Consider the following 72,089-nt stretch of genomic DNA (forward strand, 5'->3'; position numbering starts at 1 on the left):
TGCGCCGCTATGGGGCTCGAGATGCCATCCTGCTAAAATTTAGAAGCAAACCAACTTGTCAGCAACATCCGTTTCAGAACAAGCTTATGTTTGATCAATACAAATAACTGTGTATTGCAAAATGCAAACCTGCAGGGTGAAAATTTGAATCATCATATAGTTCTAAAAACTGCCTAACTGAGAACCCTTTTTTTAGAACACACACAAGATTTGCGCCGATCTTAAAATGAAAACTGCTACCTGATAACCATTGTGTGAAAATATTTCAGGGATTCTTTTATAGTCTCTCTTTTTAGGGAATCAAATGCCGTACAGTTGTATTTGCAATAGTAATGTTCTATTTGCCATCTCTCTCTAAGCATGGCAAAACAGTACACGGTATGTATGCTGGCGAATGTCACTGTTAGGATTAGAGAATTTAGGGGGAGAAACAGTCCCAATAATCAAAATTCCCAGCGAAATGGATATAAAGTCCATCGAGACCAACAAGCGAAAACAATCAAGTCGAGGAATATATTCTCTTGGTACCGCAGGGGTCCAAAAGCTGAAAGATGTCTTCTTGATCTTGTGTCTTTTTTTGCTTTTCTAGGATAGGCACCAAACAATTATTGCAGCACATACACATTGGTCTAGCAAGATCAAAGCATGCATGCAATCCAATAAAGGAATCCTGATCAAGAAAAAGCATGGGCAACAAGTGGGGAAAACGGTATGCAACAATCAAGAAACCGTCGAACAAAGGTCCTCCGCAAAGGCTGGGAACTCTCAAACAATTCCAGGGAACACATTAGCCTAATATTAGTGCAGAGATTTACAGTGAAGGGATGGTCGTCGAGCATGGCGGATCACGAACTCCGGTGCGGGTAACAAGGAGAATTTCGCTTGTCCCTTCCGCTGTTGTTGAAGGAGGGTATGATCAAATAGGAGGGGGTTGAAGACAGGATACAGAAAACTCGTAGATCATGCAAATGGCAATAGCTTCTATTTATAATGCTGAAAGACGAAGCAACAGAAAGTTTATAGGCTATATATAGCCCATAAGAGCCGGCAAGAACTTTGGATTCAACAAGCAAACAACACTAGTTGCTTATTTAGGAGAGGGGTTTACAGACATGTCATACTATTGTTAAAATCTTAATTCGTGTGATGTTTTAGCTAAAACATAGATGGGCAAAATAGCTATTTTTGTGCATGCTATGTGTTGTAATTTAGCTCATGAGCAACTACTTAACCGCCTCTCCGTGTCTCTCCAAGATTAGTTACCCCTTACTCCTAGCTTGCTTTTGACCGAGACGTCATTTTAAGTCCCTTTTCCCTTTTGCGAGTAATAAAAAGGGGAGAATTTTGTATTGCCTGTGATCATTGAAAAAATATATACTTAGTTTAGTTGTACATAACCTCTGGACTATGATTGTCACAAATTTAAATTTTTTTCATGAACACTGATATTTAGAGAGCCCACCTTCAAATCGTGAAAATTCACATATACATTACTTTGATAAAAGCATGTATGACTCTTTTAAAAAGTAGTCATATAATTTTGCAAAACATTTCTATGCTCTTACTAAATTGTTACTATCTTTTGTACAGTAACCTAGAAACCATATCAATAAAAAACGTGTGCACAAAGACCTAAGTAGCTAGGAATAGGAAAGCGAGAAGACATTCTTGCTTTAGCATGAGCATCAACAACCCCTAGGTTGGTGACATATCAAGCCAACCATCCGTTTTGGCAGAAGCTTCTGAAGAACTAGATGCCGGACGTCATAGAAAGTAATAAAGTGCATGCAAGATGTGTAGTACGTGATTATGCAGCAAACCGTAGGAGAAAGCCATCTCTCAGTTTCTTCTTGCACTAATCCAGTTCTTTAATAAGTCTTTTGGGATTGGATGATGATTCAATCCAAAATGCACATAGTGTGAATCTAGCATTCATTGGTACAGAGAGATGATAGAATTACGAAGAAGGGACACACAGAAGTTAGAAAAATTGTATGCGGTCTTTTAGGACGAGAAACAACGTTGATGGCGACTCGTATAATCAAACAAGATTGTCATCTTCATAGTACTTTACTAGTATAAAAGAATTAAATCCCTTTTAAACAAAAACATGATATGTACCTTGGTCAACTACAAACACTATACAAACATACAAACAAACAACTGGTATCTGATTAGTTTTAATAAGAAAACAAATTAGTCTAATATTTTAGTGGCCACCAAAACGAACAAACCAAATGTAATAGAGAAGTTGAAGGAAGTTACACTGCATAATTCAGAGAAAGGTGTCTTGACCCAACCCATCAGGGACATCATCTTCACTTAACGTTGTATAAAATCAGTGAAATGGGCACTAGTACCTCCTATCAATGATATCCTAGACGAGAAAAGCAATGAAAAGTTATGGAAACGAGAGAGTCTGCTAAGGACATAGGGGAACACAACGAGTACATATATATATAGCAGTATAGTTGAAGAATAAACTTTGGTGTGGGGTATATGGTTTACATGGAGGTACGAAGTCATGCCTTGCTTTCTTGCATATGTAGCCTGGACCCAATGTGAGGTGGCTAGATTTAAGGGTGTGTATGTTCACATCTCTTTGCAGATACAGAATAATTAGTTTTTTTTTTTTTTTTTTTGCTAATGAAAAGACAGCAGTATGAAATGTGACAAAACACCTGATTTTTATACATGCTCATCTCCATAGAGCCTACACACGTAGCATCGAATCTTATTACTGTCTTCTTTTGATATTTGGAGCAAAAGTGTGAATGACCGCTACTGTGCATATGCATGCTCGCAAATAGCCAAGATTTTGAATTATCATTTTTAATGGAGTAATTGCATTCTCACACATACTTTTCCAACTAAAATTGTGAGTTACCCCTTCTTTTCTGCATTTCTAAATTTTCTATTTTATTTTAGAGTGAATATAAAGGTTGGACTAACCTAGAATTCTGTCATTGTTCATGGAGCCATATTAAATAAATCTTTTAAAAAAATAGGAAAAACTAAAAAAAGGAAAAACATTTTTTTCAAAAGTTTCGCATTATGGATTGTGTTTATTTTATATTGTAGATTTATTTTTACACGTCTTTATGGCAACAAATCATTATACATAATAGGTAGCCATGTTATTCAAGGATTAAAATAATAACATCTGACTTTCTTTTTGTAATTTTTATTGTGACAACTCGTTGCTCTACAATAATTGTAACTAACACTCAAGAGAAACACATGTAAAATATTGACTACCGATCACCTCTAGCATCAGCAACTCAAGTTAAATTGAGGAGGCTAGCTGAAACGAAATACAAGTTTTCTAGCACTATTGTAATCACATTTATTTTTCTAGAGGCATAAACAACTTTTTCCTATAAAAAATCGTGAAAACTCAATAAGATTTGAAACATATAAAATGCATTTAAGTTTTGTGTTCAGAGTATATACATTGAAATGACAACAAGGGTAAATCAAACGTTCTCATATAAAATGCTCTCTTAAAACCGTTATAGGTGATTTTGGGATAAACAAATTCTTCAGTTTAAAAATTGAAAGAGGACAAACCACAAAGTTAGAGAAGTATATATAGGAAGGAAAAAAAACATATTTAGAGTACTACAACCATGTTCGTTTCTCTTATAATCCGTCTTTTTGGCTTGTTTTTTCAGTCAAAACAGTGTTTTCCTCCCACAACAAATCAGTTGGAACAGTGTTTTGACTTATTTTTTCAGCGAAGCGAACGGACTGTAAACACTAAACAGGGCCACAGAAAGCGCGGGAGATTGACAGCCAGGTAGAATAGAATTGAATGACCCGGCGTCGCGATCCATCGATGTCTTGCCGAACAGAACCCAACCCTGCCCAGGTGACCTCTCTAATCCGCCGGGCGCCGTCGCTGTTCAGCCATCTCCTGTGACCGGAGGCCGCCGCTACTGCAGGGTGTGACACGGGCCAACCAGCGCGCGACAGGCCCCTGCGCCAATGGAACCTGGTCGGAAGCCGGCCTCCGCCGCCGTGGGCCGTGGCTGCAGGCCTGCAGCGTGACACGCCGTAGCAAAAGCTCGTACGGCGTGCCGGAGCCCGGAGGCGGCGGCGGCGGCGGCCGGAAACATGAGAGGGAGACAGAGATCTTCGTAGGCGTCACCGAGAGATGCAAAATTCCAGGACATCGGATGTGATGCGATTCCTCATCACCATGGATTGGAGATGGATTTCGGGAGATATTATTATTGCTGGATCTCAGTGTTTTGTACACCGAGAAGAGAAGGATGGGATCGGAGACGAAGCTAGCTGGCACGCGTACCACGATGTCCAGTGTTGATGCATCTTGTACGTACGTATCCTTTGAGAGGAGGACGAATCAATGCCTTTCAATCAAACGATAAACGGTGCATGCTAGTAATTCTTGTTTCAAAACAAACAACAACAAAATAAAAGGTTGGGTCGTTATCTCTAGCCAATGCCCTGCTAGCTGCCAGTCAGTGTCGTCTCGCCCGCCCTTATCTCTAGCCAAGTACCGATCCTTGGCCACGCAGCATACACGCCCCTAGCTCTCATGCGTATAGCTCGCTCCGGCCGGGCAATCCGGAATCCTTATCAGTGCCGTCCAAACCGCATGCAGATCCCCACACCACATGCACATCAGGCCACATGCGTGCGTGGTGAAGTCGTGATGGCCGAAAACACCGGCCGGACGAGACCACAGACGGTGGCGCTGCGAAGGATCTCCCAAGCGTCCATCAGGTTGCATCAACGGCAGTGATAAGGTGCTGCACGAGCTTGTTGATCTACAACACGAATGCATCAAATACATGAAGACCTTTTGCTAAAAGAAAAACATTTTGCACCGATCTTGGAAATTTGGAATACAAATGGAAAGGGGGTGGTCACAACTCACAAGTGCGAGGGAGCACCAAGATCGGTGCGTTTAGTTCTAGTGTTCATTCATGTATAATTTGTGATTACAATCAATGAATCATTATCAATCCAAATACAATGAAACACATTACTAGGAAAAAATGATATGACGACATTTGGTTTGTCCACTGAAAAGTTTGAAAAAATTAGTCAAGAAAGCGTATCATTATAAGTCACCTGCTACTTAAAAGTTAAATTTTATGGAATGATCGTTGAAATTTGAATCCAGAATTCCAACTTGTCTTGATTTTGAAACATCTGTTACTACTTAAAAAACGTCGAAGGGTTTCGTCCAACAGGACTTGGTGCGCGCACCCGATACCTTGTCTATGCGGGTCCACCCACGTCTACGATATCGATATGGAAGATCAAAACCGATACGGAACAGTGCCGCCCGGCCGTGCATATGCCTCCGTGAGTTTTTCTTGTTCGTCTTTCTTTTCCTTTTTCCCCTACGATCCTTCGGCTTCTCGCGTTCTCGGGAAATCGCGGCTTACGTAGCATCGAGAAGGATGAGGCAGCGCCCAAGGGGGATATCAAGCACGCAACGGCGTACGGGCATCCAATCCTACCAAGGACGATTGATGGGAAGCGGCGGCCCGGCGCCTTCACGTCGTCTCGCCCATCGACGGCGACGCATGCACCCTCATCTGCGCGTACTTGAATTTGACAACACCACGCGCCATTGCCTCTTCCCTCCCCCGCGTGACGCGCCTAAAGGAGTTCGCGTAGAGCCCGTCTGGTCCGCGGCGTCGCGCGTTGTCCCGCTGCGTAGTCCGCGTAGGATCCGTCTGCGCCATACAAGAATCGGTCCAATAGAAGCGCCGCCCGCGCGAGGGCTCGTGCCTCGTGGACCTGCCAAGTGTGTTCGCTTTCATCGCCTCGACGGAGAAGGCGGGGCGCGGAAGACCTGCGCGCGACGGAGGCGGCACGGAAGATGGCGTGGGAGCAGCTCAACTCGGTCCCAGAGCTAGCGAGGTCGGCACTGCCTGGAGGGACGCCTACGCGGTCGTCTGCCTCCAGACACGCGGGGCAGAGGCACACGGACGGGACGATGGCGAGGCCGTGAAGGAAGGGGTTCGCCTGTGGTGCTGTTCGGACCAGCGGCGACGGCGCTTGGGCAAGCGTGCACCCAGGCGGCGGCGGCACTTGGTTGGCCGTAGCTGGACGCGCGGGCACGAAGCGACGCGGATGGGTGAGCGCAGATGCGCGCGACGGAGGCAAGGCCACGAGCCCGAAGGGAAGGAGCACCCATGCGTGCTGTTCAGATGTGCGTATCCGTAGATGGAGAAGATAGATAAGGAGAGAGAAACGGGAAAAAGTAAAATAAGTGAGAGAAAAAAATGAATGAAGAAAAAATAAATAAATAATAAAAAAGGGTACTACAGACATTTCACTGCTGTCAACAGTCAGGTGAAACTATTTATTGAACTTTTTTTTTCTAAAAAAACAGCTTATCTATACCAGTGAAGTTGCTTCACCATCCGAAGAAAAAAAAACTACTGCACAAGTGAAGCGGGCTGTACCAAATGCACTTATAAGAATTCGTGTTTGTTTTTGCGCTTGCTTATACAAGACAACATGCACAACAACTAGGCTGAAATTTTAAGGGCTTGTTGAAGTATGATTAGTGTACAAAGCTAATATGCAAAAATTTTTATTAGCCATTGAAGAAATTTGTGACCGCCGTGCAACACACGGACATATATCTAGTTAAAGTCAAATATTTGAAAGTGAGATAGAAAAGTAATATAGAAATTCAAATAAAACTAAAATCTAAAGTAAAATACAATTGTGTCTATTTAAAAGGCACAACTTTTGGTAACTAAATTGTGAACTTTAACTATTTAAGAATCCAAAATTTAGAGTTTAGGAGTTCTGACTTCATTAAGCAAAAAGTTGAATACTGGACCAAACGTAATATTTAAAATGCATATGCCATTTTTTCATCATAATATAAAAAGAAAACAGTAGAGTAACGGTGACTCCGTTACCTTGGCCCGTGATTCCCTTGTTTATTACTAGACCTGCGCAAATTAAACTCGGCCCGAGCACGACGGGTTTTGTCCCACCCACGAACCTTACTGGACAGGGCCTGGGCACGGATCCTGCTGCCCAGGAAAAAAATCTTGGCCCGAGGCCAGCCTGAAATGCTATTTTTAGCTATTTTACATTATAAAATGCATGGGCAACCCGCCCAAGCCTAAGCCCCGCCCGAGCTTGGCCCAAAAAATTAGTCCCGACATGCCCAGTGGGGTCTTGGTCAGAACTTTTTCGGCCTGAAATAACTAGATTTTTTCAGCCCGGCCCGAACCCGGGCCAGCGCGCAAAATGCTCATGTCTATTTATTACTCTCTCCATTCTAATTTATATGTTGTTTTGATTTTTCTAGATATATAGTATAACCAGATGCATAGCAAGACCTAGAAAAATGTAAAACAACCTATCCTTTGGGACATATGGTGTATATATTGTTAATATCAACATACTAGTACCAATCAAATCAAACAAAGTAAAAAATAGTTAAGCGTTTTACGTTCCACAACAAACCAAATGGTGAGGAATGACATATTCTATTTCAGCGGCACTAGCGCCCGGACATCTGAACGAACCCCCCGTATCCGAATGCCCACGCCTACTGCAACGCCCGCGCTAGCGCCTGCTGCACGCCCAGGCAGGGCCCACCCGCGCCACTCCCCCATGCTTCCCTGCTTCGCGCACCCCTCCCCACGCCTGCTGCGTCGCTCTCCTCCATGCACGGCGCCCTAGCAATTGCAGCAGGCGGCTGCGGCAAGTGGCTCACATTACAACATGCACAACACTCCAATCTACTTTGAAACATCCAAATTAAACAATTGCAACATACGTACGAAACAGCTGAAACATTCAAAACATGCGCCTGAAACAAATACAAAAACACTTGAAAAATAATTGCAAACATATGCAACATGAAAAAACACTTGCAACATATGTGTGAAACGTGTGAAACATCCAGATAAACACACTTGCAACAAACGTTTAAAAAAACAGATGAAACATTGGAAACAGACACTTACAACATACATGTACAATCATTGCAACATCCCGATCTACATTTGCAATATCTGCCTGAAACACTAGAAACATACCTACAAAACACCTGAAACACTTAAAACATGTGCTTGCAACATGGGGAGCCCGGGCCCGGACGATTTCAGCCGTCGGGGTCAGAGCCGCATCACGCGAGCACCACCACCATCGCTAGCAGCATTGGGCTTGGCTCGGCCGGACAGGCGACGCGCTCGACAGGCGGGAGCGAGCGACACGAGATGGACGAGCGCGACGGGTGGGACCGAGCGGTGCAGGATGGGCGCGCGGCAGCAGTAAAGCTGGAGAAGGCTGTCGCGTTGGAGAAGGCCAGCGGTGGGCAGGCGGCGCGGTGGATGCGCCCGCGGCGATCGCATGCGTGCGGCAATGGGGAAGGAAATGTCGATGTGTTTTTTTTTTTTTGGAGAAACCGCGTTGAAGGTGGAGGGGAGGAGATATGTTGAGCCCGATCGTTAAGCAGGCCCAGGAACCAGCTGTCCGGACCGAACTTGCCTGGACGGACGCCCATGTGTCGATTCCGTTTTGGGCTCTCGCTCGAGCATCGCTTCACGGCGTGCGTTCAACGCGTGTGTGGGCGCCTCTGGAGTCAAATGTACACAGTAGCCTGGAATCGCGGGGCCGGCACATGCCCACAGGCCACGGTGGATGCGCTCTCGCGCTGTACATCTCCGATCCGGTCGTGCGAGTCGGCGAGCGACGGGACAGCAAGTTGGCTTCGATGTGCGCCGGAGTGAACCCGTGCCCTGCACCATGGAGGTGTCGATCGGCGGGACGGTCTACTGAGACGCGGGGGCCTATAGCTCCTGGTGGCGATGTCACCGCCTCACCGGGGATCCTCCGCCGTTGCGGGTAACAATTATGCTCAAGTACCCGGAGTCTCTGAAAAAAATCACAGTTAACAGTGAGAATGTGGCTAGGGAGAAGGGTTTTGCCCTGCCGAAGTCTACAATAGCAGGCACGAGTTGGACACACGATATGACTATGGAGTAGACAAAACGCAAGAATACATAGGGACAGATGAGGTGGCGTGGCATCTTGGTTCGCATTTGCCGGCCTCTGGTCACCACGCTGTCAGCCGTGGTGCTAACGTGCCCGGTTGCCGTGCCAAGTTGCCAACTGCCAAAGCACGATGCGGCGCGGTGCTGCGTTTTACCCAAAAAAAAAAAATCCTAGAAGTCCAATGCCAGGAAACCCAAGCGACTACATGGGCCGGAAAATTCTCAACGGGCCAAGGAGGGCTGACCATACAGCTCATCTCCGGGCCCACAGCATACGAGGCCTACGAAGCCCATTGCACCCGCCTGCACTACAGGCACCGCGAAATTCCCAAGGGCATGCTTGCAATTTTCTGCAAGTCCAGGTACTTGGGCATAATTGCAAGATATGTACGAAACAACTGAAACATTCGAAACATGCACCTGAAGCACATGCAAAAACACTTGAAAAATAATTGCAACATATGTAACATACAGATAAAACACTTGCAATATATGTATAAAACATCTAGATAAACACACTTGCAACGTACGTCTAAAAAAACAGATGAAACATTGGGAACAGATCCTTACAACATACGTGTACAATCATTGCAACGTATACAACATCTCGATCTACTTTTGCAACATATGTCTGAAACACTTGAAACATACCTACGAAACACATAAAACACATGCTTGCAACATGGGGAGCTCGGGGCTGGGAGATTCCAGTCGTCGGGGTCAGAGCCGGCGCTGCGCGAGCACCACCACCCCCACCCCCATCGCTAGCAGCACTGGGCTTGGCTCGTCTAGGCAGGAGCGAGCGGCGCGGGTAAAGATGGCAACGGGGAATTCCCCGTCAGGGGTTGGCACCCCATCCCTGTCCCCGTGAACATCGTCGGGGGGGGGGGGGGGGGGGGGGGGGGTTCTTCCACCATCCCCATACCCGAGCAGGGAATTTATCTCCGCGGGTCCCGTCCCCGCGTTACAGAGCGAGGCAAATCTAATCTATGGCATAAAAAATTCAAGACATAAATCAACTGTTCTCAGTTCTCTGCTGTCAAAATACAAAGAAAAATAAACAATAGTAGTCCTCTGCTGTCAAAATACAAAGAAACAAGAAACACTACTATTTCTGTTCTCAGTTCTCACAAATCCAAAGAAAATATAGAGTAGCAAGAAAGGAATTGATATAGGCTTAGCATCTTCCGTTCGCTCTACGTCTCTCTTTTGGGAAGCCGACAAACAAGGACAAGGCTTAACTTCTTAATGCTCGAGCGGCCTGGGAGACTGTTCGTGGTTGCGGCTTGGAAGATCTGGTCTGTGCTCTACGACTCCGCGAGCGGCTGCAGGATGGGGTACGCAACAAGCAGCAGGCCGGACATCTGCGGGCATAGCATATGGCGTGCGACTGTGCGAGCGGTGGCCGGGACAGCCAACTGCAACGATGCGTCCTTGCGGCTCGCCGCTCCGGCACTCAGTCAGGCTTCGTTTGGATAGGCTTGGACTAAGGTGGATTGGGAGCAAACCCCGCCCACCAGGGGAGCAGACCCACGTCGGGGAAATATCCACGTCCATGCGCTAAAATCGTATTTGGCAACGACGGGGGTGGAACGGTTCCACCCAAAACCACGTCAACCCGCGTGGGTCTCAAGCCGCTTCTCCATAGACCGGGAAGGAGCACCCGCGAGTCGCGATGTTTCGTCGCTTCGCTCCTGAAAGCGCTGCCGCCACAAGAATTTATTTTTTGCTCGTGTGGGTGGGGATCGGGTGGAGGGCAGGGGATCACCCCATCCCCACGTGAGTAGTCTACCACGTGAGTATTGATCCTGAGTGCCAAACGAAGCCTCAGGCGGCGGCGGTAGCAAAGAAGGGACTGGGGGTGGAGAGCAGATAGGCTGGGGGTTAGGGTTATCTGCTTTTATACGTACATATGTGGATCATGGGCTGGTTGCCTGATAGGCCGTGCTTGGTGGGCTGGTATTCGATGACATGCCAACAGGCCTGGGGAACGGGGAAACGGGGACAGGGGATACGAAACCATTCTCGCCCCCGTGAAACCCGACGGGGGATGAATCGTTCCCGTTTTTATCCCCGTGGGACAAAACTCTCCCCATCCCCGTCCCCTAACAGGGGAATTCCCCACGTGGAATCAGGGAACGGGCCCTGTTGACATCTTTAGGCGTGGGATGGGCGAGCACGACGAGCAGGAGCGACCATCTCGGGATGGGCGCGCGGTAGCAGCGAGGCTGAACTCCTGGAGAAGGCTGCCGCGTTGGAGAAGGCAAGCGGCGGGCGGGAGGTGCGGTGGATGTGCCCGCGGCGGTCGCATGTATACGGTAGTGGGGAAAGGAAATGTCGCTGTGTTTTTTTAAGAAACCGCATTGAAGGTGGAGCGGAGGCGATCGTTGAACAGGCCTGGGAACGAGGTGTCCGGACAGAAGATGCATCGACGGACGTCCGTGTGCTAGCATTATCAATTGCCTTTTGGGGTCTCGCTCGAGCATCGCTTCACGGCGTGCGTTCAACGCGTGTGTGGGCGTCGGCTCTAGAGTCAAACGTATATCGTACTCTCCCTCCGTTCAACAAAGAATGTAATTATGAGACCCGTGTCAGTCAAAGTATGTAACTCAAGTTTGACCGAGTTTATAGTAAATAATATTAACATTTATGTCATCCAATAAAATTATTATGAAAATATATTCAATAACTAATTTAATGGTACTTATTTTATATTATTCACAATAGTAGTTTTTATATAGGTTTAATTAAAGTTTAAATTATTTGACTCTTCGAAAAATTAGAATTAGTTTTTTTTTGAACGGAGGGGTAGCAGTCCGGAATCATGGGGCCGGCACACGCCCACGGGCCACGAGCCGCGGTGGACGCACTCTCGCGCTGTACATTTCTGATCCGGTCTCGTGAGTCGGCGAGCGACGGGATACACAATGGGTTGGCTTCGATGTGCGCCGGAGTGATCCCGTGCCGTGCCCGTGCGCATGCAGGTGTCGATCGGCGGGACAGTCTACTGATACGCGTAGGTTATACTTATATCTCCTGGGGAGATGTCACCAGGCATCCTCCGCCGGTGCGGGTAACAATTATCCTCAAGTACCCGAATCTAAGGATGAAAACGAACGGGATGAATCTCGCTCTGTCCGCAGCCGTATACCGTTTTTACTGTTTATTTTTGTTTTTTCCCAGGATAAACGGAAACCGGACCGAAAACGGGACGGAGTGAAACGGGACCGGGACCGGGACCGGGACCGAAAACAGTAGAGGTTTGTCCGTCCGTATTTGCGATGTCCCATTTTCGATCGAGATATCCCATTTTTATTAAATCCGGGATAGGCCTGCTAAGAGCTCAGTGCATCCATAGAGCTGGCCCAACTTGGCCCAAGACATAACACCGCACCCGCACCCTCATCCCCCACACCCTGATCCCTAACAGTGACGCGGCCTCCCTCGCCCGTCGTCCCCTTTCTCTTCCTCCAATCCTCTGGTGCCAGACGCTGGCAGCTGTGCCCTCAGACCGGCTGATGTCGTGGGCTGGAGGACGAGAAGATCGTGGTGGCTGGAGCAGGTGGTCACCGCGCTCGGCGTGGAGCGCGTCGCCGGCTGCGCGCACTGCGCCGACTCCGACAACCTGCTCACCACCGACGTGCTCCTGGCAATGCTGAATCGCTTCTTCATGAACGTCGATGTGCTCGCGCACGCCGAAACCATCGTAGACCTAGAGTAGTTTGCACTGCAGCCAACCATGCAGTGTCCAACTGTTAATTTGTATAAATTGCTGTTAGAAAGTTATTGATTGGAGACTGCTCCGCATTTGATTATGTGTTTTCATATCGATTATTATTAATATGAAGTTCTGGACTTTCAAGCATTCGAGTAACTGGTTCAGTATAGGCACGACCTGAACAAAATTTTCTATTAAGCACTGTCTGACAGTATTTGTTATTTGACCATAGCAGAAACATCAATCAATCAGAAGAACTGATTTGCCGTGATTCAATGATCATCTTGTTGCCTGGATTACTTATGACAGCAGAGAAACAATGTAATAATATTTATGTGTGGTCTTATAGATGTATTATGTATTTACTAATGGACCTTGGTTTCTACATTTGAACTATCATATGCAGCGTGCAATCCTGGCTTAAGTTTCTGCTTACCGTTCGTTTCTGTCTATTTTTCGATCGTATTTACCCGTTTTAGTATTACCGTTTATCCCGCTACCGTTTTCGTTCCCGGCTGTCCGGTTCCGGCTCCCGTTTTCATCAAAAAATATGAAAACAAAAACGGTAGAGCTATTTTTCATTCGTTTCCGTCCGTTTTTATCTATACCAGAATCTCCCAAAAAATCACAGTTAGTAGTGAGAATGTGGTTAGGGGGAGAAGGGTTTTGCACTTTTTCTTTTCCCCTGCCGAAGTCTACGATGGCAAGCGCGAATTAGACACACGATATGATGATGGAGTAGACAACGCTAGAATATGTAGGGATAGATTATAGATGCTAGGTGGCGTGGCATCTTAGTTTGCATTTGCCGGCCTTTGGTCGCCACTCACCACTGCTATGTTCACTTGGCTGATAAGTCATGACTGAAAGTACTGCTGACTGATTTACGGTGCGAGAAAAATACTGTTCGTTAGCTGAGAAAATACAGCTTATAAGTCAAGCGAACAGGGCGGACGTTGTGAACTGTGGTGCTAACGTGCCCGGTTGTCGTGCCAGCTTGCCAAAGCACGACGCAGCGGCGGTGTTGCGATTATGCTGGGAGGGCCGTTGTAACAGAACCGACCAATTATACGAAATTAAGTAAGAAAATCATCCGCCAGAGCAGACGATTTAGCAAACTTAAGCCCATATAACCCGGTACTCCGTGAAATCACGAAGGATTTTAAACCAACTTCCATTCCAGCAAAGATCGTAATAAGTTTAGCGGTCACCATCACATATTACATAAAAGGTTGCATCTTAGATACATCAGAGTTTAAACATAGTTATTACAAAACCAGTTCGAATAAAAGTAGCGGAAGCCATTTGTTCAAACCACACACACTCACAGATTTCAAATATAGTGCCAGCGAATGATCATCTCCAACAAAAGTATCAGACGAGACGTAAGGAATGACCATGCCCATGGTCCTAAGCATCACCCATCGTAGGATAAAGGCAGTTGATACAGTAGCCGTAATACATCTGTCCATCTGCAACAAGTGGGAATAAAACCCTGAGTACGAGAAGGTACTCAGCTAGACTTACCCGACATAACCGAAAATAAGTGACACCAAGGATTATGAAGGGCTTTATAGTAGGGTAGCTGACTCATTTGCAAAAAGAAGCATTTTTAGCATTTCAAGATCCTTTTTAAAGCATTATTGTCAAGTTAATTGTTATTAACCTGTCGACTAGATTTGCACCTATACTAGAGCAACCGTGTGATTAAGCAGATAATGATAACCAATGATCATTAAACAACTTCCATACCATCATATTCACTATAACTGTCCAAGTGTTCCATAAACATTTACTACAATGAAGTAACTCAAGTTAAGTGCTCACTGTCCAGGAGCGATGGCGATTCGAATCGATTCCTAACCAGCTGGTGATTTATTTCTTACACAAACCTCACTCACCCGCTAAAGTGAGATATTAATCACCGAGTCAACTATCCTGGAATCTCGAGTTTGCCAGGAACCACATGTACTCGGGGGCCGACCGACTGCACTTTGGTCTTATCATCTCGCCCCCGTGTCCTACCACACCTGCTCTGGCACAGTGCGTTGCGGGCAATCTACTCGGCCCGAATAATCTCCCAGCTTCGCGGTTGGAAGGTACTTTATCCGGCTAGCTAAATGTAAGGCATGCGTTCAACATGACTCGAGGCCCAACAACGGTCGGTCCTTAATCGACACAGACGGAAAGCACTACAGTCCAAAACTCTGCGAGTCTCCGTCCGGTCTTAATTTCATTTAACACTTAGTTATACCATGACTTCATAGTCATCCAAGTAGATCCAGGTAACCACCTATAGCTCACAGGTGGCAGGAAATCACCCGACTTCTACCGGTCTAAGCCAGCTAAGCATTGACTCGACTGCGGATACCAGGGTAACAAGGATATAGTATAACAAAGGTAAACAAGGTATAATGCAGCAACGGTTGCAAACAACTCCTGAACGTAATGCATCAATTAAAGTAAAGCATTGAATTAATAATTGCAAACCGGGAGAAAATGCTCCGGGGCTTGCCTCTCTCGAAGGAGCTCGGGCGGTGATCGGGGCACTCCAAAAGTTCCTCAACGTCCTCCTCGTCGGCTTTGGGCACTTCCTGCGGCTGCACCTTGAGCTACTCCTCGGATTCCTCGGGTATGATGACTGGGTTCTCGGTATGCGATCCTTTATGATGCAATGTGCGTAAGTGCTTATGAAATCGGTGCATCGGATGAGATGAATACAATGGATATGTTTGAATGCAAGGTAGTCAACATCATCCAAGAAAATATACTACAAGCACATGTCATCTACTGCATTCTCTTCTACTACTAATATGTTAAATCAACACATCTTATTAAATGCTTCAAAGATACACCAAAGCTTTACTAATTTCTTAATTCCACAAAAAGCAACACTTAATTAAACCCTAATTAATAATAGGTTTGAATAGCAACCCCTATTTTTCTTGCTTAGAAAAATCTTAAAAAATTACTACAGCATAGTACTACCCTAAGTAGTCTATTATAAGATTTTCATGGTATTTGAATGAGTGGATTAGCCTACACAAAAATAACAAGCTATGGCATGATTATGAACATAAAAATACTTTGAACTGTGAAAACTGTCAAACAATAGAGTTAGTATTTTTCCTAGGTTCTTTATAGCATACAATGACTGTACAAAAATTATCACATGCATGTTTTATACAAAGTTTGCTCTCTAGCTAAAATAACAAAAATCAGCCATTAAAAGTACTTGAACTACACCTCAAAATTTTCCCACAGCACATGCATGAAACATATTTTTCCTAGGAAGTACATGATATAAGAAGATTAACAAACTTAGAATCATATTTTTCTCAAGCCTATAGATTTTTCTACATATTTTTCAAGTTATCAGCAATATACATGATTAAATAAAATTCTACAGCAAAGTATCTCAAAAATGACATGCAATAATTTTCCCAAGTAGATCTGATGATAAGAATCCTAGCAAAACTTATTTCAACAGATTTGGAGCAAATTTGAGTATCCAAACATTTTCCAAACCATTTCTATTTTCAAATAATAAAGAAAAATTAAAAACAATTCATCCTATCGCTACTAGGCCGGCCCGCTGGAATCAATCGGCCCACTGCCACATTTGGCCTACGTGGCCCGAGCGAAGGGAAGGGGGAGGCGGCCCGGCAGGGCGTCGGCCCATGGCCTCTCGGCCTGGCTCGGCCGAGGCGAAGGCCACGCCGGCGCTGCGACGCCGCGGCGGCACGGCTCGGCCAACAAGGCCGGCGGCCATTGCCGGCCGTGACAGGGCGAGATAGCGGGAGCATGAGGTTCGCGAGACGTGGGCAAAGGTGGGAAGGTAGCTAGGCAGGGTAGATAAGAGGAGGAAGGGCGCCTTCCACGGCGGCCGAGCATGGCGGCGCCATGGCCGACAGTGGCGGGGCGCGAGACGGCGCTACCTAGGCTCAGCAGTCGGCACAAGCGTGAGCACAACGTGACGGAGAGCGAGGCGGAACTGTGGGCGCACGATCGCTGGCCGAGGTGGAGGAGACGCGGCGGATTTTGCCGGCGAGTGCGATGGCGCGGCGAGGGGGAGAGTGGGTGAGCTCGGAGCTTGCGGAGAGGAGAGGCAGCGCGGGAGAGAGCAAGTGAGCGCACCGGCTCCAGCAGAAGTAGGCGGGCGCATGGGCGTGGGCGTAGGCCGGCGGCGGCGTCGACGGCGCATGGCCGCCACGCGACGGGCGAGCTCTGCCGCGGTCGGGACGCGACGCGGCACGTCAGCAGGCGGGCGAGCGCGGAGGTAGGCCAGGCGCGGCGCTGGGCTGGGCTGGGCTGGGCTGGCGAGGCGCATGGCGCTGGTGCGAGAGGCTCGCGGCTGTAGGCCAGGCCGGCTTCGGCCGTGGGCCAGAAACGAGGCGGCGGCCCGCGAATGAGAAAAGCCCTTTTTTCCATTTATATTTTCAAGAAAATTTTAAATGCCAGCTTTCAAATATCATTTTGAGCAAGAAAATGACATCTTTTGAAAATGTACCAAAAAAAAGTTGATTAGAATTTAATTCTCTACAACTTTACTTTTATGACGAAAGCCAAATTCTTGATAGATTTTGAATTCTAAAATTAAAGTCAATTTTAACTCAAAACCCTAATTTTGGAGAATTATTTTTAAAAGCAAAATTTTGAATTAATTTGAATACAAACCTTGCTCTAAAAATTGAACTAAATAATCCTAGATGATTTACAATAGTAGCCAAACATGTTTTACTAGCCTAGCAACCAAAATCAGGGCAAAACAACTCTAACAAATGTATGCAACATTCAGGTTTCACAACATGTTTCATATGTTTCGAAGCAGTGTTTTAGTTGTTATTTACATGATTAGGCATGTATGATTTGGATGCTTGATGATGCATGATATGTATGATTTGCAGTGCCTAAATGCTGGCATAACACCGGGGTGTTATAGCCCTCCCCCCTTATAAAAATCTCGTCCCGAGATTTGGGTTACGAACCATTTGTTATAAAAATCTTCATAAGCTTTTTGTAGATACTCTCCCGTTTCCCAAGTTGCATCTCCTTCATCATGATGATCCCACTGTATCTTGTATGTTTTTACCACACTATTCCGAGTAGCACGTTCTTTAGTGTCCAACACCCGGACTGGTTGTTCATGGTACACCAAATCTGATTTGAGTTGAATACCTCGAGGTTCTATTCTTTCCTCCGGAACACGCAAACATTTCTTGAGATGTGATACATGGAAAACTAGGAAAATGGTACTCATTGTCTCTGGTAACTCTAACTTGTAGGCTACCAGACCTCTTCGTTTTAGAATCTTGTATGGTCCGACGAATCTCGTGGCAAGCTTTCTTCGGATTTCGAACCTTTTCTTCTTCATTGGCGTGACCTTCAGATAAACATAGTCACCAACTTCAAACACAAGGGGTCTCCTTCTTCTGTCTGCATAACTTTTCTGACGTGATTGGGCAGCTTTCATATTCTGCTGAATAATATGAACTTTCTTCTCGGCTTCTTCTACAAAGTCAATGCCATAATACCTTCTATCACCAGGCTCGACCCAATTCAATGATGTTCTATATTTTCTGCCATATAAAGCTTCGAATGGGGCCATCTTGATGCTTTCTTGATAACTATTATTATAAGAAAACTTAGCTAACGGTAACCATGACTCCCATGATCCCTTAGAAGACAATACACAGGCTCTTAACATATCCTCCAAAACAGCATTCACTCATTCAGTCTGACCATCTATCTGAGGATGATAAGCGGTACTGTGAATCAAACTAGTTCCTAAGCCTTTGTGTAAATGTTCCCAAAAGTGAGCCATGAACTATGAGCCTCTATCAGATACTATGGTCTTAGGTATACCATGCAACCTCACAATTTCTGCGATATACTTCTCGGCATATTGAGGTGGTTGATATTCTGTTTTGATAGGCAAAAAATGAGCGGTCTTGGTAAGACGGTCCACAATTACCCAAATCGAATCATGTCCTTTTTGAGTAGTGGGCAAACCCATGATAAAATCCATACTTATATTGTCCCACTTCCAACTAGGGACTGATAAGGGTTGCAACATACCGGCAGGTTTCATATGAATGGCTTTCACTCGACAACATGTGTCACATCTGGCAACATATGCTGTAATTTCTTTCTTCATTTTGGTCCACCAATAGCGAGATCTTAGTTCTTGATACATCTTACTACTTCTGGGATGGATAGATAGCTTAGAAAGGTGAGCTTCATCCATGAGTTTATTCCTAAGCTCTCGATCCTTGGGAACCACAAGACGGTCGTCAAACCACAACACTCCCTGTTCATCCACTTTAAAGTGTTGAGACGACTTTTCTTTTATTTTCTCTTTGATGTGGAATATTCCCTTGTCGGTTTTCTGGCCTTCTATTATCTTACTCTCCAAAGAGCAACTAATTTGAATACTATGTAACACAGTAGGATGCATTAGATCGAACCCATCTTCAAGTAATGGCTGCACATTCAAGTAATGTGACTTTCTGCTCAAGACATCTGCCACTACATTGGCTTTTCTAGGATGATATTGCACATTCAAGTTGTAATCCTTGATCAATTCCAACCATCTGCGCTGTCTCATGTTCAGCTCTGGTTGTGTAAAGATGTACTTAAGACTCTTGTGATCCGTAAAAATATTGCACACATTACCAAGTAGATAATGTCTCCAAATTTTTAGGGCGTGCACAACTACAGCAAGTTCAAGATCATGTGTCGGATAGTTGACCTCGTGCTTCCTCAATTGGCGTGAGGCATAGACAATGACTCTCCTTTCTTGCATAAGAACACAGCCTAATCCAGTTTTTGATGCGTCCCAAAACACATCAAATGGTTTCTCGATATTTGGTTGTGCTAGAACAGGAGCAGTGGTCAACAGTTTCCGCAAAGTGTGGAAAGCTGCTTCACACTCCTCTGTCCACACAAACTTATGATCCTTCTATAGGAGACTTGTCATCGGTTTGGCAATCTTTGAAAAGTCTGGTATAAAGCGGCGGTAATAACCGGCTAGTCCTAAGAAACTTCTAATCTTAGGAACTGTGGTCGGTGCTTTCCAATTCATAACTTCTTGCACCTTACTTGGATCAACTGAAACTCCATTCTCTGACAGAATGTGACCAAGGAAAGGAACTTCCTTCAACCAGAATTCACATTTGCTAAACTTAGCATACAGTTGATGATCCCTAAGTCTGGTCAAGACAGTTCTTAGATGCTCTTCATGATCCTTCTCATCCTCGGAGTACACCAGAATGTCATCGATGAACACCACCACAAACTTATCCAATTCTGGCATGAAAACTGTATTCATAAAAAACATAAAGTATGCAGGAGCATTTGTCAAGCCAAAGGATATGACAAGATACTCATACAACCCATATCTGGTGGAAAATGCAGTTTTTGGTATATCCTGTGGCCTAATCTTGATCTGATGATAACCGGATCTCAAATCTATTTTTGAGAACACCTTGGCCTTGGCTAACTGGTCAAACAAAACATCAATATGAGGCAAGGGATACTTATTCTTTATGGTTACAGCGTTGAGTGGCCTGTAATCTACGCACATTCTCAACGTGCCCTCTTTCTTCTTCTTCACAAACAAGGCGGGACATCCCCATTCAGACTTGCTTGGCCGAATAAACCTCTTTTTTTATAAATCTTCTAATTGCTTCTTTAGCTCAGCTAGTTCATCTGGAGGCATCCGATAGGGTCTCCTTGAAATCGGAGCTGTTCCGGGGATTAACTCAATTGCAAACTCAATCTCTCTATCCGGCAGAAGACCAGGTAGCTCATCCAGGAATACATCTAGAAATTCACATACTACCGGAATCTGATAAATAGGAATGACTGTCGTAGCACATGTAACACTTATAAGATCTGTTCTTCGAGGCAATGGTACTTGGAAAGTACCCTCACCCAGGGGATCCTTAAGGGTAAGTACTCAACTTCCAGTATCTATGACTGCTCCCCAATCCTTCATCCAATTAATCCCTATAATGATATCCAAAACTAATCTAGGCATAACTATCAAGTTCACTCGGAACTTCCTGCTACCTAATTCAAGGGTTGCCCCTCGAACCATCCGGTTGGTCAAAACATCAGCCCCTGCTGAACTTATACGGTAACCATAACTCAATTCTGTGTATAGTTGTTCAAGTTTCTGTGCAAATGCTTGACTCATAAAAGAATGCGATGATCCAGAATCAAATAGAACAACTGTAGGGTTTTCGTTGACAGGAAACTTACCAACAGTGACGGGCTCTCCCTCAGGAATTTCATCCACGGTCGTACTATGCACTCTAGCATTATAAGTTTGCTGCTTCTTCTTGGGCGGGTACGGACAAAACCTCGAGAAATGGCCGGGTTGATCACAGTTATAGCAGGGTCCTCTCACTGTCCCAGCAGATCCCATAGCTCCCTTGGAACTATCTTGTACCGTAGTTGCGGCTGCTTTGTTGGGCTATACTGCCATCTTGTAAGGCTTCTAGGGTCCACGGAAATTTTGACTTCTTTGCTGAGGTGGCCTGAACCTAGCGCCAGGTGCCGATGGGCGATATGGAGGACGACCTCCCATAGGTGCTCTAGCTTGGGACGGACCACTTTCAAGGGCTCTCTTGCGTGTCTTGGCTGCGGTGCTGGCGTTGTTATTCTTCTCCTGCTTCAGACAGTCGCTGATGAAGTCATTGAATCTGACGCGGTTGTTGGTACCAACATGCTTCATCATTTTTGGATTGAGTCCCCTCTTGAAACTAGCTATCCTCTTAGCATCCGTGTCAACCATGTCGGGAGCATAGCGACACAAGTTGTTGAAGGCATGCAGATATTGTATCATGGTCTTGGTGCCCTGATTTAACGCCAAGAATTCTCCCAACTTTATCTCGGTCAGCCCGGGTGGAATATAGACTCCACGGAAGGCCTTAGCAAACTCTCTCCACGAAATCTGAGCATTTGGAGGGAAGGTGGTGCGATGGTGCTTCCACCACATTCCCGCCGGTCCTTGCAACTGAAGTGCAGCATACTCCGTTTTCAACACCTCAGTCAACCTCAACACACGGAATTTATCTTCCATCGTGTTGATCCATTCCTCAGCATCGAGTGGCTCTGTTGCTTCCTTGAATACTAGCGGCCTAGTGTCCATAAAATCTTTGAAGCTGCTATATTGGTTCACCCCAAGGCCACCACCCTGATTATTTCCACGTTGAACGTTGTTGGCGATGGTACGTAGAAAATCCTCCATGTTCTTCTAGGATTGTTCCGCGTTGCGCTGACTCCTGAGCAACTGTGCGAGGAACATCTCGGGGGTAAACGGGGGAGGAGGTGGCAAATGCGGTTCATGGGGAGACTCATTGTTGTTGCCGTGGTTTCCACCACCACCACCGGTCCCCGCACCGTTAGCACCGGTCTCAGCGGCCTCATACGTGGTTCGGCGAGTGTTTGTCATCTGCATATTTCAGCAACAAGTAATGATTGAGTGAAGCTGTAATAATTGCGAGTGAAGGAAAAATTATGCCGTACTAAATTTACTGGAGAGAATAAATTCATACAATAAAACAGAGGCACAACAATCGCATCCCAATTAAAACAACATCACTTAATCAAATTACTTCAACGGCAAACATCGCGTCCATACAACCAAATTGCCAGCATACATACACTGGACTTTTATGCATTCAGATATCGCATTCGAAACCAAGTTCCAACCACATGCCAAGTCTCATATGTTCGAAGCAACATACAATAGGTTACATGCCAACAAAAGAAAGGTCATCGCGATAGGACCTAGATACTAGCACAAGGCAACTAGCCTACTCCTCGGGGCCATCGTCGGGATCGAAGATGTCACCATCGCCCCCAGGTGAAACTATAGGCTCGTCCTCGTTGTCGTCGTCGATGTCCATGCCAGCGGCATCTAGTGGAGCATATGGGCCAACCCCATTGTAGAGCACGTGGAACTCCTCGTGTAGGTTGCCATTGTATTCCTCTAGCTCATCGACCCTCTGCAGCAGAAGGTCCGTCTTGTCCCAGGCTTCATTCCTTTCCTAAACCAACTGTCCAATCATGCGGTCTGCATTGTTGTTGGCTTGAGTCAACATATGCACCCGCTGCATAGCTCTATCACCTCTCTCAACTACCTGGTCTCACTGTAAGTTCATATCAGCCAACTGCTCCTGCAACCTAGCTATAGCACGTGCCTGTCTCTTCTTCTGCTTTCTCCCCTTGAGCTTATCCTGACCACGCAAGCCAGTCAAAGTCCAGTAGGTACTCTCGAGACCCTCATACGCTCTGATGGCGGTGAACATAGCACTCATTGCCTGGTTGTCGCTAGCCTGTCCCTCAGCTAGACCTCTGACCAGGGCACTTCCCTAAGGCTGAACCCAAATGGCATCACGAGGATCATCCCTAGGAAAAGTGCTAGCTAGAGCTGCTGCAAGCTCACTAGGAAATCTGCTCATAATATCCCTGATGACACGGAAGGTTGCTCCCTCTACACCCTCAGCAGGAGTGCGACCCTCAAACTCAAAATGCCAACCATCCCAATCTAGAGCATCACCGAGAGCAGGAATCGTGATCTCCACCACTGCAAGTCCATCCTCTGCTAACTGGCTCTCATTCCAAGAGTACACCGGTTCTTGACCCTCTGGGTACCCCACATCATGGAGCACTCTCCAAAGCAAAGTTGGCATGCCAAACTTGCTCAAAAAGGTGTTCGTGGTGCGGTGCTCCCTTAGGGCCAATGGACGTCGAGGTGCTCTACCTCCGGTGGACTTACGAGCGGTCTGCTTCGTGCGGGCCATCTGTAGCAAAAATTCTTTTATTACCCCAGGGAAAACATACTTTTGGTGATACAACTTTTATCAAAAGGAGATAATCAATTTATAAGGGGAGGAATGCATGACATGAATGAAATGCACAAGTAATATGATGTATGTACGTGCCGTACATTCTCATAAACTTATGAAATGAATAATTTCTAATGACGAATTCGGTGGCATACTAACGATCTCTCAAATACGTAACTAATACGTTCTATACGATAGCGTTGTTATGTACCTGCAGAAGATTTATTTCAGCCCAATTCCTAATGAATGCATAAAAGCAGTAAATTTTATCTACACGTTCTACACGAATCCCCAGATACGTGTACAACGGTAGTAACTACCCGAACCATCGTCCTATTGACGGCATCGCCTCAACAGACGGAAGACCCATACATGAGATACCTTTGTAAAACATGCGTAGAACATGTAATTACTCTAGCATCATATAAGCATTCACCCTAGATCGGCGGTGTATCCGATCATGCTCTCATAACTCACACTTACCGGGGCGTAGAGGCAATTGATCCATACACTACCACTCAAACGAGTGGCACTCATATAATAGCACGCCGTATGAGCGACGAAAGAGAAATATGATGCAAGAACCCCAAGTCAGTACTTAATTAAGCCACCTAAAGTCCTTAACTAGGCATAAAGGATATGACCACTGGCACACTTTATAGTTTGGAAATCACGTTTTTCAAATGCCTTTTGTTTTAAATACACTTGTGAACAGTAACACACTAAACCATGCTCTGATGCCAGCTATAACAGAACCGACCAATTATACGAAATTAAGTAAGAAAATCATCCGCTAGAGCAGACGATTTAGCAAACTTAAGCCCGTATAACCCGGTAGTCCGTGAAATCACGAAGGATTTCAAACCAACTTCCATTCCAGCAAAGATCGTAATAAGTTTAGCGGTCACCATCACATATTACATAAAAGGTTGCATCTCAGATACATCAGAGTTTAAACATAGTTATTACAAAACCAGTTCGAATAAAAGTAGCGGAAGCCATTTGTTCAAACCACACACACACTCACACGGATTTCAAATATAGTGCCAGCGAATGATCATCTCCAACAAAAGCATTAGACGAGACGTAAGGAATGACCATGCCCATGGTCCTAAGCATCACCCATCATAGGATAAAGGCAGTTGATACAGTAGCCGTAATACATCTGCCCATCTGCAACAAGTGGGAATAAAACCCTGAGCACGAGAAGGTACTCAGCTAGACTTACCCGACATAACCGAAAATAAGTGACACCAAGGATTATGAAGGACTTTATAGTACGGTAGCTGACTCATTTGTAAAAAGAAGCATTTTTAGCATTTCAAGACCCTTTTTAAAGCATTATTGTCAAGTTAATTGTTATTAACCTGTCGACTAGATTTGCACCTATACTAGAGCAACCATGTGATTAAGCAGATAATGATAACCAATGATCATTAAACAACTTCCATATCGTCATATTCACTATAACTATCCAAGTGTTCCATAAACATTTACTACGATGAAGTAACTCAAGTCAAGTGCTCACTGTCCAGGAGCGATGGCGATTCGAATCGATTCCTAACCAGCTGGTGATTTATTCCTTACACAAACCTCACTCACCCGCTAAAGTGAGATATTGATCACCGAGTCAACTATCCAGGAATCTTGAGTTTGCTAGGAACCACATGTACCTGGGGGCCGACCGACTGCACTTTGGTCTTATCATCTCGCCCCCGTGTCCTACCACATCTGCTCTGGCACAGTGAGTTGCGGGCAATCTACTCGGCCCGAATAATCTCCTAGCTTCGTGGTCGGAAGGTACTTTATCCGGCTAGCTAAATGTAAGGCATGCGTTCAACATGACTCGAGGCCCAACAACGGTCGGTCCTTAATCGACACAGACAGAAAGCACTACAGTCCAAAACTCTACGAGTCTCCGTCCGGTCTCAATTTCATTTAACACTTAGTTATACCATGACTTCATAGTCATCCAAGCAGATCCAGGTAACCACCTATAGCTCGCAGGTGACAGGAAATCACCCGACTTCTACCGGTCTAAGCCAGCTAAGCATTGACTCGACTACGGATACTAGGGTAACAAGGATATAGTATAACAAAGGTAAACAAGGTATAATACAGCAACGGTTGCAAACAACTCCTGAATGTAATGCATCAATTAAAGTAAAGCATTGAATTAATAATTACAAATTGGGAGAAAATGCTTCGGGGCTTGCCTCTCTCGAAGGAGCTCGGGCGGTGATCGAGGCACTCCGGAAGTTCCTCAACGTCCTCCTCGTTGGCTTCGGGCACTTCCTACGGCTGCACCTCGAGCTGCTCCTCGGACTCCTCGGGTATGATGACTGGGTTCTCGGTATGCGATCCTATATGATGCAATGTGCGTAAGTGCTTATGAAATCGGTGCATCGGATGAGATGAATACAATGGATATGTTTGAATGCAAAGTAGTCAACATCATCCAAGAAAATATACTATAAGCACATGTCATCTACTGCATTCTCTTCTACTACTAATATGTTAAGTCAACACATCTTATTAAATGCTTCAAAGATACACCAAAGCTTTACTAATTTCTTAATTCCACAAAAAGCAACACTTAATTAAACCCTAATTAATAATAGGTTTGAATAGCAACCCCTATTTTTCTTGCTTAGAAAAATCTTAGAAAATTACTACAGCATAGTACTACGCTAAGTAGTCTACTATCAGATTTTCATGGTATTTGAATGAGTGGATTAGCCTACACAAAAATAACAAGCTATGGCATGATTATGAACATAAAAATACTTTGAACTGTGAAAAGTGTCAAACAACAGAGTTAGTATTTTTCCTAAGTTCTTTATAGCATACAATGACTGTACAAAAATTATCACATGCATGTTTTATACAAAGTTTGCTCTCTAGCTAAAATAACAAAAATGAGCCATTAAAGGTACTTGAACTACACCTCAAAATTTTCCCACAGCACATGCATGAAACATATTTTTCCTAGGAAGTACATGACATAAGAAGATTAACAAACTTAGAATCATATTTTTCTGAAGCTTATAGATTTTTCTACATATTTTTCAAGTTATCAGCAATATACATGATTAAAAAAAATTCTACAGCAAAGTATCTCAAAAATGACATGCAATAATTTTCCCAAGTAGATCTGATGATAAGAATCCTAGCAAAACTTATTTCAACAGATTTGGAGCAAATTTGAGTATCCAAACATTTTCCAAACCATTTCTATTTTTAAATAATAAAGAAAAATTGAAAACAATTCATCCTATCGCTACTGGGCCGTCCCGCTGGAATCAATCGGCCCACTGCCACATTTGGCCTATGCGGCCCGAGCGAAGGGAAGGGGGAGGTGGCCCGGCTGGGCATCGGCCCATGGCCTCTCGGCCTGGCTCAGCCGAGGCGAAGGCCACGCCGGCGCTGCGACGCCGCGTCGGTGCGGCTCGGCCAACGAGACCGGCGGCCATTGCCGGCCGTGACAGGGTGAGCTAGCGGGAGCATGAGGTTCACGAGATGCGGGCGAAGGTGGGAAGGTAGCTAGGCAGGGTGGAGAAGAGGAGGAAGGGCGCCTTCCACGGCGGCCGAGCACGGCGGCGCCATGGCCGACGGTGGCGGGGTGCGAGACGACGCTACCTGGGCTTAGCAGTCGGCACAAGCGCGAGCACAACATGACGCAGAGCGAGGCGGAACTGTGGGCACACGATCGCTGGGCGAGGTGGAGGAGATGCGACGGATTTTGCCAGCGGGTGCGATGGCGCGGCGAGGGGGAGAGTGGGTGAGCTCGGAGCTTGCCGAGAGGAGAGGCAGCGCGGGAGAGCAGTAAGTGAGTGCACCGGCTCCAGCAGAAGTAGGAGGGAGCGTGGGCATGGGCACAGGCTGGCTGCGACGCGCGGTGGCGTCGACGGCGCATGGCTGCCACGTGGCACGTCAGCGGGCGAGCGAGCGCGGAGGCAGGCCAGGCGCAGCGCTGGGCTAGGCTGGGCTGGCGAGGCGCGCGGTGCTGGCATGGGAGGCTCGCGGCTGTAGGCCAGGCCGGCTTCGGCCGTGGGCCGGAAACGAGACGGCGGCCCGCGAATGAGAAAAGCCCTTTTATCCATTTATATTTTCAAGAAAATTTTAAATTCCAGCTTTCAAATATCATTTTGAGCAAGAAAATGACATCTTTTGAAAATGTATCAAAAATGAAAGTTGATTAGAATTTAATTCTCTACAACTTTGCTTTTATGACCAAAGCCAAATTCTTGATAGATTTTGAATTCTAAAATTAAAGTCAATTTTAACTCAAAACCCTAATTTTGGAGAATTATTTTTAAAAGCAAAATTTTGAATTAATTTGAATACAAACCTTGCTCCAAAAATTGAACTAAATAATCATAGATGATTTACAATAGTAGCCAAACATGTTTTACTAGCCTAGCAACCAAAATCAGGGCAAAACAACTCTAACAATGTATGCAACATTCAGGTTTCACAACATGTTTCATATGTTTCGAAGCAGTGTTTCAGTTGTTATTTACATGATTAGGCATGTATGATTTGGATGCTTGATGATGCATGATATGTATGATTTGCAGTGCCTAAATGCTGGCATAACATCGGGGTGTTACAGCCGTCGTCTCTTATCTATGTGGAGCTAGGAACCTCCCAGAAGTCCAATGCCAGGACCAGGAACCCAAGGGACTACCTTTGTTTTTTTGGAAACCCCAAGTGTGGGGTATTAACCCCTATACCCTTATGGCTAGGCTTGGGCCAGCCCGGACCAGGGGGTTTGGCCCACTAGAAGACGACGCGTGGTCTGGCCGATTTGTTTGGAGTCCCGCGCAAGGAATCAAAGTAGATTTGGAGATCAAACAGGATCCTGGTTGGTTATAATATGAATCCTTATCCGACCACCTATGGCAATTATAACTGGTTAGGATTAGTTTCTAAATCTATAACCCTGCCCCCGGATTATATAAGGCGGGCAGGGGACCTCTCTAAAAAACATCTCTCATTGACATACAGCAATACAATCAGACGTAGGACGTAGGTATTACGCCTTCACGGTGGCCGAACCTAGATAAAACCTCGTGTCTGTCTTACGTCACCATCTTGTTTGTAGCTTGCGCATCTGTCTGCCAATAATCTACTACCTTGGGCATATCCCTAGGTAGACTATCAACCATATTTCGTCAATAGTGGCGCGCTAGGTAGGGGTGTGCGTACTGCTCTCCAAGCAAACAAGATGGTCATCATCCCTGGTTCCATGGCAATGTCGAACGGCCTCACGTTCACCATCGGCCAGATCACCTAGACCACTGGCTCCGATGACTTCATCGCCATGACCACAGAGGAGGTGTGGATTCAATCTACGTCGACCACTGCTTCACCTACATCGGCTACGGCTCCGACCACGATGGATCTGGCTCTGGCCACGCCAGCATCGTCTTCAACCACGCCGACAATCTGTTGTCCGCTTCCTCGCTACAAAGGGAGGTAGATTGAGGACCTGCTCGACTCCATCGATCGGGTCGGCACCAAGCTTGCTGAAACCCTAGCTCTGGTAAGTTCGATTCAAAGTCAACCTAATGAGTAGGTAACCACTACCCACAACAGATCTACCTGACCAGCTCGGGCCAATTGTCCTACACGACTCGGTACGGATGTCGTGGTCACATCTACTCCTGAAGGGCGTTCCGTTCGTCGCCGGTCAGCCCCCGCGACGGGTCTCTGGCTCTCCGAGTATGAAGCCTTGATGGAGAACTACCAGGCCTAGCCCTACGGCCTACGCAACTTCATCAACATGGTCTAGATTGAGGATTATTAAGAAGGATCGGTCCACATAGCTCAAGAGGGTGGCTCAAGCTCCTCGTCCGGCATCGCATCTAATGGCTCCATCCACATCGAGCTCCAGAATCATGACAATGAAGGCGTTGAATACGATCTGGATATCCTAGACCACGCCCTGGGATTCCCACGATTCCCATCCTTCCCACCAAGGTGAGGAAACTTGATCAACGTGGTCAGTAATGACAAACCATCGGTAGTTGGTGAAACAGAACAAGAAAGGCTAGCACGCGAAGCAAGCAATATTGACCGGTTTAATCGTCGACAAATCGAAGCCAAGGCAGAAGAGGAGGCACGACGGATAAGGGTCCAGCCACGCGACCTTAACAATGCCTTTGACAAGGTGGGGGACAAGCAGGTCTTTAGGACTCCAAGCGCCAACGTAGCTGTTGTTGTGGTGACAATGCAACAACTACCTAATACCCCAGAAACACAGGCAGTTCGTGATGATATACAAGCTTACCTGACGACTGCTATGGCCCAGACCGCAGAGATTGTAAATCAAGCCCAGGCTCCATCCGTCTTAGTTGAATCAAGCCTACTCAAGTCACTCACAACCACCCAACCAACATGGCTCGCGCAACAATGATCCATTAGACAACCGTCAAGGCGGAAATGGTGGCCGTGATGGTGGTCGGGACGACAACTGCCATGACTACTGGGACGACAACCGCCGAGACAACCGCAACAATTGCCATGATAACCGTAGTCACAGGGTTAACCAGGGTGGCAATCGGGATCGCCGTGATGGCAATAACGATCTCCGCCATTACCTCGGAGAACGCGATCTGCGCGATCGCATTAACCAAAGAGCCAACGATCGTGCATCCCACGAAAGCTATCGCCGTATGGAATATGATACTACCCACGGTCCTCTGGGTTTGAAGCAGTTTACTCCACACCTTTGCCAAGTCATATGGCCCAAGAACTTCAAGCTCGAAAAACTTCAGAAGTACGATGGCAAGGAGAACCCTGAATTATGGGTCATGCTCTACGAAACCGCGTGCAGATCAGCCATGGCTGACGAGCACGTCATGTCTAATTACTTCCTAGTCGCCGTCGGCCATGCAGGCCACCAATGGCTGGTCAGCTTGCCAGCAAACTACTTTGATTCTTGGCAAGAGCTCAAGCAAGCATTCATCGACAACTTCATTGCTACTTGCGAGCAACCCGGTAACAAATATGATCTACAGCGGATTCGAGATCGCAAAGATGAGCCACTGCGCGAGTACGTCCGACGCTTCTCGGAGATGTGTATCAAGGTCTCGTAAATCTCCGACAATGAGGCAATCGAGGCTTTCATCACTGGTCTCCGCTTCCATGATGCCCTAAGGGACAAGCTCCTCCGCAAGAGACCTGAATCAGTCATAGCGCTCCTGGCCACTGCTAAAAAATATGCGGATGCCGACGATGCTAAAAAGATAATCATCGAAGAAGCAGCAAGGGTTCCATGCTCCGACCACCCCCCACATCACGACGACTACCGCAGCAACCATGGTCGAAACGACAATTTTGATCGCCGCAACCAGCGCAACGATTCCCGCGACCACCGCGACCAGCGTAATCAGCGGCGTAATCGCCATGACGTTTACAGGGGCAAGCGTGCTCGGGAAGATGACGGTGAGGTCAACACCGTTAAAAAAGGTGGCGGACATCGCAACTACAAAGAAGACTACGCCAAAGCATTGAAAGGACCCTGCCAGCTCCATCCCAAGTCAAACCATACCATGGAGAATTGCCGTGTTCTCAAATCTATCTACACACGCCAACAGGCTCCGGATACATCCAACAAGCCTAATGACGCCGGGGAGCAGCGTAACGAGGACAACGACGATGAAGATGTAGATCCCCGTCACAAGTACGTCAAGCCAACCGATCACGTCCACACCATCATTGGAGGCAAAGTGTCCATCGAGACCAAACGAGAACACAAGCTGCTTGCCCACGCTTGCTTGAATGTAGCCAACACCGTCAACCTCATCGTCGATCCGTGGCTCCCTCCTTGGTCTCACCGTGAGATCTCCTTCAGCAGAAAGGACCAATGGGCTGCCATACCTGAGCTAGGATGTTTTCCTCTGGTCCTCGATCCTTGTATCAACAAGGCTCAGTTCGATAGAGTGCTGATTGACGGCGGTAGTTTCATCGATATACTATTCAAGAACAGTTTGCTAGCCCTGAAGATAACCCAGGCGAATCTCAAGCCATACGAGGCATAATTCTAGGGTGTTCTCCTCGGATAGAGCTCTACACCTCTCGGGCAGATCACGCTACCTGTGCAATTTGGTATCCTGAACCACTTCCGCACTAACTACGTCAACTTCATGGTCGCTGACTTTGACGGCACCTACCATGCTATCCTTGGTCAACCATCGCTCACTAAATTCATGGTCATACCTCACTACAGGTATTTGGTGCTCAAGATGCCTACCGAGAAAGGGGTCCTAACTCTCAGGGGCAACGTATACGTAGCTTATACCTGCGAGGATGATAGCTTCAAAATAGCAGAGGCTCATGACCTCTCTATTCGCATGGCTAAGACCATGCTCGACACCAAGAAGACCTCAGCCGACCACCTAGAGATCCTAGAGCTCGAGGCCCCACGCAAGAACATCAAGTCCAAAGAGCACAAAGCGATCCAGCTGGTCGATGGTGATCCCAGCAAAACAGTCCTTATCGGGGCCAACCTGGATCCTAAATAGGAAGACACGCTCGTCAGGTTCTTGAGGAGCAACGTGAGTGTGTTCGCATGGAAACCCGCTGACATGCCCGGTGTACCTCAGAACTTGATCGAGCACTCCTTAAATGTCGACGGCAAGGCCAAACTTATCAAGCAGAAGCTACGATGGTTCGCTCGCGACAAAAAGGAGGCTATTAGGGTAGAAGTTACACAGCTTTTGGTAGCCGGATTTATCAAAGAAGTGTATCATCCAGAGTGGTTAGCCAACCCGGTTCTTGTACACAAAAAGAATAATAAATGGAGAATGTGCGTTGATTACACTTATCTCAACAAACATTGCCCTAAAGACCCCTTTGGCTTACCTCGCATAGACGAGGTCGTAGATTCAACTGCCGGTTGCGAGTTGCTTTCCTTTCTCGATTGCTACTCTGGTTATCACCAGATCACTCTAAAAAAGGATGACCAGATCAAGACATCCTTCATCACGCCCTTCGGCGCTTACTGCTACACGACCATGTCGTTTGGGCTCAAGAACGTCGGGGCTACCTACCAACGCGCCATACAGGCCTGCCTCAAAGACGAGATAAAAGACGACCTCGTCGAGGCTTATGTTGATGATGTAGTTGTTAAAACCAAGGAAGCATACACCCTTGTTGACGACCTCGAACGTACATTTGCAGCTCTTAACACATTCCAATGGAAACTAAACCCAAAGAAGTGTATCTTTGGTGTTCCATCTGGTATATTGCTCGGCAATGTTGTCAGTCACGACGGCATACGCCCTAACCCAGAGAAGGTAAAAGCTGTTTTGGACATGAAGCCGCCCAAAAAGGTGAAAGATGTTCAGAAGCTTACCGGATGCATGGCTGCCCTAAGTCGTTTCATATCAAGATTAGGCGAAAAAGGACTACCATTTTTCAAGCTGCTCAAAGCATCCAAGAAGTTTGAGTGGTCGGAGGAAGCAGACACTGCCTTCACACAGCCGAAACAATTCCTTATGTCACCTCCGGTCCTCACTGCTCCTAGAGAAGATGAAACCCTCCTGCTTTACATTACGGCAACTAATCGAGTGGTCTCCACTGCCATGGTGGTCGAGCACGACGAGCCCGGCCATGTCTACAAGGTACAACGTCCAATCTATTTCGTTAGTGAGGTACTCAATGAATCCAAGACCAGGTACCCACAGATTCAGAAACTGATCTATGCCATACTGATAACATCCCAAAAGTTGAAACATTACTTCGACGGATATCGTATGGTGGTCATGATCGAGTACCCTCTAGGAGACATCATTCACAACAAGGATGCGAACGGGCGCATCATCAAATGGGCAATGGAGCTATGCCCTTTCTCCTTGGAATTTGCAAGCCGTACTACAATCAAGTCTTAGGCACTTGTCGATTTCATCGTCGAGTGGACAGACTTAAGCACGCCTACCTCTCAGGGACCCACCGAGTATTGGAAGATGTACTTCGACAGCTCTCTAAACATCGATGGCACAGGAGTAGGAGTCCTTTTTGTATCACCATCCAAGGAGCAGCTCTGATATGTCCTCAGGATTTATTTCCTGACGTCTAATAACGCTGCCGAGTACGAAGCATGCCTACATGGTCTACTCATTGCGGTCGAGCTCGGTGTCAAACATCTCTATGTCTACGGAGACTCTGCTTTGGTCATCAACCAACTCAACAAGGACTGGGATACGACCAGCGAAAAGATGGATGCATACTGCAAATTGATTAGAAAGCTAGAAGGCAAGTTCTATGGCATCGAGTACATACATGTGGTCCAGGACAAAAATCAAGCAGCAGATACGCTGTCAAAGTTAGGATCATCGCGAGCCAAAGTCCCACATGTCATATTTGTTCAAGACCTGCTCACACCTTCCATCAAAGAAGAAGATCCCACGGTCAACAAGCCTCCAGACCAGCTATTGGTGGCTACGGTTCCGGCGTCAAACACCACCGAACCACCTCCGACCACTAAGGAGCCTGACTGGAGAGTACCTTTCATCAAGTACCTGACAGATGGTAGCGGTTACACCAGTTGGATAGAAAACGAACGCCTGATGCGTTGTAGTAAGCAGTATCTGCTCGTCAATGGCAAATTGTGGCGCAAGAATGCGAAGGAGGAAATCTTGATGAAGTGTATAACCTAGGAGGATGGTGAACATCTCCTAGACCAAATCCACTCTGGCTCTTGTGGCAACCATGTGGCCTCGAGAATGCTGGTTGGCAAGGCTTTCTGAGCAAGGTTCTATTGGCTATCAGCCATAGCCGATGCAGAGAAGCTAGTCTGCCATTGTGAAGGTTGTCAGTTCTTTGTCAAGAGAATCCACGTGCCAGCACATGAGATTTAGACAATACCAGCCTCTTGGCCCTTCGCATGCTGGGGACTGGATATGATCGGGCCTTTCAAACCGGCCCCTAGGAAATTTACATGCGTCTTTGTGCTGATCGACAAATTTTCCAAGTGGATAGAGTACATGCCCCTGGTCTAGGCATATTCAGAAAAGGCTGTCACGTTCATCGACTAGGTCATCCACCGCTTCAACATACCCAACAGCATCATCACTGATCTGGGTACTTAGTTCATCGGGAACACTTTTTGGGACTTCTACGATGAAAGGAGCATAGTAGTAAAATACGTCTCAGTGGCGCACCCTAGAGCTAATGGATAGGTCGAGCAGGCAAATGGTATGATCTTGGACGCACTTAAGAAGAGGATGTACAGAGAAAATGACAAGGCTCCTAAAAGATGGCTCAAAGAGTTACCAACCATGGTCTGGGGTCTCAGAACCCAGCCCAGTCGCAATACCGGCGTATCACCATACTTTATGGTTTATGGCGCTGAGGCAGTGCTCCTAGTAGATATAGCTTTTAGATCAGTACGGGTAGAAAACTTCAATGAAGACAAGGCCAGTGAAGTATGGGAGCTAGAAGTGAATAGTGTAGAAGAGAAGCGGCTCCATTCTTATGTACGTACAGCCAAATACCTTGCTATTTTGCGCAGGTACTACAACAAGAATGTCAAGGAGCGGTTCTTCATGGTTGGGGACCTGGTCCTGAAGTGGAAGACAAATCAGGATGGCGTCCACAAAGTCGCAACCCCATGGGAAGGGCCCTTCATGGTTAAGGAGGTTACATGACCAACGTCTTACAGGTTAGCTCACCTGGACGGTACAGACGTACCCAATTCATGGCACATCGACAAGCTTAGGCATTTCTATGCTTAACTACTAAGATATGTACTCCTCTTGTATTTTTGATTTAATTCAATAAAGCTATTATGATTTCTCCGACCACTCTAATGTGTCACTTCGAAGTCCATTGTTAATCCAACTCAACTAGTTAAAACCGACCACCATCCCTTCTCGAGTTTTCGGAGCAGGCCCTGTCTCCGGTTCCTCCCAACGTGTGCATGGGATCTGCTCTCTACGCTATGGGTGATCGGCAGGTGCTCTCTGGTTTTAACTTGTGTGTCTACGTGTGCACAGGCTACGCACCTCACACTCCGACCACAAAACAAACCAGGGCTATACAAACCTTTTAGGATGACGTGTCGATTAAACTGGTACAATTAAATAGAACGCTAACATGTTCTCACTTAGTTACACCAACATGATATTCAAGCTTAAATACGTTTTCTACAAAACAAACAAGCTTATGCTGATATACAGTTACGTTATTACAAGCTTGCCTGAAAGGGTTCAAGTTTACAATAACACAACTACATCTTCTTCCACAGCTATAGCCTATACTATTGGCTGGTCGGGGCACGCGACACCTGCTGCTCGCTGGGTCTGACATCATGCAAGGGTCTTGGGGACTCTGGCATTGTTTGAGTTGAAGAAGATGGCCCTGCCGATGCCTGGCTGGTCGAGACCACAGGCTTCACTGGTTGGCTTAAAAATAATAGTGCTTCTAGCTGACTTGTTGATGGTGTTCCCTGTACAGGTGCTGTCGTGCCTCCACACAGGTTAATGATGCCAATTATTTTCACCGACAAGTCTAGCTGGGTCATCCGTAGCTTCTCAGCCTTGTCTGGATCTACCTCCTTCGAGTATCTAGCCTCCAGGCACTTGAGGTCAATCAGGGGGTAGTGAGCATGTACCATGCTTAGCACATGTGTGCTTGTGTACTCACCCGCCTCCTTCATGAACTCCTAGAACCATCCCCATGCCTTTCGGCATCTATCGATCAATCCCAGCTGCGGCATCCTTGGCACGTCCTCTATTAGCGCTGGATCGATGAGGTTAAGGACCGACAAAATGCCCGTTGCCACCTCCTGGCATCGGCTTTTCCAGGTGTCACGATCCTTGGTGATCTCTAGGCACTGCGCCTGCCAGCCGTCACGGTCTTTTATCACGGCCTCCAGATGCTTCTTCGTATTGATTTTTATAACTGCAAACCATACATGCTGTTAAGATGCTATATTACGCCAAACTATGGTAGGCAATCAAAATGAGCAAAGGGGTTTGGAAAACTTACTTTTCAGCTCCTCTGTCATCTTGGTCATGTGGTCTCGGAGCTATGACTGGTCTTGCGCCAGTTTTCTGTTGTCCTCTTTCAGACGATTACACTCCACGACCGCACGACTGTTCTCCTCTCAGAGACGGACCATTTTGGCTTCTAAGCCTGCACAACAGCTGTTACTACCAACAACGCAATAGCACTTGTCAGTAGTCGTTGTGATAAAGTGCTTACTTACTTGTTCTTTCCCACTCTTTATTACTAAGCTAGACGACCAGGTTCTGGTTCTGGGACTCTTGCACCGTCTTTTCATGATTGGCAGCTTCAAGTCGCTGGCTCAAGCGTTCCCTCGATCTGGTCGAAGCATTTCTTGTGGTACCTTGCGGTCTTCATTAAGTCTTGTGTGCAGATTGCTAAGTAAGACAACTGTGACTAGACAGCGAGGTCAAGGGGTGAAGCGAAGCTTACCTGCACTTCCGTCACCAGCCGTTTCACCGCCCGTTCAACTTTCTTGGTCTCATCGACCTTCGGGATTTCCTCATGAACAACCCATTGGTTGTTCCACCAACGCGACACATATACATGTTGTCGCTTGTCCTGCGGGTGGCCCAGGACCTCCTCCACTTCGTCCTCTTCGGGCTCTTCTTTGGGTCTCGGTGCTGGTCCAGCGTCAGCAGCTTCTGCGATCACCAAAGCCTTCCCACGGGCTTCAGCGTCGGTGAATGTGGGCTGTGCTCTCACCTCCGGTTGTTGCTCCTTGGTCTGCTCCGTCACCCTCGATGCTGAAGTGTTGCCCTTAGCAGGTTGAGTACTCGGAGCACTCATGCCCACCTTAGTTGGTCCCTCGACCACCTGCTCGGAGACTATTGTCTGACTGCTCCCTTGCTGAGGATCCGACGGATCTTCTGCTATGGCTTCCTCAGTGACCGGCTGCTGGGCAGTCTGTTCTGAACTTATTGGTGGAGCCATGAAACTTCCGGCTAGCTGGTCCGGACTTTCGGTGGACGCCGAACTAGTACATCCGAGATAAGTTCAGAAGGCAACCATATTCAATACAAATTGCTAGCTTACATCAAGGTTACAAATACTTACATGTTGGAAGCGCGGAATGATGTGGCGAAGGCGTGTCTCTTCAACCGTGCTTGCTCCACGTGCTGTGCGGGTGACTCCTGGTCTCCCTCTACATCCAGCACTATCGCTGGGCCTTGGTGCTCAACCCCTCCGCCGCTTGTCCTTCGCGCTGCAGTGGTCGGTGATGTAGGTCCCACCGGCACGGAGGAGCCACCTTGCTCCATCAACTCCAGTTGCCTCCTCCTCTTTTGAGGGACGAGTCGAAAGGTGTCTACATCCTCTCCCTCCTCTGCGTCATCGTCCGACAAAGTAAAAATCACCTGACGACGCTTGCTGGCTGCCGGCCGCTTACCAGCAGCTTTGGCTGCTGCCTCCTCTCCAGCTCCGAGCACCGCCTAGTCGACGTCCTCGATCCTGACGCTGGTCTGGGTGGTTGGGTCAGCTCCTTGTGGCCAATCTACTCCAGGGGGTGGCGACACAAACACTATTGCTCTATGCCGACCATTAATCTGGGAAACAAATGGGAGTGAACACAGTAAGTTTTTACTACAATATAAGACTATGGGTACAAGGCAAGATGAGTTACCTTTGGAGGAGGTTGGGCGAGCTTGAAAGCGTGCTCGATGTCGCTCAATCTGACATAATTTGGATCAGCTAAGTTAAATAGCTCTCCGATTCTGGCTCTAACTTCATTCTTGTCAAGCGCCTCCTGCCTCGTCCTCGTCGGGTCCGCGCTACCTTGATACTCGTAGCCAGGATGTACTCTCCTCTGGCAGGGCTGGATCCATCGGCTGATGAAGCTCCCGACCACGCTCGGACTGTCCAGTTTTTTCCACGGGATCATCCCAAATATTTCTAGAATCTGTTCTAGGTGCTCGGGTTTCTCTGACCAGCTTGTCCTCTTCTCCGGAATGTACCCCACGTCGTATAGCATGATCGTGTTCGGCTCTTCGTGGATGTAGAACCATTTCTTGTACCAGTCATCAAGCGACGTGTTCCATGGGCAGTGCAGGTACTGGGCTTTCATCCCGTCACGGAGGTTGAGGTACACACCTTCGGCTATCTTTGAACCGCCGCTTCCTTTCTTCCGTAGATAGAAAAGATGGCGGAAAAATCGAAATGGGGCTAGAAGCCGCCATATGCTTCGCAAAGATGTATGAAAGTGGCGACAAAGAGGATCGAGTTGGGATGCAGATTATAAATCCCAATCTCGTAGTAAAGGCAGAGCCCCTGAAGAAAAGGATGTACCAGAACCCCAAATCCCCGTTTGAAGAAGTCTTCGAACACCACGATCTCACCTGGTTGTGGATCGGGGTACCCCTCGCCCTTCGGCGCACGCCATCCTACGAACTCCTTGTTGTGGAGTACCCCCATGGTGATGAGGTCTTCAATGGTCTGCTCGTTGCTTCTCGATTTCCACCACTCCTTCGCCATGACTCCTGCTTTCTTCTACGCGTCACTCTTTGCCATGAATCTGGCCTTGCTGATGAATGAAAAAATCACGGAGGATTGATTGGTGGTGATTTCGGCGGTATTAGGGTTGGCGAGAGGAAGAAGATGACTGCGGCTGCGAATGGTAATGGGGTTCAGTAAAAAGTAACTTACCTATCGTATACTATATTTAACCCAAGAGTTACGCCGTTTCGTCTGCCTGAGATTCTTGGGAGACGTGCGCACACGTCGTAGACGGTTGTTTTCACAGCCTCAAGATCTATGCCAATATATGCGCCTCTTCGTTGCCAGTGTGAGAGGGCCCACGCTGACGTACCTACTTACAGGTGCCATGCAACTGTTTGCTTGAAAAGATAAAAAGGCAGTATGACGTGCTATACCTGTCTACTTTTTTTGACCAGACATGTTAGTTTGAACTTGATAGAGCAAGTCAATAAATAAATACAAAAAATAATAGTACAAGAGGCATATGGTTTTTCGCCACACTTCTCGTGCTCGAGGACTGTCGTGACTATCCTCGTGCTTGGGGACTGTCTAGACCACCATCGTGCACGGGACTATCCAGACCACCATCGTGCACGGGGACTGTCCAGACTACCATCGTGCTCGGGGACTGTCGCGACTATTCTCGTGCTCGGGGACTGTCCAGACCACCATCGTGTACGGGACTATCCAGACCACTATTGTGCACGGGGACTGTCCAGACCACCATCGTGCTTGGGGACTGTTCCGACCACTCTAATGCTCGGGGACTGTTCCGACCACTCTAATGCTCGTGGACTGCTCCGATCACTCTAATGGTCGGGAACATTGCTCGGAGACCACTCTTCTCGGCTACATGTGATTTGTACTCACATACAATTGAGAGGTATTTATTTAGACCTTGCTACAAGGCTGATACCTCGCCTTCCAACAAGCTCGGGGACTACATCGGTACGATGCACCTATCGGTGTATCTCGTATTGCTTGTACGACGATTGGATTCTCAACTTCAGTGAGAATTCTTTTTAGACCCTAGCACCACGTGCCTACGTCACCTACTACCAGGCTCGGGGACTAAGTGGGCACACTTCACCTTGCGGTGAATGTGTTTATTTTATCGACCCCTACGCTCTGACTGTTGGCCATAACTACTATTGTACAAGGGTCACTTACATTTTTTTCAGAAATACAAGTGGGCACACTTCATCAGGAAAGAAATATTTTTCTTTTTTCTTTAGAGCACCGTGCATTCTTCGGACAACCAGAATCTTCGGCTATAATCGTGGTCTACTACTCTCTGTTTTGACCAGATTCCTGGCACATTTGCTTGGTCAATGTTTCAACCAGTTGGAGATGACATGAAGACGGATCGCATGAAGACGGGTCGCATTAGCCGAAGGAGATCGAATGGCGTGTCACAGCAAATACATGGTGCTTGGGGACTAGCTGTGGGGGTATTAACCCCTATACCCTTACGGCTAGGTTTGGGTTGGCCCGGACCAGGAGGTTTGGCCCACTAGAAGACGACGCGCGGCCTAGCCGATCTGTTCAGAGTCCCGCGCAAGGAATCAAGGCAGATTAGGAGATCAAGCAAGATCCTAGTTGATTAGAATAGGAATCCTTATCCGACCACCTATGGCAATTGTAACTGGTTAGGATTAGTTTCCAGATCTGTAACCCTGCCCCCCGGATTATATAAGCGGGCAGGGGACCCCTCTAAAAAATAACTCTCATTGACATACAACAATACAATCAGACACATGACGTAGGTATTACGCCTTCACGACGGCCGAACCTGGATAAAACCTCATGTCTGTCTTGCGTCACCATCTTATTTGTAGCTTGCGCATCTGTCTGCCGATAATCTACTACCTTAGGCATAGTCGATCATATTTCGTCGACACCAAGGGACTACATGGGCCGGAAAATTTTCAACGGGCCACCGGTGGTTGTCGCCAAGGAGTTGGGCTGACCTTACAGGTCATCTCCGGTCCCACAGCGCACAAGGCCTACGAAGCCCATTGCACACCGCGAAATTCTCAAGGGCATGCTTGCAATTTTCTGCAAGCCCAGACCGCCATCGCAGCACCGGCGCCCGCCAACGAAAAGGGCTAAAACGAAAAAGAACCCTGGATGACAAAAATTTCCCACTCCACTCGAATTAGAACCCTAGCGGCAAAACCTTTGCTCCGTCCCGCCGTTCGCCCGCTCCCGTCCCGCCGCCGCCGGCGCCGCCACCCGGTATCCGCCGAGGAGGTCGCCGCCCGGGACGCTGCTCGCGGCGCCGCACTCTCTCCCGCGCCGCGGACCTTCGCCCTCCCCGCCCGCCGCCATGATCTGCGCGAGTAATGCCCCTCTCCCTGCCTCGCATCTCTGGTTCTCCTAACCCTAGCTTCTCTGATCCGTCGCTTCGCGAGCTAACTCGTCCCGTGTCGCTTCTCCCGTAGTCTCCGGCGAGGTGCCGGACGAGCCGGTGGTGTCGAAGAAGTCGGGGCTCCTCTTCGAGCGGCGGCTCATCGAGCGCTACGTTGAGGTTCGTAGCTCGGTCTCAGATCTCTCGCTGCGAATTTTTTGTTCGGGAAAATGTTTGTGCTAAATTCGTGTCGTGATGGCGATGCCCATGACATTGCAGGACCATGGTAAGTGTCCCGTCACCAAGGAGGACCTCACCATGGATGATATCGTGCCGGTCAAGACCAACAAGGTATGGCTTCTTTGGTATGCTAACAAGCTGTTGCAACAAAGTTTTCAGTAGCATGTGGTGTGGACTGTAGAGTATCAGTAGCCTTTTTGTGTCTTGTAATGTTGCTCTCCGTACTAATTGAGGAAGGAGATTAGTATCATTAGCCAATTTGGGTCTCGTGAGGTTGCTCTCGATACTTCTTGAGCAAGGTGGCAAGGAGATCCCCTGTCATCATATGAGGAAACCAAATTACACAATAATATTCATTCAAGTAATGACAGCAGCATACTATACACTACTTAATAAGTAGGTAACAGCCTATACACCATGCATCCAAAATTGAAAAGAAAGCACATAAATATTAAGAGGTTAGGGGATCAATTTGTTTGTAGCCACTGCATAACCTTTTGTCTAGAAGATATATCACATAAAAGGTTGTGAGGTTAGGGATCAATTTGTTACCGCTGCATAATATAGGTTGAAAAAAAATGATGTAGGGTTTTAGCTTACCTTCATAGGAGACTATAATAATATATACATTGTCAATCCTAGATCCATTTTAGGTTCTTCTGTGTTTTCTTTTCCCATGATGTTCGAACAACCTATCCAGTAGCTGAAAAGGACATATGCTCAAGTTGTAGTTCTTTTGCTATTTGCAATGCAAAAATTCTTTCTAAAAACCCGAACTTATGAAATTTATGAAATAACTTCACCCGATTTTTTACCTTCGCCCTTAAAAGTTAAACGTTAGATTGCTATACTGAAGTTTCAAGAACTAAATTAATATATATTTTTTGAATCAACAGTGGTATTTGATTTTGTGCACTGCGCTTGTACTTTTGCAACCACATCGATTAGTGTATCTGATTAGGACAACAACATTTGTCCTATACTCATTAATTACCCTGATAATCTCGTGCACACCTAAAGTATTTTATCACTACTGTCCCAATGTGCCAAAACACTTGAAGAACTCCATTTTTTGCAGGTCGTGAAGCCCAGGCCTTTGCAGGCTGCAAGCATTCCAGGACTCCTAGGGATTTTTCAGAACGTAAGAGGTTCCAACCTTTTGCCAGTTATCTTTTCTGAGCATATTTTAGAATATCTAAAATTTGATTATGAGGTGTTGAGAACCTTTCTTCGATTGTTTTTGTTAAGTGTGGTGCTATCGAGGTAGGTAAAAGCGCAAAAAGCGTGTGCCAAGGTATGGCACAGCATAACTGTCTGAAGCCACTCTGGCCGCATCGCACTTGCTCAGGCTTGTGCCTTTCTGGGCTTAAGTGTAAAGCAGCACATGCATTTTTTGCGCCTTGTTCCAAAGGTGATTTAAGGGCCTTGTGTCTCAAGTGTGTTTTCCACTTTTGGTTGCACTGGGTGTTATATTTGAAAGTGAATCTGACAGTTGACCTTATTTGAAGAATACAATTGAAATACTTTGATGGTTCTTGCTTCTATGAATGCATTGAATCCTCATGGTACTTAATATCTCTGTGATCCATATCATTTTTATTGTGGCCTGTCCAAAGTTTTGAATCCTGATTCTCTAGCTCTTATCAGAACTTGTTTTTCCTGAATTTTGCAGGAGTGGGATGCTCTCATGCTTTCTAATTTTGCTTTGGAGCAGCAACTTCACACAGCAAGACAAGAACTTAGTCATGCACTCTACCAGGTCTTCCATTCACCTTTGCATATCCCTGTATCCTGTTTAAGTTATATTGCAATTTGCTTGGAACAATTTTTCAATATTTGGTTTTATATAGCATAGCTAAAGTCTTCAATTTTGGATTTCGGTATATCAAGGGTCTGTATTCGAGCTTCTCCATACCTTTGTAGCTGGAGGATGATAGATTCAGGTTGAATATACCACTTCACTTGAGCATTCTGAGTATCCCTCCTTAAGTTCTGATTGTAACATTAGGTGTGCTAGGATGCCGAGTCATTTGGTAGCTGAACTATGTTTCCTGGCTCGTTCTAAAATGTTTTTTTTTTTGAATCCGGATTGGTAACTCCAAATTGTAATTTATATTTTGGATAGTAAAAGCTCGTCCCTCTGTTGATGAAAAAAGTGTAGTTTTGAACATTGCCACGAGCCCAAAGCTTACTCTGACTGGTAGTTTCTGCTAGAATGCATTTTTCCTTTAAGGGTATGTTTGGATACATGGGCTAATTGCTAGCTAGCTAAAAATTAGCTCTAGTGCATCCAAACAGGAGCTAATAGGTGGGCTAATTTTTAAGCCAAGTCTTCAACTAGTTAGCCAACTAGCTAGCCAACCATAGCTCATTTGGGCTAAATTTTAGCTCCAACTAGTAACTAGCCATATGTATCCAAACAGGCCCTAAATATGATGAAATTATAGTAATATATTTTTCCTTTATATGCCCACTTTCTTATTACTGATAGAATTTTGTGCTGTATTTAAAGATCAAATGTTATAGAACTCTTCTCAACTAAATGATATCTTTCAGTGTTCCAAAAGGCGCTATTCTGCACTCTCCGCTTATGTGATGGGCGTGGGGTACCATGGAACCTTGTGTGTGTGTGTGTGTGGTGGTGGTGGTGGGGGGTAGGCGGTACTCCCGCGTGTTGCCAGCCCGACATGCCGCCCTCGGTGGCTGCTACGTTTAGATCGACCCAGGGAGGTACGTGTGAGGGAGTATGGGACTTCAGGCGATGTCAGAGGAGGTGGGTATGTCTAGCGGCTTTGGAGAAGAGGGGACAGTGGGTGGATTAGGCAAGGACTGGGGGCGGCAGGCAACGTGGGGGAGGCAGGGACTGGCTGCGGTGGCGGGGGAGGCACGGACTGGACGTCGGACGGCAGAGATGGGGACGGAAGGTGGTGGCGCCGCTGCCAGTTGCGAGTCTGTGCAGAGCTGGGAGCAGCAAATGGATAAGGTGTGAGGGGAGGGTAGGGATAAGGCTTGCTCTTCAGACTTGGGCTTCGGCTGCTTTCATGGGCCTTTCTATCTAACTCTTGGCCCACTGGTATCCTGTTTCTTCTTTTCTTTTTAGACTTTTAGATGTTAGATGTAATATGTATGGCCATGGAATGCCTAGGCGTGCCTAGGTCCTAGGCGGAGGGTCACTGCCTAGAGATCGCATAAACCTTTTGTAACCTTGTTATATTTTGGTTGTACTTTTTTTTTTGGAAAAATAGAAATAAAGAGGATTATCTGGCAACTGATTTGTTTACTTTGCTTTTTTGTCTCTTCCAGCATGACGCTGCCTGCCGTGTTATAGCCAGATTAAAGAAGGAAAGGGATGAGGCTAGAGCACTTTTGGCTCAAGCTGAGAGACAGATTCCTGCATCAGTTGCAGGAGCTGCTCCTGCAGCTGTTGTTTCCAATGGAAAAAGAGGTACCAGCTGTTTGATGTTCTGCATCTAAATTGATATTTCAAGTTTTAGGTATCTCATAATTCATCTTTGTTTGATACAGCAATAGAAGATGAAATTGGCCCTGACGGGAAGAAGATTTGTCCTGGTATCAACCCTGTCATGATTGATGAACTTACAGAGTGTAATACCATGCTTTCAGCACAGCGTAAGAAAAGACAGGTATGTGTTGTGCTCCATATTCAGCATTAAAAGTTAAAATAAGGTCTAAAACATTAATTGTGGTAGCTGTACTTTATAAAAAAACTGAATTCTCTAGAGTTAGCTTGCTTCATGAGCTTGCCATGCATCAAGTTATTTTGACTGTAGATTGCATGTTAACAAGCTAGTTCCATATCCTTCAACTGTCGTTTAAGCTTTAGTTGCATGTTGTTGAGTTAGTTACTACGGAGTAATTGCTTCTGTTTTCTCTCAGGTTCCTCCAACTCTGGCACCGATCGATGCACTCGAGAGATACACTCAAATCTCCAGCCATCCCCTTCATAAGACAAACAAACCAGGCATTTTGTCCATGGATGTTCATCCTTCAAAGGTTAGTTTCTTACTACGTGTTTGGATATTATATATCTCTTTGCTGTAATGGCACATAAATTGATCACTTATATCTGGCGGTGATGCATTTTAATCATGGACAAATTAGCGTCCCACACATGACTGTTTATATGCTTCAGAGTCCTTGTTTTAGCTGGCATAATTAGCTTTAAGCAGTTAAGGATGATTTGTGTCCCGTTCATTTCAAGTGTAATTTGCCTGGATGTTATATATCTGAAGTCTGAACAGGAAAACCAGTGAATTGTTCTTGATGCAAGGGCCTTCTCAGAAAATATTGAGTTCTACCAAATCATATTCACAAGTTTTCAGTTATCATTAATTCATCATAATTATTGATGTAGTTGTAGCTTTGATGGGAACCTTGTTTATTTCAACTTTAGTGAAGTTAAATTGATGTAGAATTTCATTCTATTTATCCAGTTACCTTGTTCTTGTCATGGATTTACAGGACATTGTTGCAACTGGGGGTATCGATACAAATGCAGTACTCTTTGATCGGGCATCTGGTCAAATCTTGTGCACGCTTACTGGTCACTCGAAGAAGGTATTTCCCCATGTGATTTTGAATTTTGTTCTATCTTCTATAATTTCCAGCAAGTTGTAACATTGTAACTTTCCATTACACAGATAACCACTTTGAAGTTTGTTCCACGGGATCAACTCTTTGTAACTGGATCAGCAGATAAGGCAATTCCCATTTACCATAGGTTTAAGTAACCACTGGAATAATAGGCCATATTAATTACATTACTGATTTATTTGCAAACGTTGCAGACTGTTCGCATTTGGCAAGAGAGTGAGAATGGAAGCTATAACTGCGTCCATACATTGAAAGACCATACTGCTGAGGTTAGTATTTTGGCGGCTAGGATCTTATAACGCTTGCATTCTTTATACGAATGGTTTGCCCAGACAGCTATTAGTATGCTATATATATATATATATATATATATATATATATATATATATATTACTTTGCATTCAGATTCCATTCGTATGGCTTACAAATTTACTTTTATTACTTTGTATGTTTAATAATTGAATCCTTTTTTATGTAAGAATAAATTATCAGAGGGGGAATTTATATTGTAAAATAAATTTGCAAAATATTTTCTGATGGATGCCTGTAGTATGCTTCTATCAAAAAGTATAAAATATCTTTCTTTTTTTCACCAAATATTCTTGGTTGTTGCACTCTTAACTGTTTTGGCTCATTCATGTGTGCTGTTATTAATTACAGAAATGTGAAATGCTCCCCGTACTTTTATAATATAGCAGTGCTTAGTGCCTACTGTCTTAACTATTAGTAGTCTTGTTATTAAAAAGCCTAATTTTCTTTTTGTAATCTCTTAGGTTGAAGCTGTTACAGTACATGCAACTCAGAAGTATTTTGTGAGTGCTTCCAAGGATAACTCGTGGTGCTTTTATGATATGTCAACAGGATCTTGCCTGACACAGGTTACCTCCCTCACACACATGCACACATATTCTTACTACACATGAGTATGCATACCAATGTGCATGATTATTTTTATCAGGTTGGCGAGGCTTCAGGACAAGAGGGATATACATCCGCGGCTTTCCATCCAGATGGTCTTATCCTTGGAACAGGAACTACTGATGCTGTTGTTAAAATTTGGGATGTGAAGACTCAGGTGTGATTTGGTACTATGGTATCACTTTATTCAAGATTGTTTTTAGGTGTTCATGCTCTTGAAACATATCTGATAATGACATTTCTATCTGTAGTCAAATGTCGCAAAGTTTGAGGGGCATGTTGGACCAGTCACTGCTATGTCTTTCTCTGAAAATGGTTACTTCCTAGCGGTACGTAATTTAGATAAAAGCTATGTGCACAATGTTAAATTTATTTAGTTTCTAATATTTGCCATTACTTTGCAGACTGCTGCTCATGATGGTGTCAAGCTTTGGGATCTTCGAAAATTAAGAAATTTTAGGACCTTCTCTCCCTATGATTCGGACACGCCAACCAATACCGGTAAGTAACTTGGCTGTGAACTGCAAGAATGGTGCACATGCTTGCATTTGCATATGTATAATTAGAGCTATCTGGAGAGGGTCATTTGATTTATGAAATTCAATATTGACTTGTTGCCTTGATACTATATTGTTCTTTTGTTTGGATCTGCTTCCTTGTAGAATTTATTTGTTCTCTTGTTAACTGGATTTTTTTGGTTCTTATTAAGTGAGTTTAATCATATGATGCATGACATTTTTTTTTTCCTGCAGTGGAATTTGATTTAAGCGGAAACTATCTTGCCATTGGTGGTTCAGATATAAGGTATGTAGTAACTTGTAATTACTGGTATTTGAGAGTTCTAGAATTTCCTGGCAATGTTGTCGGGGATTCCTATGTGTAATCTAGACAGGGTATATAGACCTCCACTTTGCATGCTGGTTACTTGATCGCCTAGTGATCACTTCTCTGAGCATTGTTTAGATGTTTGCTGCACTGCATTTGTTTCAACTATCCTGTTTCAAATTATTTGTTTAAACGGTGTTACTTTCAAATTTGTTGCTTTTGGTGTGTAGTATGATTTTGCTTATTCCACAAGAGATGTTTGAAATGCTACTGTTCCTTGTGTCGATTAACAAAGCAACATGCATCATTGATTGGTTTCTGTCTGGCAGTTGTAAACTTGATAGACAATGCAAACCATTTTCTTGTATCTGCACCATAATATTTATGTTGCATAAAAATATGAACTCCTTGGTCCATATATAAGTCAACAAATCTTCCATTGATGTACTCAGTATTATATATACCTAGCATAAAGCTTCTGCGTTACATAAGAATGATCCCTCCTAATAGTGATGGTCACATTATATGGTAAAGCTGAAAGACTCCTGATTGTGTCTTAGGGTCTACCAAGTAGCAAATGTTAAGAGCGAATGGAATCTTATCAAGACATTACCCGATTTGTCAGGAACAGGTATGGCCCTCTTTTTTTCAGTCTCTTGGCGCCATTCCTTCGTAGTTCTTGGAGCACACATTGACGCGGTGTTATGACATTTGTCCGTCCACAGGGAAAGTAACTTCCGTAAAGTTCGGAGCAGATGCTAAGTACATAGCCGTAGGTTCTATGGACCGCAATCTACGGATATTTGGCCTCCCTGGAGATGACCAAATGGAGGAACCAAACACAGCGGCTGAGTGATGGAAATCCATGGTACCTAATTTGTTTCTTCTGCTATCCTCGGCATTCTATTCTGATGATGGATAGACTGAGTGGACATGGATACATCACCGTCACAAGAGGGAAGGGTCCTGGCGGGGATTACTGGTTTGAGCTTCAGTCGGTGTAAACAAGATGTGACATTATTGTATTGTAGGCCTTACTAATTCTGCTGATGAGGATACAATTTGTTTTGATGAGTACGATGCTAAACAGCAAAGTTCTCTGCGCAGATTCACGTGATTCAAAACAAACTACTTTCTTCTCGATTTCCTTTAGGCTATCTTCAACAACAACACCCAAAGTACAAAGACTCATTCATCCTTTAGTTAGCGCTATAGGCAAAATGTTTAATATCTATTCGGTATCTTCTCCAACAACAAGACCTAAAAGAGAATTCTTTCTGCAAATGGGTTGTGTCTCTTAAGTAACCCAAAATAGGTCTTCTGTATAGGTATTTTGTTGGAGGCTGATTTTGGATCTTTTGCTACTTATTTTAGGTTTGGGTCTTCTCATTGGAGATGGTCTTATTACATAGGTCAATGGAAGCACTGTCAGCCCATGCGTGTGTGTGCAGTGTGATCTGTGAAGATTGGTGTTTTGTGCAATTCATTTCGTTTCCGATTCTCTTAGGTTGTGCGCGTTTATGGATCAATGACAGATTAGCTGCTAATCCTGCTGTCTCATTTGTGTATTTGGCCCCTAACGAGAGACGATCCTTGGCGACATACCGCTAGTGCTTGTGCCTCTAGAAGTCTAGAAAGTCTGAACAACTTCGACGTAGAAGAGCTGGGAAATCAGTTAACTATCTTGAGCCTATAGAAGTCTAGAAAGTCTCAACCGTAGAGAGCAAGAAAATCTGTTAACTACGTATTTGCGTGTCTGTATTTTTACTGCTAAGTATGAACTGAGAACAGAAATGGACAAATGGGATGTAAGAGACTACAATTGCTGCTAATAAGTATGAACTGAGAACCGAAATTGAGAAATAGGATGTAAGATAATACAATTACTGCAAAGAAACAGAGAACAGAAATGGGATGCAATACAAAAAAAAAGATGGCTAAACATGGTCAGGAATCTGTTCGTTTGGCTGTGGCTTGTCGTAAACGATCGTAAATTTTCAGCCGGAACAATATTTCTCTCTCACATAAACCAGCCAGCAGTATTTCTTCACGAACCAGCAACGATATGAACCAGCCAACCAAACAGGCTTACATGTTCGGCTAGGACGGGCTGGCTGGCTGGGCTGGCCAGCCCCCTCACATGGACACTGTTCTAATAAACTGACCAGCAGTATTTTTCTCTCGCGTAAACGAACCGGCGATCATACGAACCGGCCAATCGAACACCTCGACCGATGGGTCGGCCTCGGCGCAGCTCCATTTCGGTCTGACCACGCGGGAGTCCGTGGAGTCGAGGTCGCTGTACGCGCCGCCGCCGCCGCCGCGAGCACGCAAGACCGTGGAGCTGGGCTACAAGACGGCAGCGAGCGCCTTCAGCTTCGGATCCTCCGCCTCGATCAAGGTGAGTGGCCTTCTGCTCCTTCGTGTTTGCCCTCTTGTTCTTGGCATTTCTTGCTGTCGATCCCTAGATCCTTCTCGCCATTTCTTGCTGCTCATGCGTCGTGGGAAGACCGGAAGACATGGCCGCGCGAGGGCCGATAGGGAGGAGGTGAGACGATGTGCGGAGGATCGCCGGACGGAGCGCCGCCGCCGCCATATTCTTGCTCTCAGTTCGTATTTAACTGGTTTAGAATTGGGATGGCAAGAGCGTATTTATCTCAGTTCGGATTTAACTGGTTGGGAATTGGTCCGGAGTTAACTGCAGATATAATGTACAGGCAGCATCAATGCTTGAGGACTCGGACCCTATAGAGTTCCAATGCCTGTTGGATTGCTAGCTAGTACCATAAATATCAACACCAGGGCATTGCTTATTAATGCTGTTCTTTGATAGCATAAAATGTAGTTAGTTTGATGCATATATCAGCTGATTGGATCGAAACGAATTAAAATAGCATGCTGAATTGCTGATGCATATGGCCCTGCTAATTTTGACTGTCAAATCAAAAGTTCATTACTGCATAGCGTCGTCAGGTCAGGGCTAGCTTTACCATCCAGCAGCATATCTGTTTGTGCTGAACAAGGAGCCTTAGTTCTCCTACCTTCTGTGCAGTACCAAATTCTTATTTTTGTTTTTCAGTTCCTATCAGCCATGATAATATCATAAAATACATGAAATGATTTTATTGTATTTTTTAGATCAGAAACATGGATGATGAAAAGGGGGGGAATTGAACTGACTGTACTTAGTTTTCTAAGATAGTTCAGATTGATTAGTTCTACCTTGTGTGTTGAGTCGAGATGCAATGTTGGAGAGGGAATTTAGTATGCTTGTACCTTGTCGCTTTGCTTGCTCTTGCAGTATGATTTATTGGTATACCTGATACATGTAGAGTACTTGAAGCTCAAATGGTGCAAGCTAGGACAGAGCTAAGCTAGTTTCGTATTGACGCTATAGTTGTTTGTCGGCTGGCTGGCTGTGACTTTGTGAAAAGAGCATCATGTGGATTTATTTAGTGTTATTTGGGGTAAGCTTTTTCAAAAGCACAAGCTGCACAAATTGAAATGCTGGATCAGAGTGACGATTCCTGATTTTATTAGGTTGGCAGTGACGGCTCCTGCTTTTCCTGTTCTATCCAAATGAATCTCCATGTCTTGGATAATCAGCACCCACCATCTTCATCCTTTGTGTTTAATAATCTGATCTTTAGCCCTTGGTTATGTTCAGAACTTCAGATACTGTGTGAACTCGCTAGTTCTTTTAGCATGGATAGATTAATTTCAGTGTGCATCAACTATTCCTTTATCTCGCTATGGCCTTTAAATCTGACTCATGATGTCTTGTTTTTTTTTTAAGTATGCTTAAATCTATGGCTCATGATGTCTTGTTCACATAATAGCAACATTGCATCAACTATTCAAATCAATCAATTGTCCACCTCACTCAGGAACGCACATGAAATGGAAACCCAGTTAAAATCGTATGATCAAAATCTCTATTTTCCCTTCTTTTTTCACATAAAGAGAGCTCTCATCAGTTAAGAGTTGGTAAGATGCTCGATACACGTTGGAACCCTGCTAACCACATTGCTGCGAATTTACACAACGAGTGTGTTGGCTCAACTTATGGGCTACTCTATTTTTGAAAAAAAATGGAAGATAAAAATTTGTTGGAGAGATAAAAATTGAAAAAATTGGCTCAACTTATGCTAATCAATTGTACTACAACTTTGATTTAGATCGTTTTTCCATCAGAGATAATTTGAAAAAAAATATAAAATATTGAGTTTCAAATTATGAAAACTTAAAACAAAATTTTTAAGCCTTAAATGATTTTAAATGGAAAAGTCGTCAACTAAAGTTGTAGATCTATTCGAGTACTACAACTTTGATATAAAACTTGTTTTCAATCAACTTAATTTAGAAAAGTTATAAATTTATTGTGTTTCACCTATTTTTAAAGATGGACCAAATTGAATTAGTATTGTCTCGTATAGATATTTTGTGATAGGAATTCCTTTGTGATATATAGTTAACGACAGTCAGTTTTAGACGACCGGGCCTAAACACTCTGCCTTGATCTCAACAGTAGCATTCCGCCCCCGCTCCAGCCTCAGGCAAATTCAGGTCCGTTCACTCCTGCCTTTTTCTTCCCCGTTCACCCTGCATGCCGGCGTGCGCTCTCTCTATCGTCGGCCGCCGCCGCCGCTGCCCAGTCTAGGTGCCCAGGTCTCCGTCGATCCCTTGGGCAGGCCTTTGCCGGTCCCTTCGCAGGCGAAGAGCACAAAGGTATGCGACCCCTTCTCGCCCCTTGTGCGAAACTGAGCACATGGACCCTTAACTTAAGCTATTTGGATATCTGTATTCGGATCTGATATAATTACAAGTGTTATGCCTATTATCTTCGGGGTTTTTTTTTTTTCAAAAGTTATTTGGTCTCCATGTGTACATGCATGTCCTTTACTGGTCTGCCCCTGTAGCTGTAGATAATGGTTATTCTGTGAAATTCATTGTCATATTAACCCTCCCATATGTGTTCACGGCTACATTGTTCTAGGATGTTGTTCTGATTAGCTGCGAGCTTGCTTGTCACCAATATATTAACCGTCTGGAGTCTGGACTCTGGAATATCATGTGTTTTCTGTTCAAGCTACTGTGGTTCGGACTCTTCATCAAATGGACACCGCTTTGCCTTTCTAGAGTTCAGTTCCGAGTTCTTGTATCATACAGATCACTGATGACCAGAGATCATGCCCAGGGATTGACATTTTTGTTTTTTATCTGTACACAATGTTTCCTCTTCCCATTTCTCTTGCTTGTAGAAAAATGATATGATTATGCTACTGCTTACAGAGGAAGTGGTGTGCCGGTGTCACTGGCTAACTCCTCTTGCAAATTCGACATATGTCTCCAATGAGAGGTCCTGTTGGCTCCGCCCAGAGTCATGTATTCAGTAAAGGCAGCAAGCCAAGTTAGGTTACTATTTGATCAGACAGTTGTCATATATCTGAAGAATAACATCTTTCCTTGAAAGTTAGAATAATATTTCTGTTTGAAGGTTTTTACGAGTGATTGACTGGTTGCTCTTTGCGCTTGCCATGCGGTATTTCTGTCTTAGGTTCATTGCACTAGATTTTTTTTTATCTTTTTCCTAAAAGATGACTAATTGAACTTGTTATTTTGAACTCTGATTTAGATAAGGTGCGAGCACTATTATTTCTTGACATCTGAGCTAAACTCGATTGGATCAAATTGTAAATGGAAATACAGGGCAGGCAGCTTCAGGAAATTTTCATGTGAAACTTGCTTCTTTATATAGCACACCATCTTTCTGTTACTCTGGGCATCTATCGGGGGACGGGATAGACTTAAAGGCACTTAGTGGGATGTCATTTTCAGCTACTGCTTCATTGACTTATGTTGCACTGTTTGATGGAAGCTTTTGTTATAATGCAGGCATACGTTGAATGATGGCAACTCTGAAAGATGCAGCAGCAAGGAAGCCTGTACTGGCAACAATCCGTCTTATCGTCCCAGCTGGTGCAGCCCGTCCTGCACCTCCAGTTGGCCCAGCACTTGGTTTCTATCGGCTCAATTTGATGGCTTTCTGCAAGGATTTCAATGCCAGGACCCAGAAATACAAGGCCGACACTCCAATGCAAGTCACCTTGACTGCCTACAAGGATAGCACCTTCGAGTTTGTGGTCAAGTCGCCCTCAGTATCGTGGTTCCTCAAGAAGGCTGCAGGAATAGAAACTGCCAGCAGTCGCCCAGGCCACAGCAATGTGTCATCCCTCACTCTGCGCCACGTGTATGAGATTGCAAAGTTGAAGCAGGCTGACCCCTTCTGCAAGCACATGTCGCTTGAGGCGCTGTGCAAGTCCATCATTGGCACAGCCAACTCCATGGGTATTGCGATTGTTAAAGATCTATGAGCAGCATGGCCAGCCTGTTTGTCATGAAGAATTCTGCGACATTTGCGTGTTCCTAGTTTTTAGTTGGTGCTGGAGAGGGTAGAACTCCTCTGTCTCACAGAGCTTCCTGCTGGTGTCATGTCATTCTAGGAGTATGAAACTGAGAAACTCTATTATGCAATTCCTGGCATAGCCATCAGCTCAGCCTTTTTCTCTTCCTTTGTTCCTTTAGTGACTTAACTGATACTATGTGGTTTTACGTTGGTGCTTTCAATAATAAATTTTAGTCTTCCACTTCCACATGGATATGTTATAATTTGCAAATGTTTAAAAAAAATCATGATTGACGAGCTCATCAGGATTTTGCATTGGGTGTCTTGGAATGCAGTATTTGTTGATAAGGAACATGCAAGTCTTTACGGTTAACCCGTGAGGCCGTGACGCTTCAGATGTCATGGTCAAACATGTCATGGTCAAACGTACATGTAGCTCGTGTTGCGCTATATATTTTTTGTGTGCTTTACTTGAAGTTATCATGAAATATTCAATGGAAAAAGCATGCACACGGAATGAAGCATTGCCCGGAAGAGCAAAGGAAAATAGGTAACGGAAACACCCCTGACAAGTGACAACTCAGTTGCCACTTTGCTCATGGAGAATTTTCTTAAAGCAAGACCTTGCTGCTTCGCTAAATAGTTATCAGGCACATGCAATCAACTCAGTCCAACAACTTGAACAATTCCTGAACTTCCGGGAAAATGGGGATATTGGAGATCTGTCAATACGGGGTACTCACTGAAGTTCAGTACAATATATCAAACCCGGTTGTGGGTTGGTGCAAATGCAAAACGCCCATATCAGCTAGAGGTGCAAATTTTCATTTACAACCAACTCAAGTGCAACTAGGAGAACCATAAAAAACTAAAAAAAGATTTTTTTTCCCCTTACAGTCAGTATGCTAAAAGCATAAAACTAGCTGTTGGGGTGCTATGATCTCTGTTTAACTGTTTTCCAATTGCCTTAGGTAACTTCTCCACATTCTTGGGAACTGAAATGTAATAAAAAAGAAAGAAAGAGTTTCTAATTGCTGGTCTCTTCAAGAACAAGATATTGTAGTGCTATTGAGTATTTAGCTTTTCTTGCTTTCTTTGATCCAGCTTCTGAACTGCCAATGTTCTGAAGTATGTAGGATCCTTTGCCGTCACCTACGAAAAGGCAAGATATCGCTATAAACGTGTTAACTCAAGCCATACCAAACCTACATTCAGTCATAGGCAAAATAATTGGAGGTAGCTCTATTAAATAAAAGAAAATGACACTTGCATTTTCAACAACTAAAATTTGCAATTTTGTGAAGACTGTTTGACAGGTAGTTTTGACATGTTCACTTAGGTATTTTAAGTTGAATACATAATACTATCTCCCAAACATGCCTTCTGTGTGAGTGCAAAATGTTCTACCATCTCAAGGATTAAAACTTTTGAGGTGACTAGTGGGAAGTGGGAACACAAAAGGCATTGCAAAATAAAAATAAGAACTGAATAAAGAAGAGTAATGTCTACTACAGGGTTTACCTCGGATTGTGTATATGGAATTTATCCATCTCTGGTAAATGAACAGCGATCTTGGGGTATCACCTTAATGTACATCAGATAGTAATAGATTGCAAGAACCAAGGGTTCCCAGCTTTGCACTATGAAAGAGATTTAGATGGTTACTTCAAACAACATTCTGGTACAGAGATATTTCAAGATTTAGCATTACTGTGTCACTTACTTTGCATGCCCAATAGCATTGTGGCACAAAGCTAATACGAGCACCATTGCTAGATCTCAAGCCCTAGTAGTTCCATATCTTTGTTGGCAGCTCCTATGACAGTTTCAGCAAGGTCAGAGCTACCTACATATACCCAAAAAAAGCATAACAACTGCAAGTCTAGAATTTAATTTTAGAGTGATGTGCTGGTGTATAACTTCTTTGTATAGTGGAAACCAAAGTGCGTGTTAAGAGACAATATGAAAATGAAATAGTAGTGGGTAGTGCTATAAGGAAATGCTTAAGTAAACAACTGATGGCAGTATCCTAAATGAAATATGCTGAGCTCTGAGACAATATTTAACTCAAGTAATCTGTACAGATGACTGAGTATATAACATTAACAATTCAAGACAGTACAGATCAAAATCTCTATTTTCAGCTATCTCAAATCTGTCATTTGACTTTACTCAGAAGAAGAAAGGGCGCATTTGAAGGTTGCTGCCCATTAGGGTGTTTATTTTTGTAACAAATGCTGAACCTGATTTGCATTCTGTGGCATGAAGTCAGCCATTTATGTAGATAAAGTGTCATTAACATCACAAGACAGAATGGAAATGATACCTTTCAGAGAAGAAATCTGCAAAAATCATCAACAATGACTGCAGCAGGGAAGTCGTCAAGAAGGTGAAATGCGTACTTTCTGATATCATCGATGTCTTCAATATATCTAGGAGCAAGAACACATAATTTGAGCATAAATTAGCCATCGCTGCATGAAATGGCTACCATTTTAACAAAACTTTTACACAATAAACGAGCAGATGGATAACCAAGCAACACAATCCATTGAGATACACAACACTGCACATTCTTACACCATTCGGAATTTAAAATCATGGGATCGCCAAAACAAATAGGGTATGCAGAGCAAGAAACACATCCACGGGTCAGAAGACCTCTTACTTGATTTGTATCCTCTGAAGTAAGCTCAACGATGGATCCACGCCCTGAAATCAAAGGAGGTGTGGATTCAGAAACGAGGAAAAGCCATCCAGCATGTGCGACCATCTGCAGCTTGCTCCTCTCCCGCAAGAGCAACGCTGCCAAGCAAACGAAGGCTCTTCACCTCACCTGGGACAGGAAAGGGGGGTTGCTCTCCAGCCTCTCCTTGCTGCAGATGAACACGACGCCGCGGCCACTCTCCGCCGCGCGGTTCACCGCGAACTGGAAGAGGAGTGAGGTCTTCCCGCTGACCTTGCACCAAAACAAGGGCACTGCATGATCCGAGGGGTACTAATGCTGCTCCGGTTCGATCCCGGCGCAGCGCGTGCCGAACGGGCTAGTTTGACTGTTTGAGCAGGGCAAAGCCGGCAAGGTGAGCAATGAGGCGCATACCAACACTGGGGGCCCGAGAGCAGGGTGATGCCGGTGTCCGCGTCCCACCGTGGGGCGTTTGAAGGGTTGGAGAAGAACATCTGCATCTTCGCTGGACGCTGCGGATTAGCCGACGGGAGGCGGTGCCCGGCGGTGCTGGCGAGATGTTCGACGGAATGACAGCAGCGGTGGAGGGCTGCCAACGAGTCGAGCTCGAGCGAGCCCAACTGCCCAAGCTCGTGTTCCACACCAGCTCGAGGCCTCGAGCCGGCTCGTGCTCAACCTCGGTTTGGTGGTTATTACCCTTTTTTTAATCAAGTTTTTAGCCTTTTTAAGTTAAAAAAATTAACCCTTTTTTTAAGAAAGAATGTCGGTTTGGACATTAAAGGCGTACTGTTACTTGAGCCGGGCCGTTAAACTCTACAGTATCATCTTAATCTAGGGGACATATTTGGTCAGATTCGGTTGACTCAAGTTCAAATCAACATGAAGTTCGGGTATTGTTATTTACTAGCAAAAGTATTCATTCGTTGCAAATTGCAACGGGTTGTTATTTTTATTTAAGTTGTCGGCAGTGGCCCGTGCGTGCCACAGTGCCCGCAGTGGACTGGCTAGTCGGCGAGCTCCGTGGCACGCGCGGACGGCCGTAGTTCGCGGAGGCACGCACGGATGGTTGTAGCAGCATAGGATGTCGGCGCTAGTCGTGGGGAAGCCTAACTCCCGACTCAATCTCTATGTGGGTCTCCCAGGGCGCACCTCGCCCTGGCCAACGTCGTCGTCTGTGTGCTCCTCGGCATCAAGGCCCGCCTCCTGGTCATCATGGTTGTCCCTGGGACAACAGCGCGATGTCCTTCACGCTCAGCAACCCTGACCGACTCTACGACAAGTGAAAGCTCTAGGAGTTGTATGGGGGCAGGGCCTCGACGATCATGAGCACACTATCAGGGAACCACCCATGTTCTCTACGGGAGGTCCTTGCGCATCTATGGCTGCCGCCATGGTCAAAGTGCTTGGCATGCGCCGCCAGCTTGTTGCCCGATCATGCAACGCCAGGACGTCGCGGAGGAACGAGGAAGTGGAAGCCATTGGTCTGCCCCTCCCCAATCTCTCCCGCGTCGATGTCGGTGATCGCGGCAAGGTCCTTGATCAGGTCCTAGAGATGGCGAAGGCGCACGACTTCATCCTCGCCGAAGAGCATGGCTGGCTGCCGTAGCACGTGCAGGCGCTAGATGACCTCCTCCCTCGGGAGAGAATCCTCAGGCCATGCTCTATCTGCGACACATCGGCATCAGTGGCTTTGGCTTCTTCGACGCCGCGGGCGGGGCCACCTCAACCATGTGCAAATCGTGGTTGGCCTTGTTGCCCTGCGCGTCCCCAAGGAGTACGCACGAGCATCCTACAGAGGCTGGGTATCTTTTTTGGGTTTCTATATATAGTTTTTATCGGCAAGGAGAAACACAAGCGAGAGGTTTTAACACAACGTGATCGAGTTAGGTTCATATATGACGCGTGGTGCCTTAGTTTCCAAAACAAACACAAAAGGAATCCGATCGAAACATTTGAATTAGGATTCCTAGTTATATTAGGTTTGTTTTTTTATATTTATATGGGAAATAAACACAGAAAAAAAGGAAAAAAAAAGAAAAAGGACGGTGAAAAAACAGAAGGAAGAAATAGAAAGGATCTGTCTACTTCGTACTCGAGCATTTTAGGAGCGCGTCACACGAGTGTCACAGGCTTAAAAAACACTCGAATCTGGCAAGGTGATAGAATCAAGTGTTTAAATGCCCTAAAACACTCGATTCTCATAGCTATAGGATTCGGATCAAATGCTCAAAATTAATGCAAACGGATAGAACATATAGTTTTTGGATCTGTCTACTTCGTACTCGAGTATTTTAGGAGCGCGTTATCACAGGCTTAAAAAACACTCGAATCTGGCAAGGTGATAGAATCAAGTGTTTAAATGCTCTAAAACACTCGATTCTCATAGCTATAGGATTCGGATCAAATGCTCAAAATTAATGCAAACAGATAGAACATATAGTTTTTGGATCTGTCTACTTCGTACTCGAGTATTTTAGGAGCGCGTTATCACAGGCTTAAAAAACACTCAAATCTGGCAAGGTGATAGAATCAAGTGTTTAAATGTCCTAAAGCACTTGATTCTCATAGCTATAGGATTCGGATCAAATGCTCAAAATTAATGCAAACAGATAGAACATATAAAATTAAAAACATTATCTACATTATTTCTATAGAAGCCAAATTAGAAGATTTCGAAAGGAAACCAAATAAAACAAAAAAGATTAACCAGATTGTTTCCATGAAAGCCAAATTGAAAATTTTCAAAGGGGAACCAAATAAAACATACAGAAAATAAAAAAGCCAAAAAAATAATCACATAATTATTCGTGTAATTTGGACCATTCTCGTTTATGAATAGTCAATTTACATCAATTAAACGCAGCGTCCAAACAGAAATAGTAAAATATACTCAATAAGATGTAATCTGCTTCTACTAGGGCTAGCTGATGTGACGGGGTGTATGCACCTGCACCATGCACCTGCCGCCTACGGATATTTTTTTTAATTTTAACACTTTTTGGAAACTAATGTTAAATCTAACATGGTCGTTTTTTTTAACTAACACTTTTGGCCACGCTTATTGCCCTGGCGCGGCCAAATGCCTGTGCCGCGCCATGTATGGTGGCGCGGTAGAGGACTGACGTGGCGGTGACCGGAATCGCTAACCGCTGACAGGGCAGGGCCTGCCGCGCCACTGACCCAATAAAACTGACCGCCGCGGCCCGCGTTCGCCAGTGGCCGGCGCAGCAAGGCTGCCTGGCTGCCGCGCCCGCATCCGCCCGCGCCAGCCCACCGCCGAGCACGCCGGCCGCCGCAGCCGCGTCCGCCCACGCCAACCAGCCTGCCGCCGAGCACGGCACGGCCGCCGAGCCCACACGCTGGCGCGCCACCCCCTCCGGCCACGCACGGCGGCTGCCCGCCGAGGACTGCGCCCGTGCCTCCTGGCCCGGTCTAGCGCGCTGCAGCGAGGTACTCCCCTAATAAAGTTAGTAAAATTATTAAAGTATAGTTAGTTAGTTTAGTTAGTATAGGTAATATAGTAAGTTAGTATAGGTAGTAAAGTTAGATAGTTTAGTGAGTACATTTATTGAGTCTAGTTATACATTAGATTTAGTCTAATTAGTTGTTGTAGTTAGTCTTGTATATATGTTAATAATAGATTAGTTAGTATAGTTATAGTTAGAATATGTATTAATATTACTATGGACATTACGTACGATAATTTTGACGACTTGATGAAGTTTCTTGAAATACTTTTGCAGATGGATTGTTGTGTTAGAGTTTTGTATGGAGGAAGTGTTATGAGAGAAGATGGTATGCTTGAGGATATGAAAGAAGAATTGGAATGGTTTGATGAACCTCCTAGCTTCAACGACCTTTGTGTTCGTTTGAATGTAAAGTTTGGCGATGATTTCACACTGAGGGGGAGGTTTGATATTGGGAAGACTAGAGCATACTATGTCCTCATGCCCTTGCGCGACCCTGCTCACTGGTCTCGCTACACTAGGGTTCTCCAAGGTTCCAATGTGCCCATGGCTGAGGTGGTGGTGGAGAATGGGTACAGGATGCAGGGTGTTTAGGATGGCCCGTCTATTGACGGTGTTGGAGGCAATGAGCAAGAATTGGGGGTCGAAGGGGAAGCAACTCAGGGTACACATGGATTTGGATGGTCAGTTGACACAGGAGCAGTTTCATTCAACTGCAGTAGGTTGTATAAATAATGACTTCGATGTGAATGATTTCGAACAGGAAGAGGAGGAGCAGGAGGAGGAGGACAGGATCGGTGATGTAGTTAGTAGTGATTCAGATGATTCTGATGATGACCAAGGAGGTACAGATGCTATGCCAACACCGGCTGATGCCATGCCAATGTCGGTTCATACTATGCCATTACCAGTACCAACTGAGGTTTTACATGGTGTCCAGGCTCAGGGTAGACTAGTCACATATTTAGCTACAGATGATACCCCCTATAATTCATGGGCTAGAATTAGCGAAGCGCAGCAGTATGTTCCACCACCACCTTACACAACGACTGAGCTTGAGCAACTAAGATCCAAGAACATACCTTTTATAGGCGTTCTGAACTATAGGGATGTTAGCATGACTGATATGACAGTTTGTGACATCGGTCTCCAGATGTGTAGGAATTCATTGTATAACCATGAGAAGGAAACTCTTAGGAAGGGGATGATATTCAACACAATGTTAGAGATAAAACTCTTCCTTTAGGACTATGCTGTGTACCACCATAGGCCGTACACCGTCACTCATTCAGACCAGGAGTTGAGGTACCATGTGATATGCAAAAACGGTTGTATGTGGAGGTTAATTGCACGAAAGAGACAGAGTGATGGCAAGTGGAGGATAACTAAAGTTGTCGAACCCCACACTTGCCTAGACAATAGGGAGAAGGAAAATCATCAGCAGCTCACTACACGTTACCTTGCCCGTCGTATATTGGGGCTCGTTGATGATAATAACGACATCTCGGTGTCTTCTTTACAACAGTCCATATCTGGATTCGTTAGGTATGATGTGACGCACGGAAAGGCTTGGCGTGCTAAGTAAATTGCTCTAGAGATTTGATGGGGTACTTGGGAGAAAGCGTACAACAGGGTGCCTGCATCTTATGTGCAATGCATTACTACAACCCTGGCTTGAAATGGTTTGTGGACACCGGAGGGATATTTTTTCGGGACCCATTGAGGCATGTTCTCTATCGTGTGTTCTGGTCGTTCGCGCAAACGGAACATGCATTCTAGTTTTGTTGGCCAGTCGTACTTGTTGATGGCACTTTCCTGACAGGAAAGTACAGGGCACCTTGATGATGGTTGCTGCTGTTGATCCTGAGGACCAGATAGTACCCATGGCTTTTGCTTTGGCAGAAAGAGAGAACAATGAATCATGGTCATGGTTCATGCGGCTTCTACGTGTGCAAGTGCTTGGCCCAACTCGCACTATATGTTTGATCTCGGACCGTCACATAGGACTTCTTAATGCTGTAGCTGAGCATATAGATGGGTTCTCACCTCTAGTACATAGATGGTGCATGAGACACTTTGCCGCTAATTTCTGGCGGCGTCAGCGGAAGCAGGAGGTATGTGATAAGGTAAATGCTCTATGTTGTATATGTACAGAGCACCAGTTCAAGGAGACAAAGAGAGAACTAGACAAGATGGTAAATGCAGCGGAAAAGGCCTGGTTAGAGGCACAAATAGAATAGAAGGCTGAGTGGGCGTTAGCATATGACAAGGGGGGTTTCAGGTATGGCATCATGACCACTAACTCCTCGGAGTCCTTCAACCGTGTATTCACCGGAGTTCGATCGTTGCATGTGTCTAGAATTGTTGAGTTCTCGTTTCATAAGTGCAACGAATATTTTGTGAAGAGGTGGGAACTTGCACAGAGGAATATAGCTGAGCAGGGGCATTTTGGAAAGGCCAGAGCTAAACATTTGAAGGAGGCCGAGGAATTGGCCAATCAGCACACCGCTGAGCCATATGGACCCCGCCACCATATCTTTAGTGTACGGGGCAAGGGTGACACAAGCTTGGACGACGAACGTTATGGTGGACGAAACTACCGAGTTGATCTTGAAAAGGTAGAGTGTAGTTGCAACGTCCCTCAGATCATGCATGCCCCTTACTCTCATATGATCACGGCCTGCAGGGTTTGCAGGTACAACTATGAGGATCTGCCATATATGTCACCCTTGTATCTCCGTTCGAACACCGTTAGTATTTGGGAGATGAGCTTCGAGCCATACCTTGACCCAACACAGTGGCCACCTTATAATGGTTATGACTACGTGCCGCATCTGGATCTAATAAAGGTAGGGAAGGGTGGGAGGAAGAAGAAGCGACTCAAGGGGGACATGGACGCTATGAGAGGGTACGGCGAAGACATGTACGGCGGGGGAGACTTCAACAAGACCTGTGGCAGGAATCTTTGCTCTGTTTGCAAATAATCTGGTCACAAGGCTAGCCGGCATAGAAGACGAGGGCAGCAGGTTATTTCATATTGTGTTCGTACTGTATAACAAGTAGTTTAAATTTTGCAATGCTACATAATGTTAATCTGAATATTGTTAATTTGAATACTCTAACCCTTTTTTATCAATTTGTAACAGGATGGCCCCTCCCACGCCGCACCAGTTGTACCCACTTCTTGAGGTGGAGTACGACGACCTCCTGCTTCCACCAGACGACGAGATTTCCAAGAGGCGTTCGAGGGATCCTTACATTCCTAGGACTTAGTTCATTACGTCGAACTTATGTTGAACGAATATTGTCGTCAAAAACTTGCAGACTCATAAACCAATGAAAATGTTATATGGCAACTTGTCGTCCATTTATTTGCTTCATGTTCGTTTCAACTTGCGCACGGTCGCGGCACCACTTGTAGTTTTGTACAGCACCGACAACAACTCAATTAAAGCTGAATGTTGTCTGTCTGCGTCACTGCCGCGTCGTCGTCTATGGCACGACACTGACGTGCCGTGTAGTAAGGCGCAACACTGACGCGTCGTGGACTCTGGCGCGGCAGAACCTAGGCTATGGTGCAGCCGAACCAGTGGGCTATGGCGCTGTATTCGAGATAATTTCACCCGATTACGTTCATTTTAGAAATTTTGAACGCATGACACAAACAGATGTGATCACTTAAGATCGATCATGAGTAATCCGAGTACATGACACATGGGTATAATACATCAGTAGTTCAAATGGAACATAAGACAACACAATAGAATTTCTACTACATAGCTACATTGATCATTAATAAAGCATGGAACTAACAGCCGGCGCAATTAAAAACCCTCAGTCAGAATCATACTGAGTAAGCAACTCGTCGTTCGAGTATCAATCCTCAACCACAACCCTATTGTTGTGGCTAGGCTCACCTGCATTGCTCTGATCTGCCTTTCACTTGTAGTAAGCGGCCTCTGCTTCATCTGCGGCCTCTGTGGCCTGAGTGAAGAACGCGTCATCCTCCTCCTCTGCCTACAAGCCCGCCTCTGCTAGAGCGATGAGCTCGCTCAGTCTATCAATGTTGTCCTCAGCCTCCTCCGCCTGCAAGCCCGCCTCTGCTAGAGCGATGAGCTCGCTTAGCCTATCAGTGTCGTCCTTAGCCTTCTCTGCCTGCAAGCCCACCTCTGCTAGAGCGATGAACACGCTGAGTCTGGCAGTGTCGTCCTCATCCTCGTCCCCCTCATCAGATAACACAATCGGTGATTCAACGGTGCGACCAGCTCGCTTTCTATGCTCATCTAACTTCTTTTCCACGTACCTTGCACGAGCCACCTCTACAACATGGTCCTCGCTGCATCCAATCCTTCATGTATAAAATGCAATTAGTTAGAAACACGACTATATTACATTTAAAATTAGACAACGAAAAAAGGCTTCGAAGTACTCACTGGCACATAATGAAACAACATGCTTGTTCAAGACCTGCATCTATACTCTTGTCTCCTCCCTTGCCTCCTTCCTTGCCCTCTCCTCCTCTAATGTCATTCATCTCTCTAATCCTCATTTGACAAGCCCAACGTCGATCGGGTTACAAATACCACGCTGTCTAGCAAACTCACACATCTTGTCTTTGTGATGTTTAATGAAAAGGTTGACGTAGTCAGGTCCATATCCCCTCTTTCGTGCAATTACTTGCTTCCCCTTCAGTTCACCTAAGAACTTAGCTTGACCATTATAACATTCCCACATGCATTTCCTAATGCTCTGTTCAAACGATAAATTATATCATATATGTCTTAGCAAAAGAAACAAAATACGATTTCATGGTTACCACAAAAATAACCAACCTCATCATAGTCAATCATATGGTCGCAATAATGGCCTATTCCAAGCTCCGAAGGGACTAGACCGTAGTTGGATTTAACACCACATTCGCACTTGACTAGCGGTGCTTTGTAAATTAACCTTTCTTTCTTCTTTTGCTTTGCTTTTGGAGGTTCTTCGGGCCATTCGTTCTTAGGACCATACAACCACTCCTTGAAACGACACTTCGCCATTGAATACACCTAAATAATGTGACATTAGTACATGACACATATAACTCAACATTTCAACACATACACTTTGCACTTACTTCATGCTTGTTTGGACACACAAACTCCAACGTATTGTCAGGGTTTATCATGGCTCGATCTCCGCAATGGCACAGAGGAGGTTCCTCGAGTCATCTAACTATGGCTAAGTGCTTCTCCTTAGCCGTTATTGGAGGGGGGTTAGGGGGAGGTGGAACCCACCGCTCGAAATACTCTCGTGGATGTCGCCCTCTCCACCAATTGTCGAAAAGGAGGTATCTGGGGTCAAACTTGTCTGCATCGTCGATCCACTGAAAGAAAAAGCACCTCTCATGGTCCTACACAACAAAAATTCAACAAAATATTAGTAACCTAGTAATACAAATGAAGAAGAAAAATATACGGAAATAATTACTTACATTAAAACGACTGCACATGTAGAAGCAGCGAGCCGCTGTGTCTGGATGTCTCGATTGAAACACGCCGACCGGACGACCACAGTCACAGTTAGGGACAGGGAGTTCCGGAGGGACGGTGGCATCTTTGCTAGACTCGTCGGGGTACAATTCTCTAGGACGACCCCGTTTTCACCATAACTGCTCCCGAAACATGTCTTCCATCTAATAAAATAGTTCAAATTAAACATCAATCAAACCAACACAAATTAATGTAAAATATAATCATTTGCAATGCAACTAAAATAATATAACTGACAATTATAGCAACAAAAATATACATGGTAAACATACTTCTAACTAAATAATTAACCTTAACATTGACAAAATCAAACTAATATCTTCCTTCAAACCGTAGACCATAGTTTCCAAACATAATTTTCCTCCTAAACTTAGCTCCCATTCATAATATACTATCCACAGTTCAAACGAAAATAAAATATGCGTCATTACCTTGCACGAGAACGAGGAGGGAGGGAGGCGGCCGGGAAATGGAAGGGAAGGGAGGGAGGCGGCAATGGAGGGCCGGGCGGGGGCTGGGCTGCCGGCGTTCGTGGCGTGGCGGCCGGCGGGCTCGGCGGCGGGCTGGCGTGGGCGGACGCGAGCGCGGCGGCCAGGCGGCCTTGCTGCTCGGGCAGTGGGACTGGCGGCGTTGGTTTTATTCGGCTCTGTCGCGCCACGCGCGGCAGGCCCTGCCCCGTCAGCGGTCAGCGATTCCGGTCGCCGCCACGTCAGCCCTCTGTCGTGCCACCATGCATGGTGCGACACAGGCATTTGGCCGCGCCAGGGCAATAGGCGCGGCCAAAAGTGTTAGGCCCCGTTCGCTGGTCTGAAACTTGGCTGAAACAGGCTGAAAAACACGGTTCCGGCTGAATTGTTGGGAGAGAAAAACACTATTTTGGCTAAAAAAAGAAGCCAAACAAATTGAATATGGGGTAAGCCAAACAGGACCTAGTTAAAAAAAATCCGACAGTCTTAGATTTAAAATTAGTTTCCAAAAAATATTAAAATTAAAAAAAAAAATTCCCGCCTACAGGGCTGCACCTGGACCGGGTCAGATGCACATGCAGTCGCGCACACAGCGACACAGGCCACGTCTTACCACGACCCCTAGGAACCTTTACCGCTTGCTCCGCCGTTCACAGGGCAGATTCGACGGATAACAAATGGAGTGTGCGGAGCCAAAAAAATAGTCGAGCGACTTATAGCTTTCCCGAATAGAAAACGCAACAAAACAGACGTCCGCGGAAACATGCACCACAGACAAAAAAAAAAGGAAAAAATAACCATGCGGATGGACAGAAAATTGAAAAAAAACAAAAACAAAAAGAACTCGGAAGTGCGTGGGAAACACGCACGGCGGGAAAAAAAAACCGTGTGAACGTACAAAGCTTAGGAGCGCATTAGCTTGATTAAGATTTCTAGTTATATTCAAATTATTTAAAGACGTCATATACTCATATATGTATATAACGCTAGATAGACTGACGTGAAAAGAGACAATTTCTATATTTGCGGAGTTAGTTAGAGAAAGCCAGATCAAAAAATGAATGGATCAAAAAATGGACTATTTTTTTGCCTCTTTATTATTAATTATAGATATAGATATAAATATAGACATAGGTATAGATATAGATAATCTATATTATTATTAGGTATTGGTATAGATATAGATAATTTATATTATTATTAGGTCTAGATATAGATATAGATATAGATATAGATATAGATATAGATAATCTACTCCACCATGAATCAGATACGGAGAAAAAAAGAGATGTGAGTGAGAGAGCTCACTGGAGTAGCTTGGCCGCAGTGATCCTCCCTGGTGACTTATATAGGCGATGACAACTTGAAAACGGAATTGGTGAATGGTGGCAAGTGAATTTTTGATGAACTATTGCTATTTTTTTTTTATCTGTGACGGGCAAATTTTGGTATGGACGACATCTGATGGAAGGTCCATCGCAGCGTGGGAAGAGCATGAGCGCACGATCGCTGCGTGGTCAAATTAGTTTTGTTACGCATTACTAGCGATAAGGATCTCTCTCTTCGTTACACGATCACCCAAGCCAATAGTAAGAACACAGGAGACACAAAGTTGTCGTGAAGCTTTTCTCTTTATTTCTGATTTTTTATGATCAATTGCAATGAGGTGCTCCTCCAAATATATAGTCTAGTAAATACTCCATATACGGTGCGGGAGTTATAATTTGGTATGAGTCCATATTCTTCCTGGAACTTGCTTAAACTACTCCAGACTTTTCCTAAAGTGTTAGTTTCCTAACACTCTTCCTTGGACGAATACCACGACATATATGATTTATCTAAAAACCCAATGGGAAAAAAGAATAAAACATATACACCGTACTTATGTTGCACACATTGCCTCATTAAAAACCTTAAATGAGAAACCTTTAGATAAAAGAAAAACTCATAAAGGAAAAAAGTACAATGTTTGAATAATCTGCTAGACTACTAATCATCCTGCTAGAATGAATTATTTTTGTCTTCTAGACACAAACAGAAACTATAATCTCAATTAAGTTTCCTCCTTAAGCTCTGTACTTCTCGGAGGCATCTCAAATCAATACCACGCACACACTTTTCAAAAGGGCTTGCAGGCAAAGACTTTGTGAACATATCTGCTAGATTGTCACATGATTTGGTAAGAGTCACTGAAATTTCTTCTTTCTTTTGTAATTCATGCGTGAAAAAACAATTTAGGCGAAATATGCCTCGTGATATTCGACTTTACATAACCCGTTTGTATTTGTGCAACACAAGCCGCATTATCTTCAAAGATAATAGTTGGGGAATTAACAGTATTTATACCACACACATTTTGCACACGTTGTGTGATGCGTCTAAGCCAAGTGCATTCCTTAGCTGCTTCAAATAATGCTATAATTTCTAAGTGGTTCCTCGAGGTTGCCACCATCATCTGCTTCGCCGATTTCCAGGAAATCGCAGTACCACCACACAAAAATACATATCCTGTCTGAGATATTGCATTATGTGGATCAGACAAGTACCCTACATCGGTATAACCCACTAGACTTAAATCTTGATTTTTCCGAAAAAATAACCCAAGATCTTCGGTACCTCTCAGGTATCTGAGAATATGTTTAATGCCCTTCGAGTGTCGTAGAGTAGGAGCTGAGCTGAATCTTGCTTGGAGATTAACAGCAAAAGCAATATTAGGCCTAGTACCATTCGCTAGATACATTAAGGCTCTAATGGCACTCAAATATGGATATTAAGATCCTAATACTTTTTCATTTTCTTCTTTTGGTCTAAATATGTTCTTTTCAACATCCAATGATCTTCCAGCCATAGGTGTCCTAAGTGGGTATGCGTTTTTCATGTTAAACTTATTTAATACCTTCTTGGTATAAGCTGACTGGTGTACAAGTATCCCTTCGTGGGTATGCTCAATCTGCAGGCCTAAGCAATACTTAGTCTTACCTAAATCTTTCATTTCAAATTCAGATTTCAGGTAAGAACTAGCTTCCTCAATATCCTCAGTGGTTCCAATGATATTAAGATCATCTACATAAACAGAGATTATACAAAATCCCTTGTTTGATTTTCTAATAAACACACAAGGACAATCTTCATTATTCATGAATCCCTTTGATATTCACTAAGCCGGTTGTACCACATCCTACCGGATTGTTTAAGGCCATATAACGGCCTTTTTAATTTTACACTATACATCTTACGTTCTTCTTCTTTAGGGACTTTCATATATATTTCAGTATCCAATGACCCATATAAATATGCGGTCACAATATCCATTAGTTTCATCTGCAAATTCATATTTACTGCCAATGAGATTAAGTACCGGAATGTTATTCCATCCATAACAGGAGAGTAAGTTTCATCGAAAACGATGCCGGGTCTCTACGTAAACCCTTGTGCTACTAGTCTCGCTTTGTATCGTACCACCATATTATTCTCGTCTCTTTTCTGGACGAAAACCCATTTGTGACCTACTGGGTATACTCCTTCAGGGGTGAGGCCTACAGGACCAAACACATTTCTTTAATTAAGCGAGATTAATTCTGATTTGATTGCTTCTTTCCAATTTGACCAATCAAAACGCTTCTTGCATTCTAATATAGATTTTGGCTCTGGATCTGGATCAACTTTGGCAATCTTTTCAGCAAAATAAATGTCGACATTAGTAGTCTTTCTTTCATAAGTTACTCCTGTTTCAGCATAATTAGTTGAGATCTCTTCTATTCTCTCAATTTCATCCAGATCTACGCTATTTCCCGGTGCGTTTAGATTAGGAATTTCCGGTCTGCCCATGTGAGTATTAGTTGTGCGCACATTCTCACAGGGTACAAGTTCTACAGGAAGTCTCACTTCAGGTGTATCCACATCATGTGGTGCTCTAACTAGAGCTCCTTCACCTTCTACGGGGTTCTTTGATTTATTCTTTGGCTCACGTTTACTTCTCTTGAAGCGTCCCCAGAGATATTTGTAGGAGCTTTAATATTTGATTCATTCTGAATTGATGCACTCAGAACCCCCCTCCCCCCCCCCCCCCCCCCCCCCCCCCCCCCTCTTCCTAGGATTTGAGGTAGAAGACTTCAATTGAAATGGTTTTGACGTATCCTCGTCAAAAGGAATATCTATTCTTTCTGGTGCATTTACTGCTGGTATATGTGATTTCATAATCCCCTTTGTGTTGGTGAAGGCTTCTGGCAGTTGATTAGCAATTCTTTGCAAATCTATTATATTTTGAACTTCTTGTTCAGTCTCCCTAGTGCAGATATCCATTGCACGAATTCCAGTGGTTTCCTAATTTATTTCTCGGCATGCGTCACTAGAGAGGTATTTTCCTCCCCCTAATGCTGGGAAATGATCTTCGTTAAAAATACTATCAGCGAAGCGAGCCTTATGTAGGTCCCCAGTTGTAGGCTCTAAGTATTTTATAATTGATGGACTTTCGAACCCAACATAAACTACAAGTTTTCGTTGGGCACCCATTGCAGTACGCTGAGGTGGTGGTATTGGAATGTATATAACACATCCAAATTTACGCAGATGGGAAATATTAGGCTCTTTGCCATGCACTATTTGGAGAGGAGAGAATTCATTGTAAGCAGATGGTCTTAGTTGTATGAGTGAAGCTGCATGCAACACAGCGTGCTCCCAACATGTGGTCGGCAGCATGCAGTTTTGTAGTAATGGTCGCGCGATTAACTTGATCCTCTTAATTAATGACTTTGCTAGGCCATTTTGAGTATGCACGTGTGGTACAGAATGTTCCACTTTGATTCCCATTGCCATACAATAATTATTAAACACCTTCAAGGTAAATTCTCCAGCATTATCCATTCTGATGGATTTAATTCGTTCATCTGGAAAATTTGTCTTTAATTGAATTATTTGTGATATCAGCCGTGCAAAAGTATGATTTCTAGTGGATAATAGGCATACATGACTCCATCTACTAGATGCATCAATCAATACCATGAAGTACCGAAACGGCCTTGACAGGGGTGTAATTGGTCCACATATATCACTCTGGATTCTTTCCAGGAATGAAGGCAATTCTGCTCGAATTTTTAAAATTGAGGGTCTAGTTATAAGTTTCCCCTTTGCACATGTTAGGCAAAGAAAATCTTCTTGATTTGGGAATTCTTTAGTCTTCAGGTTATGGCCATTAGCATTTTTAACTATATTCTACATCATACGAAGTCCAGGATGTCCTAGTCTATCATACCAAGTTCTGTATGCTTCTTGGTTCTTAAAGATAGTTTTCATTGCAACGTAACCCTTAATAGGCTTTTATGAATGTGTAGTACAGGCTATCTTTTATGGAGGGGAAGCTTTCAACAATAGTCTTTTCATCTCCATGCATTTTTGTCATGATAAGGCGTTCTGCACCATTATCATAATTGGTTTCTACATGAAAATTGTTTGCACGTATGTCTTTGAAGCTTAACAAAGTTCTAGTTGATTCAGGGTAAAGTAATGCTT

General features: G+C 45.0%; 4 protein-coding genes across 7 annotated transcripts in view; 2 read left to right on the forward strand and 2 right to left on the reverse strand.

Annotated features, from left to right (window-relative positions):
* The window catches only part of LOC136487415 (uncharacterized), a 2,863-nt gene extending 1,890 nt beyond the window's left edge, over positions 1 to 973 (reverse strand). Inside the window, exons 1-2 of one of the 2 annotated variants that reach the window (XM_066484573.1) lie at positions 816 to 973; positions 1 to 29 (exon numbers count right to left, since the gene is read on the reverse strand). The exon at positions 1 to 29 is cut by the window's left edge and continues 826 nt beyond it. In XM_066484573.1, coding sequence (XP_066340670.1) covers positions 1 to 29; positions 816 to 839 — 53 coding nt within the window. In that variant the 5' untranslated portion in view covers positions 840 to 973. Of the gene's footprint in view, positions 33 to 815 lie in introns of both variants that reach the window. The other variant, XM_066484571.1, reaches the window with a different exon arrangement.
* Positions 974 to 41,215: 40,242 nt separating this feature from the next.
* Positions 41,216 to 49,127, forward strand: LOC136487433 (pre-mRNA-processing factor 19). The gene is made up of 18 exons (XM_066484579.1): positions 41,216 to 41,416; positions 41,519 to 41,604; positions 41,704 to 41,775; positions 42,743 to 42,805; positions 43,337 to 43,423; positions 44,968 to 45,109; positions 45,190 to 45,308; positions 45,562 to 45,678; positions 46,147 to 46,242; positions 46,326 to 46,385; positions 46,473 to 46,547; positions 47,052 to 47,156; positions 47,237 to 47,353; positions 47,448 to 47,525; positions 47,601 to 47,697; positions 47,949 to 48,000; positions 48,582 to 48,652; positions 48,747 to 49,127. Exons 1-18 carry the CDS (start codon positions 41,404 to 41,406, stop codon positions 48,875 to 48,877), a joined length of 1,581 nt encoding a protein of 526 aa, XP_066340676.1. The 5' UTR covers positions 41,216 to 41,403; the 3' UTR covers positions 48,878 to 49,127.
* Positions 49,128 to 50,218: 1,091 nt separating this feature from the next.
* On the forward strand, positions 50,219 to 54,672 carry LOC136487445 (large ribosomal subunit protein uL11m). Of its 3 annotated transcripts, none has more exons than XM_066484587.1 (3): positions 50,219 to 50,422; positions 52,550 to 52,749; positions 53,917 to 54,672. In XM_066484587.1, the coding sequence occupies exon 3, from the start codon at positions 53,928 to 53,930 to the stop codon at positions 54,393 to 54,395; it is 468 nt and encodes a 155-aa protein (XP_066340684.1). In that variant the 5' UTR covers positions 50,219 to 50,422; positions 52,550 to 52,749; positions 53,917 to 53,927; the 3' UTR covers positions 54,396 to 54,672. The 3 variants fall into 3 exon arrangements, with proteins under 3 accessions (XP_066340684.1, XP_066340686.1, XP_066340681.1); XM_066484589.1 differs by having other exon boundaries at positions 52,553 to 52,749; XM_066484584.1 differs by lacking the exon at positions 52,550 to 52,749 and having other exon boundaries at positions 50,220 to 50,422.
* Positions 54,673 to 55,146: 474 nt separating this feature from the next.
* LOC136487469 (uncharacterized) lies at positions 55,147 to 57,762 on the reverse strand. The gene is given in 8 exon segments (XM_066484598.1): positions 55,147 to 55,579; positions 55,949 to 56,067; positions 56,151 to 56,243; positions 56,754 to 56,776; positions 56,778 to 56,859; positions 57,096 to 57,139; positions 57,264 to 57,381; positions 57,528 to 57,762. Coding segments are annotated over 8 exon segments (690 nt in total). The 5' UTR covers positions 57,614 to 57,762; the 3' UTR covers positions 55,147 to 55,454.
* Between the last annotated feature and the right edge of the window lie 14,327 nt (positions 57,763 to 72,089).

Source organism: Miscanthus floridulus, chromosome 1 (genome assembly GCF_019320115.1).
Source record: "Miscanthus floridulus cultivar M001 chromosome 1, ASM1932011v1, whole genome shotgun sequence".
Lineage (NCBI taxonomy): Eukaryota > Viridiplantae > Streptophyta > Magnoliopsida > Poales > Poaceae > Miscanthus > Miscanthus floridulus.

Coding starts and splice junctions, on each gene's coding strand:
- LOC136487433 (XM_066484579.1), top strand. Junction 42,806..43,336: donor TCCTAGGGATTTTTCAGAAC/GTAAGAGGTTCC, acceptor TGAATTTTGCAG/GAGTGGGATGCTCTCATGCT. Junction 48,001..48,581: donor ATTGGTGGTTCAGATATAAG/GTATGTAGTAAC, acceptor ATTGTGTCTTAG/GGTCTACCAAGTAGCAAATG.
- LOC136487445 (XM_066484587.1), top strand. CDS start 53,928: ATGATGGCAACTCTGAAAGATGCAGCAGCAAGGAAGCCTGTACTGGCA.